This window comes from Triticum aestivum, chromosome 3D, assembly GCF_018294505.1.
Source record: "Triticum aestivum cultivar Chinese Spring chromosome 3D, IWGSC CS RefSeq v2.1, whole genome shotgun sequence".
NCBI lineage: Eukaryota > Viridiplantae > Streptophyta > Magnoliopsida > Poales > Poaceae > Triticum > Triticum aestivum.
This window is the reverse complement of record NC_057802.1, coordinates 147946914-148019002: the sequence shown is the minus strand read 5'-3', so window position 1 is coordinate 148019002 and position 72089 is coordinate 147946914. Positions and strand designations below refer to the sequence as shown.

The 72089-nt window shown below is 47.2% G+C and overlaps 1 protein-coding gene and 1 pseudogene across 1 annotated transcript; one reads left to right on the top strand and one right to left on the bottom strand.

The window, feature by feature from the left end:
- Positions 1 to 54178: 54178 nt before the first annotated feature.
- LOC123077964 (ERI1 exoribonuclease 2) lies at positions 54179 to 55827 on the top strand. The gene has a single exon (XM_044500343.1). The coding sequence runs from the start codon at positions 54374 to 54376 to the stop codon at positions 55319 to 55321; it is 948 nt and encodes a 315-aa protein (XP_044356278.1). The 5' UTR covers positions 54179 to 54373; the 3' UTR covers positions 55322 to 55827.
- Positions 55828 to 67942: 12115 nt separating this feature from the next.
- On the bottom strand, positions 67943 to 69137 carry LOC123076211 (meiotic recombination protein SPO11-like; annotated as a pseudogene).
- Between the last annotated feature and the right edge of the window lie 2952 nt (positions 69138 to 72089).

Below are 72089 nucleotides of genomic sequence, written 5' to 3'. Positions count from 1 at the left end.
GATCTACAACATAATTTGCAAATACTATCAGGACTAAGTTCATGATAAATTAAGTTCAATTAATCAAATTACTTCAGAACTCCCACTTAGATATACATCCCTCTAGTCATCTAAATGATCACATCATCCATATCAACTAAACCATGTTCGATCATCACGTGAGATGGAGTAGTTTTCAATGGTGAACATCTCTATGTTGATCATATCTACTATATGATTCATGTTCGACCTTTCAGTCTCAGTGTTCCGAGGCCATATTTGCATATGCTCATCAAGTTTAACTCGAGTATTCTGCACGTGCAAAACTGGCTTTGCACCCGTTGTATGTGAACATAGAGCTTATCACACCCCATCATCACGTGGTGTCTCGGCACGACGAATTGTAGCAGCGGTGCATACTCGGGGAGAACACTTATACCTTGAAATTTAGTGAGGGATCATCTTATAATGCTACCGCTGTACTAAGCAAAATAAGATGCATAAAAGATAAACATTACATGCAATCAAAATATGTGACATGATATGGCCATCATCATCTTGTGCCTTTGATCTCCATCTCCAAAGCACTGTCATGATCTCCATCATCACCGGCTTGACACCTTGATCTCCATCGTAGCGTCGTTGTCGTCTCACCAACTATTGCCTCTACGACTATCGCTACCACTTAGTGATAAAGTAAAGCAATTACATGGCGATTGCATTTCATACAATAAAGCGACAACCATAAGGCTCCTGCCAGTTGCCGATAACTTCTACAAAACATGATCATCTCATACAACAATTTATATCTCATCGCGTCTTGACCATATCACATCACAGCATGCCCTGCAAAAACAAGTTAGACGTCCTCTACTTTGTTGTTGCAAGTTTTATGTGCCTGCTACGGGCTTCTAGCAAGAACCGTTCTTACATACACATCAAAACCACAACAATTTTTTGTCCAGTGTGCTGTTTTAACCTTCAACAAGGACCGGACGTAGTCAAATTTGATTCAACTAAAGTTGGAGAAACAGACACCCATCAGCCACCTGTGTGCAAAGCACGTCGGTAGAACCGGTCTCATGAACGTGGTCATGTAATGTCGGTCTGGGCTGCTTCATCCAACAATAATGCCGAATCAAAGTATGACATGCTGGTAAGCAGTATGACTATTATCGCCCACAACTTTTTGTGTTCTACTCGTGCATATCATCTAGCATAGACCTGGCTCGGATGCTCGGATGCCACAATGTAGCATGCAATTTCAAAAAAATTCCTACGATCACGCAAGATCTACCTAGGAGATGCATAACAACAAGAGGGGGAGAGTGTGTCCACGTACCCTCGTAGACTGAAAGCGGAAGCGTTAGGTTAAAGCGGTTGATGTGGTCAAATGTCTTCATGATCCAGTTGATCTAGTACCGAACATATGGCACCTCCGAGTTCTGCACACGTTCAGCTCAATGATGTCCCTCGAACTCTTGATCCAGCAGAGGGTCGAGGGAGAGTTTCGTCAGCACGACGGTGTGGTGACGGTGATGGTGATGTGATCCGCGCAGGGCTTTGCCTAAGCACTACGACGCTATGACCGAAGGAGAAAACTATGGAGAGAGATGCCGCACATGGCTTGGAACAATTGTTGTCTCTCCATGGGGTGCCCTGCCCACGTATATAAAGGAGTAGAGGTAGGAGGCCGGCCCTAGGGGGCGCGCCATAAGGGGGGTCCTACTAGGACTCCCAGTCCTAGTAGGATTCGCCCCCCTTCTTTTCCTTCTCGTGTAGGGGGAAAGGAGAGGGAGTAGGAGAAGGAAGGGGGTGGCGCCCCCTTCCCTAGTCCAATTTGGCCTCATCCCTTGTGGGGGCGCACCAGGCCCTTGTGGGCTGGTTAGCCTCCCTCCTATGGCCGATATCTTTCCCTGGGGGGGATCCGGTAACCCCTCCGGTACTCCGGTAAAATACCCGAACCACTCGAAACCATTACGATGTCCGAATACTACCACTGGTGTGCGTCGGTCCTAAACAAACAGTTTTTTACCCCTTTCCGCGACGGCATTTGGAACCGTCGCCAAGTGAGTGTGTGCGATAGGGTGTCCTTCCCACACGACCCAGAAATCATCGGGGATAGGCCCTCCTGGGACCCAGGCTGGGGCCGTGTGTGATCGGGCGAGGCATTGAAACCCAATCATTTCCGTAGGTATGTACATCCCACACGGTGAATCCCAGAAATCATTTCCTTAGGTATGTACATCCCACATGGTAAATCCCATAAATCATTTCCGTAGGTATGTACATCCCACAGGGTGACTCCCAGAAAATCATTTCCGTTCGTATGTATATCACGCAGTCAATCCAAGGAATATGTTTCCGTTCTTATGTACATCCCACACAGTCAATCCAGGGAAAACATTTCCGTTCGGATGTACATCCCACATGGTTTTATGTATACGCTCGTGTGTGAATGGTGTGACTATCACACACGCTCTGCCTTGGTTAACTGTTTGCTTTCATTAACTACATCACACACGATTTGATGTACAAAACTGTGTGTCATTGGGCTATCCATTGCAAGCGCTTTTACTGCTAGAACCGTTTGCAAAGGCCCATAACACATTTAGCAGGTTTATTAGTTTACAACTAATAATTCCAGTATTACGCAAATTCACATTTCATATCGAACAGCTGTTTGCCAATTTCATATCAGGCACATAAATATATTATAACATCACAGTACGGTAGCTACATGAAAACAGCACAGTACAACATATAGCTAGTTCAACTTCACAAGAACAATATATTCATTTCCCTAATCGAGATCATCCAGACTCGTCTTATCCACCTCTGCTTTCAGTTCAGTAAGAATCCGTTTTGCACAGGCCAACTGGGAAAGTGCGTCCTCCTTCGCCAACACCATCTTAGCAAAGTCTTTTTTTAAATCTGAGCTCATTCTCCACCTTCAAATTTTTATCCCGCATCTTGAAATATGCTTCAGCGTTGACAAGACTTTCTCTAAGCCTAGCTGTGTTCACTTCCTCATACATGCTCCAGAGCTTCGTTAGGCACATCTGCAAAGACTGTGGCCACTCTTGATCAACCCACTCCAAGTAAGAACACTTTCGTTCATCCTATAATATTTAAAACTAGATCAGTAACAATTGTAGGGGAAATGAGTTTATAGCAACATAGAAAATCACCAATGCTTATTTTGAAAAACTGAAGAAACATGTTAATTATGACATATCTTCTCAAAAAGATCAATGTGCAAATGAAGTAATTGGTACTGAGACAACAACCAAATTCTGGAACATCAGAAGCTATAATTAACTACAACGACGCTACAAGTTCTTACTCATGTACAATAAATAACAAATTGAACATTTTATGAGGAAGGTAAATATAACTGCAACAGCATAGCGATAGTGTTTGGATGACAACAAATTGATACTAACACGTGTGTACATGCACAAATTTAGTAACATAGAACTAATAGCACTAAGGCCGTCCACTATGTGTGCCAAAACTGGTGTAAAGACAACTGTTGCTACATCTCGCACCGGTGCCCTGAACTGGCGAGCCGATGCAGCGGAAAAAAATCAAGGACCCAGACTCCGGAGCACGTAGTTGCTCCGATGCCCAGTTCCTTCGTGCCATAAAGATTTAGTATTTTACTGCTTGGCTGCTCGGATGTGTGGACCAAAGTTGGCCGCACAAACTGCTGAAGCGGTGCCAAATAATTTTCTAATGGCACCGTTGATGAGATGGCAACAATTTAAGATACTAGGTACAAACTGTGACACTGTCTTAGGATGTGTTTGGTTGAAGGTGTGGTATGAATGGGTTGGGACTGTGACAGTGTCAGAATCACATCTAACAAATGATTTGTAACAACGGAAGAGGGTCTAACCTTCTCTACACATGCCAGAAACTTCCACCCAGTGTCCACAGAATCAAACGCAAGTAGCTTCACGCATGGAGATTGATGGTGACAACGAGCAGATAGATCTTCAGCCACCCCGCTCCATTCGTTGCCACTGATGGTCTTAGGGAGCTACAAGTGGAAGAAACAACTCAAATCGACCTTTGGGTAAAAATCCTTCATTCCAAGTCATAGCCCGAGAGAGAGAAGAGAGGCATACCCGGGTGGTGAAGGAGTAGTCGCCGGAGGAGGAACCGCTGGAGATGTCTTTGAAGAAGACCATGGCAACCCCGGCGGTAGGATGCGAGATGGCGAGAGCGAGGAAGCGGCTATAGCTTAGCAAGGAAGGAAGGAAGGAGGAAACAGGGGAAATGTAACTTGTGGTTGGGGAGAAAAGGGGGTGGGGAAGGGGGCGGGTGTAGATATTTTGGCGGTAGGCCAAAATTTTGGAAATGTGGAGGGAAACTTTGCGCGCGGTGCCGCCAGACCATTCACTTTGAACGATTGTGTGCATCGCAAACGATTCTTCTGCTTTACGCGCATGGGATGAGTTTGATAATTCAAATTTTGGTCTCAAGGCATGGGCACATTCACTTTGAACGCGCGTGGTGCCGCCGGACCATTCACTTTGAATGATTGTGTGCATCGCAAACGATTCTTCTGCTTTACGCGCATGGGATGAGCTTGATAATTCAAATTTTGGTGGAAATTTCCCCGGGTACGTCATTGCATAATTTAACATCGCTTGCTAATTTGGGCACACAAAAGAGCGTATAGCAGACAGACCACACTTACTGAATCGAGCAATTTTAGTAATTACACAGAGCCAGTTGACCTAACCATTGCTCTAACAAAAGACCAGCATTAAAAACAAAGCCTAAGTACGCATAATTAAAAATCCGACACCGCGCCGGCCTATGCATTTCCGGTGTGAGATGAGACGTCGATGACTTGTCCTGGCGACATGCCGCCGTTGGTCGACTCCGCGCCCCCCCTGCTGAAGTCGACCGCATCTTCGTCCTCGTCCTCGGTGCCGCCCTCAAGGTTGTAGTACTCGTAGTAGTGGCTGCGCTAGAGCTCGCGTTGGTACTCCACCGCCGATTCCTCGACGGACAAACTCTTCTCTACCTCGACCTCAGCCACGCGCAACTCCTCCTCCCGGCGCTCCTCGATCTCTGCCACCTCCTGCATCTCCATCTCCCGCTCGGCGACCTCATGAGGAAGCAGGTGCTCCATGGCCACCGCCGCCTTTTCAGACATGGGTTTCATGCTGGAGTCCGAGGTGGCCTGGAATATCTTGGCGTGTGCATCCTCGATCTTGGCGTGGATGGCCTCGACCCGGGCCAGGGCGACATCAGCGGCACGGACGGCAGCTCGAGCGCTCTCGGCGTTTGCAGCCGCCGTCGCAGAAGTAGCTGCAGCCATCTCGGCTGCTGCAGGTGCCTTGTCGGCTGCCGCAGACTCCCTCTCGGCGGAAGCGGCCGCGCTCAATGCGGATGCGGCGGCATTCTCGGCGTAGGCGGCCGCGCTCTCGGCGCAGGCGGCGGCGCTCGGAGGGGACACGGCCATCGTACGAGCCTTCATGAAGCGTTTCCACGGCCTCATCTTTGCAAGAAGGGGGTGCGTGAATGGGGATCGGGATTCATGGATTCGGGGGTTGACGGCACTAGAGCAGACGAGCCGGCGAAGCTTAAGGAGGGAGACTTAAGTAGACCCAGATATTTTCATCGCAAACGGTTCCTAGAAAACAACTGTGTGTGATGTTGTAGATATTTTTTATTAGCTGTGAAAGACGAATTTGGAATAAAGTGCCAAGGAATGGTGTTTTAAATGAACGAGAAATTTTGTAGTACTAATACAACTGTAATGTCAAATTTTGGAAAATTTCAGGGGTCATTTGACCTTCTAGGACATTTAAGTGATTTTCTAACCATTTAATGACCGTAATTGAAATTTGAACTACATGTACATGCAACAGCTAACCATAACGGTTTGAAAACTCATATTTCGTGTACTTGTGTGCGATTTAATTCCATGTGCAATAAATTGGAAGGAATTTTCAAATATATTGGTCTAACGGCTATGACACAATTAAGCATGGAGTGACATGGCATTTTAATTCCAAAAAATTAAAAAAAATCATAAACACATGAAACCTTGGTTGCTGTAATATCATGCCACCAAGATGATGTGGTAAAAAGATTGGCATGTTTGACCAAAGTTTGGACACACACCCCTCACAAACTGGAGCAACTCACTAGAAGGCTCGTGGTTCCGAGAGGGAACAATGCATCTTCGATGACGAACGGGAGATAGCTTCCTCTTACGGCCTTCAAATTTTTTTCTACGTCTAACGTGCACTACTACAACTGTAATGTGAAATTTTTGAAAATTCTAGGGGTCATTTGACCTTTTAAAGACATTTAAGTGATTTTCTAGCCATTTAATGGCCGTAATTCAAATTTGAACTACATCTACATGCAACGCGTAACCGAAACGTTTGAAAATCATATTTGTGTACTTGTGTGCGAGTTAATTCCATGTGCAGTAAACTAGAAGGAATTTACAAACATATTTGTATCACGACATGGACACATATGCATGAATACGTATGCATGGAGTGGCATGGATTTTTAATTCTAAAAAAGAATCAGAAACATATGAAACCTTGGTTGATGTAATGTCATGCCACCAAGATGATGTGGTAAAGAAATTGGCATGTTTGACAAACGTTTGGACACACACCCCTCACAAACCGGAGCAACTCGCTAGAAGGTTCGTGGTTCCGAGAGGGAACAATGCATGTTTGATGACGAATGGGAGATATCATCCTCTTACGGCCTTAAAAATTTTTCTACGTCTAACGTGCACTACTACAACTGTAATGTGAAATTTTGGAAAATTCTAGGGGTCATTTGACCTTTCAAAGACATTTAAGTGATTTTCTAACCATTTAATGACCGTAATTCAAATTTGAACAACATGTACATGCAACGCCTAACCATAACGGTTTGAAAAATCATATTTTTGTGTACTTGTGTGCGAGTTAATTCCATGTGCAGTAAATTAGAAGGATTTTCAAACATATTCGTGTCAAGGCATGGGCACATGCATGGAGTGCATGCCATGGCATTTTAATTCCAAAAAATTAAAAAATGATCAGAAAACATGAAACCTTGCTTGATTTAATGTCATGCCACCAATATGATGTGCTAAAGAAATTGGCATGTTTGACGAAAGTTTGTACACACACCCCTCACAAACCGGAGCAACTCGCTAGAAGGTTCGTGGTTCCGAGAGGGAACAATGCATGTTTGATGATGAACGAGAGATAGCTTCCTCTTACGGCCTTGAAATTTTTTCTACGTCTAACGTGCACTACTACAACTGTAATGTGAAATTTTGGAAAATTCTAGGGGTAATTTGACCTTTCAAAGACATTTAAGTGACTTCTAACCATTTAATGACCGTAATTCAAATTTGAACTACATCTATATGCAACGCCTAACCAAAACGGTTTGAAAAATCATATCTGTGTACTTGTGTGCGAGTTAATTCCATGCGCAGTAAATTAGAAGGAATTTTCAAACATATTGGTCTCACGACATGGACACATGCATACGTATGCATGGAGTGACATGGCATTTTAATTCAAAAAATAGAAAAATGATCAGAAACACATGAAACCTTGGTTGATGTAATGTCATGCCACTAAGATGATGTGGTAAAGAAATTGGCATGTTTGACGAATGTTTGGACACACGCCCCTCACAAACCGGAGCAACTCGCTAGAAGGTTTGTGGTTCCGAGAGGGAACAATGCATGTTTGGGGACGAACGGGAGATAGCTTCCTCTTACGGCCTTCAAATTTTTTCCTATGTTTAACGTGCAACTATCATGTGAAAATTTGGTAAATTTCAGGGGTCATTTGACCTTCTAAAGACATTTAAGTGATTTTCTAACCAATTAATGACCGTAATTCAAATTTGAACCACATCTACATGCAACGCCTAACCAAAACGGTTTGAAAAATCATATTTTTGTGTACTTGTGTGCGAGTTAATTCCATGTGCAGTAAATTCGAAGGAATTTTCAAACATATTGGTGTCAAGGGCACATGCATGGAGTGCATGCCATGGCATTTTAATTCTAAAAAAATTAAAAAATGATCAGAAAAACATGAAACCTTGCTTGATTTAATGTCATGCCACCAAGATGGTGTGGTAAAAAAATTGGCCTATTTGACGAAAGTTTGAACACACATCCCTCACAAACCGGAGCAACTCACTAGAAGGTTTGTGGTTTCGTGAGGGAACAATGTATGTTTGCTGACGGACGGGAGATAGCTTCCTCTTACGGCCTTCAAATTTTTTCCTACGTTTAACATGCACTAATACAACTGTCATGTGAAAATTTGGAAATTTTCAGGGGTCATTTGACCTTTTAAAGACATTTAAGTGATTTTCTAACAATTTAATGACCGTAATTCAAATTTGAACTACATCTACATGCAACGCCTAACCAAAACGGTTTGAAAAATCATATTTTTGTGTACTTGTGTGGGAGTTAAAAAATCATCAGACGATGTAAATATCTGGTGTTCAAAAAAGAAAAAGTAAAGATCTGGAAAGACAACCGACCCCCACACGATTGGCACTCTATCTCGCGGCTCGAGGTTTGGTAGGTGATTGGCGGGGATCATTAATCAGACACGGTTCTGTATTGGAAACCGTCAGCTATTATGTTCACACACGGATTTGCTGCGGGAATTGTGTGTAATTCAAACTACAGTACTCGTAAATTCCGGCGACCGGCGTGTGTACTGTCCCCGTCGATCTAGATTCCGGCCGCCAACAAATACTACCTTGCTCACGTCATCCCGCCTGCATTCCCATCTACATCCCCCCTCGCTCGCCCTCTCTCTCTCTCTCTCTCAAATCTCTGCCATGGCGCCGCCGGTCTGCCCACGCGCCGACGAGGAGTCGCCGCCCCCCGAGGACGCTCACTCGATTAGCAGCGACAAGGACCCCTATGTGCCGCCTGACGAGGTTGCGTCGGACCCGCCAACTTTGGATTGGTTTTGAGTCCAGTACAATCTTTGTCTGTGGAAGTCGCTGCCGCCGGCTGAGAAAGCCAGGCAAGTGGCGTTCAACAATGAGATGGCGGAGGAGGAAGCCAGGTACCAGGCGGCCTGTGAAGCCCGTGATGCCGCCTGGAAAAAGGAGGCGGCGGAGCTTTGGGGGCGGGCGCGTCGTCGTGCCGAGGAGGTGTACGAAGACGGGTACTTCGCGAGGAAGGTCATAGGCGCTGGGCGCCTCGTCGCTGCGTGGAGGTGGGCCGATAAGCTCCAGCGTGACACCAACGAGAAGCTCCGGTGGGCTCCCAACGAAATGGCAAGATCGGCAGCGCGCCTCCAGCGGCAAGAGGCAGATCGGTACGTCAAGTGCTGCGAGGCAGAGGAGTCGGAGTACTGCCTCCGCACTGGGAAGACGCCACGCACCAGGGAGCTGCTGGCGAGGGGCTGCCAGAATACTGGCCCCAGGAGGGATTATTAGTTTTAGTATTGTTCGTTTTCAATTTTATGCATTGTAGCTAGTAGTTAAGTATCATCACATATATGTGATGATATTATATATATATATATATTCTGTGATGATCTAATGAACAATTAATATATATATATTATGAATTCCATTTTCTATCTGTTTTTGTATACTCATTTGAATCTAGCTTTTATCATCCACATATACAGAATGGAAAGCATATACACACACATTGAAACAGAACATATAATAATGAAAAACAGAGTACACACATTGAAACAGAGAAATAAACAGAGCAATACTATGATTGCTGTGAATACATAGCTATCCACGTCGAAACGACTTTCCAAAATAAAACGCGTCCATGAGACCATGACCAGCAGCCCTTTCCTAGGGTAGCTCTTGGCTCTGCCTGAACTCGTGCAAGCGTTCGTCCAAGCGGTCGACACGCTCGCGGTACATCTGGAGCGCGATCTCGATCTCCAAGTTTGCTATTTCATCGGAGATCACCAGCTTGAGGATGCGACGGCCATTTTCCTCTACTGCGCCTAGGTGGACACCTGGGCCAAGGAGGCGGTCAAGCCTACGGACCAGCACGTTGGCTTACAGCGGGCCGCGGACAAGGCGAACGGTGCGGCGGGCGTCCGGTGCAAGTATGGCGCGGCCGGCCTCTGGTGCAAGTACGGCGCTGAGGGCCTCTGCCCACTCCTGGCGAGGAATGGGGGTACTGACGGGACGTGTACCAAGCTGCGACGCCGTGTCGACAGCAGGCAAGCGCCGATGGATCCATTGTTGCTGTGCGGCGCACCGTGCCTCTCGCTCCACGGCGCTCCAATGGTCTCGCTGTGCGGCGAGCCGCAACCTATCGGCGCGGACGCGCCTAGCTTGCTCTGCGGCGCGCCATCGATCATGTTGTGCGGCGAGCTGCAGCCTGTCAGCGCTGACATGCCTATCTTGATCCGCGGCGCTCAAGCACCATGCGCCAAAGGTCTGCTCAACCCTGGCGATGACGCGCATCACGACGTCGTCCATCGCGTTGCTGGGGAGCGCCTCGGCCTCGACGGGCCGTGGCGCCTGCTCGTTTTCCTTGTCGACGAGGTTGATGGCAGAGGTGGCGCTTTGGTGGGTTGGCATGCTTGGAAAAGGTGGATGTGCGACAGGCTGCGCTTGTCGCCTCTGTGCGTCGCGTGCCCCCTATGTGCAATATAGCAGAGTGGCGGAAAACAGGTGAGGAAATGGCAGGAAACGGTGGCGTGTTCATAAAACGCCATCAATTAATGGAAACTTAGCATCGAGCTAGCACAAGTCGTAGATGATGATCTGATGAACACGGACCACACCAGGGAACCCGTCGGTGATGAATTCATCAATCCCAAACGGTTGAATACTAGCAAGCGTTTGCCCACAACACACACGGCCAATTCCATCACAAATAGGTCAGGTGGATCAACTGTATGCCACGTATCGCACATTGTCAAAAAGTAATGCGGTAGACCTTCTTTAACGTGTGTTAAAAAGTAAAAAAAATAAAAAACAAGGACCTCGAGGTTAAATTAGCTGAGGGAATGGGGCATTTCGGTCATTTGACAGAAATGACCCATCCCATCACCTAATTTAACATCGACACAACTTCCCATCCAGTCACCCATCCGATGGCTGCTCCAGCCTGAGCACACTTAACTTGATAGTTTTCTTACATGAGCTACTGGTGGAACAGCTAGTCCTTGCTGATAGGAATGCCTCTTCACATCCTTATGGCGTATCCGGACGACCGCCCATCGCACAATGGCCAATAGATGTTGTGTAGACAGAGCATATCACATACATCTTATTAGAAGCAATCGTCTGCGTTATTATCGGTCTTCGCACAAAATTCTGATTACAGACCTGTTTGCCGCGTATCACACACGTCTTGTTATATTGAACCGTTTCTGTTCTCTTGCCTAATCACAAATAGTTCATCCGAGTGAACCGTATGTTGTATATCGCACACACCTTCATCTGGCTGCCCGTTTCTTTTGTGTTGCCTAATCACAAACAGTTCATCCGAGTGAACGTATGCTGTGTATCGCACACGCCTTCATCTGGCTGCCCGTTTCTTTTGTTCCTCCTCATTGCAAACAGTTAATTGAACTGAATGTATGTCCTTCATTGCACATGCAACTAAAACCTAAACCGTGTTTGATGCATCCGTCATCGCAAACGTTTTATACATTTCTAGCGGTTTGCATATTGCACCGTTTACGATTATGGCATCACACACATTTTCTCGAAGGGTCTCTGATTGTAGTATCGCGTTAGCAGCATCCTACAGTAGTGTACCTTCCAATATATCAATATTTACCTCTCGACCATTTTGAGACTCCTCGTCATGTCTGTGATCTCATCCGGGACTCCAAATAAAGTTCGGTCACCAAAACACATAACTCATAATACAAATCGTCATCGAACGTTAAGTGTACAGACCCTACGGGTTTGAGAACTATGTAGACATGACCGAGACACATCTCCGGTCAATAACCAATAGCGGAATCTAGATGCTCATATTGGTTCCTACATATTCTATGAAGGTCTTTATCGGTCAAACCGCAATAATAACATACCTTATTCCCTTTGTCATCGGTATGTTACTTGCCCGAGATTCGATCGTCGGTATCATCATACCTAGTTCAATCTCGTTACCGGCAAGTCTCTTTACTCGTCCCGTAATGCATCATCCCGTGACTAACTCATTAGTCACATTGCTTGCAAGGCTTATAGTGATGTGCATTATCGAGAGGGCCCAGAGATACCTCTCCGATACTCGCAGTGACAAATCATAATCTTGATCTATGCCAACTCCACAAACACCTTCGGAGACACCTGTAGAGCATCTTTTGTGACGCCCAGATAATTAAGCTACAGTAACTCTCTACTAATGATGCCACGTCACCACGATCACTATTGATAAACTCGCGTTGATTCAAACCCCGTTCAAATTCAAATTTAAAATCAAGTCAAACTATAAAAAGATTTCAAATATTAAAACTAAAATGTTTGGGTTGTGCCAAATAATGCATAGGTAATTATGGTGGTCAAAACCACACCTTTATAAAATGTTTAAACACTCTAAAAGGAATAAAATAGCAGCAATAATAATTATATAAATGCTTTTTATAATTAATAAAATACTAAACTATTTTATTTGGGTCCATAGTTAATGTGGCAGTAGTATATTTAGTTACACTAAATTAGAAACTACTTTATCTTTTTAGAATTGAAAATAAATTAGAGACTAAAAGAAAACATGATAGGAAAATAAGAAAAAGGGAAAAATAATTTAAAAGGAAAAGAAGAAGAGAAAGGCCCCCCTGGCCAACTGGGCCAGACGGCCCAACTGGCCAACCCACCTGACTACAGTACCATCCCACTCCCACTTATCCCCTTCCCCTCGCTACAGGGACGATGGAGGGGTGGTGGCAGCCATCCACGGCGCCATGGCCGCGGTGGCGGCCATCCACCGTTTCCCCCCTCGCCTACAAGAACCTCGGCGCCCCCCTCGTCGAACCCTAGCTTCTAATCCGCTCCCCCGCTCCTCCTCCCTCACGCCTCCTTCTCCCTGTGCCGCGCTCGTGGGTGCCCGAGACCATCACCGCCTCGACCTCGCCCCGCCGTCATCGTCCTTGTAGCTAGTGTCGTCCCCGAGCGATGAGAGGGTAGCAAGGAGATGCGCGCCTTCCTCCTTGTCGCCTACAGGGAGCATCGCAAGCTGGATCGCCATGGAGCCTCGCCATCGTCCTCGTCTTCCCCGACTGCGACGCCGCGGTCACCGAGCACCGTCGCGTTGATCCGCCGCTCCGATCTGCGCCTGCTGTCCCGAGGTCTCCACCGACCTCCACCCGGTGAGCCTCACCTGTTCCCTTCCTTTTGTCCTCGAATCACCGCCGTAGGCCGCCCCCTCCATCCTCGGTCGTCGTCTCCTGAGCATCGCGCTCACCGCGCGTTGCGAGCCTCTGGCCGCGCGCACGTGCCCGTGCGCACACCGCCTCGCGTGCCCACGTCGCCTGCAGCCGCTGCTGCTCGTGCCGCTCGCCCGCCTCTGCTGCCTCGCTACTCGCCCTGTTCGCTACCGCTGCCTCTGTCGCCCCCCTGCATCCCGCTGCGCGCGCGCTCTCGCCCATCCGGCCGCGCCTCCCGCTGCGGCGCCCCTCACCACCGGCCCGCGCCCACCCAGGTCGCCCTAGGCCACCGGCCTCCCCTTGCTCCGGCACCCTGTTGTGGCCGCCTGCGCCCAGTCGGGTGCGCCCCTGCCGGCCACGCCCGTAGTGCCCAGCCGGGCGCCCAGCGCCCACTGCCCGATAGCCCGCTACGGCCTCTGTGCCACTGGCATCGGGGCCCATGCCCCAGAACGTTTGTAAAAAAGAAAAAGAAAAATAAAATAATAATTAGAATAATTAGGTAATTAATTAACTTAATTAATGCTGTTTAATTAACCTAATCATTTTGTTAAACTAATTAACCATGTTTAATTAACCAGAGACTATGACGAACGGGGCCCACCTGCTAGGGTTGACCAAGTCAACCTTTCGTCCTGCTGACATCATGCTAATGCCATGCTGACATCATAATTGCCTTTTCTAATTAATTTAAATCTGTTAATGCCAAAAATTGAACTAAAACTTTAAAATTTAATATAAAATAATTGGTAACTCGGATGAAAATACTGTGTACATGCAAGTTGCTCAGAACGACGAGATGAGTCCGAATACGTAGCCTGTTCGTCCTCCACACATCCCTGGCATAGCAAACATGCAACTTTCCCCCTCCGTTCCGCCTGTCCGAAAACGCAAAACACCGGGAATACTTTCCCGGATGTTTCCCCCCTTCACCGATACCACCTCGTACCGCGTTAGGGAACGCTTAACACCGTTACTTGTCATGTCATGCATATGCTTGCATTGTATTCACTATTTATTCCCCCCTCTTCTCTCCGGTAGACCACGAGACAGACGCCGCCGCCGCTGCCCCGATCGACTACGGTGTTGACGACCCCTCCTTCTCGGCTGAGCTTCCAGGCAAGCCCCCCCCCCTTGATCACCAGATATCACCTATTCCTTCTCTCTACTGCTTGCATTAGAGTAGTGTAGCATGTTACTGCTTTCGGTTAATCCTATTCTGCTGCACAGCCTGTCATTGTCGCTACAGTTGTTACCCTTACCTGCAATCCTAAATGCTTAGTATAGGTTGCTAGTATTCCATCTGTGGCCCTACATTCTTGTCCGTCTGCCATGCTATACTACTGGGTCGTGATCACTTCGGGAGGTGATCACGGGCATATGCTATATACTTTATGCTGTTACATTACTTATGATACTATTCGGAGATGGGGGCTGAAGGGGCAGGTGGCTCCATCCCGGTAGAGGTGGGCCTGGGTTCCCGACGGCCCCCGACTGTTACTTTGTGGCAGAGCGATAGGGCAGGTTGAGACCACCTAGGAGAGAGGTGGGCCTGGCCCTGGTCGTCGTTCGCGGATACTTCAATTAACACGCTTAACGAGATCTTGGTATTTGATCTGAGTCTGGCCACTGGCCTATACGCACTAACCAACTACGCGGGAACAGTCATGGGCTCTCGACATCGTGGTATAAGCCGAAGCCTTCGTGACGTCAGCGACTGAGCGGCGCGCGCCGGGTTGGACTGGAACGCCTGCTCTTGTATAAGGGAGGCTAGGTCTGCTCACCGGCCGCGTACGCAACGTGCAGGTGTGCAATCGACGATGGGCCCAGACCCCTGCACGCATAGGATTTAGACCGGCGTGCTGACCTCTCTGTTGTGCCTAGGTGGGGCTGCGACGTGTTGATCTTCTGAGGCCGGGCATGACCCAGGAAAGTGTCTCCGGCCAAATGGGATCGAGCGTGTTGGGTAATGTGGTGCACCGCTGCAGGGAAGTTTATCTATTCGAATAGCCGTGATCCTCGGTAACAGGACGACCCGGAGTTGTACCTTGACCTTATGACAACTAGAACCGGATACTTAATAAAACACACCCTTCCAAGTGCCAGATATAACCCGGTGATCGCTCTCACACAGGGCGACGAGGGGAGGATCGCCGGGTAGGATTGTGCTATGCGATGATACTTGGTGAACTTATCTTCTATTCTCTTCTACTTGCTGCAAGATGGAGGCTGCCAGAAGCGTAGTCTTCGACAGGACTAGCTATCCCCTCTTATTCTGGCATTCTGCAGTTCAGTCCATCGATATTGCCCCTTTACACAGATACCCATGCATATGTAGTGTAGATCCTTGCTTGCGAGTACTTTGGATGAGTACTCACGGTTGCTTTTTGTTGGAAATATGCCCTAGAGGCAATAATAAAATGGTTATTATTGTATTTCCTTGTTCATGATAATTGTCTGTTGTTCATGCTATAATTGTATTAACTGGAAACCGTAATACATGTGTGAATACATAGACCACAACATGTCCCTAGTAAGCCTCTAGTTGACTAGCTCGTTGATCAATAGATGGTTATGGTTTCCTGACCATGGACATTGGATGTCATTGATAACGGGATCACATCATTAGGAGAATGATGTGATGGACAAGACCCAATCCTAAGCATACCACAAGATCATGTAATTCGTTTGCTAGAGCTTTTCTAATGTCAAGTATCATTTCCTTAGACCATGAGATTGTGCAACTCCCGGATACCGTAGGAATGCTTTGGGTGTACCAAACGTCACAACGTAACTGGGTGGCTATAAAGGTGCACTACAGGTATCTCCGAAAGTGTCTGTTGGGTTGGCACGAATCGAGACTGGGATTTGTCACTCCGTATGATGGAGAGGTATCTCTGGGCCCACTCGGTAATGCATCATCATAATGAGCTCAATGTGACCAAGTGTTTGGTCACGGGATCATGCATTACGGTACGAGTAAAGTGACTTGCCGGTAACGAGATTGAACAAGGTATTGGGATACCGACGATCGAATCTCGGGCAAGTAACGTACCGATTGACAAAGGGAATTGTATACGGGATTGATTGAATCCTCGACATCGTGGTTCATTCGATGAGATCATCGTGGAGCATGTGGGAGCCAACATGGGTATCTAGATCCCGCTGTTGGTTATTGACCGGAGAAATGTCTCGGTCATGTCTACATGTCTCCCGAACCCGTAGGGTCTACACACTTAAGGTTCGGCGACGCTAGAGTTGTAGAGATATTAGTATGCGGTTAACCGAAAGTTGTTCGGAGTCCCGGATGAGATCCCGGACGTCATGAGGAGTTCCGGAATTGTCCGGAGGTAAAGATTTATATATGGGAAGTCCTATTTTGGCCACCGGAAAATGTTCGGGATTTTTCGGTATTGTATCGGGAAGGTTCTAGAAGGTTCCGAAGTGGGGCCCACCTGCATGGGGGACCCACATGAACGTGGGTAGTGGGGGCAAGGCCCCACACCCCTGGTCAAGGCGCACCAAGATCCCACCTTAGAAGGAATAAGATCATATCCCGAAGGGATAAGACCAAGATCCCTAAAAAAGGGGGATAACAATCGGTGGGGAAGGGAAATGATGGGATTTCTTTCCCCCACCTTTGCCAACGCCCCAATGGACTTGGAGGGCAAGAAACCAGCCCCCTCCACCCCTATATATAGTGGGGAGGCACATAGGAGCAGCACCCCAAGCCCTGGCGCCTCCCTCCCTCCCGTGACACCTCTTCCTCCCCGCTTGCGCTTGGCAAAGCCCTGCCGGGATCCCGCTACTTCCACCACCACGCCGTCGTGCTGCTGGATCTCCATCAACTTCTCCTCCCCCCTTGCTAGATCAAGAAGGAGGAGACGTCCCCGCTCCGTACGTGTGTTGAACACGGAGGTGCCGTCCGTTCGGCGCTAGGATCATCGGTGATTTGGATCACGACGAGTACGACTCCATCAACCCCGTTCTCTTGAACGCTTCCACTCGCGATCTACAAGGGTATGTACATGCACTCCTCCCCTCTCGTTGCTGGCATCTTCTAGATTGATCTTGGTGACACGTAGGAAAATTTTGAATTTCTGCTACGTTCCCCAACAGTGGCATCATAAGCCAGGTTTATGCGTAGATTCTATGCACGAGTAGAACACAAAGTAGTTGTGGGCAACGATTTGTTCAATTTGCTTATCGTTACTAGTCTTATCTTGATTCGGCGGCATTGTGGGATGAAGCGGCCCAGACCGACCTTACACGTATTCTTACGTGAGACAGGTTCCACCGACTGACATGCACTTGATGCATAAGGTGTCTAGCGGGTGTCTGTCTCTCCCACTTTAGTTGGATCAGATTCGATGAAAAGGGTCCTTATGAAGGGTAAATAGCAATTGGCATATCACCGTTGTGGCTTTTGCGTAGGTAAGAAACGTTCTTGCTAGAAACCCATAGCAGCCACGTAAAACATGCAACAACAATTAGAGGACGTCTAACTTGTTTTTGTAGGGTATGCTATGTGATGTGATATGGCCAAAAGGATGTGATGAATGATATATGTGATGTATGAGATTGATCATGTTCTTTTAATAGGAATCACGACTTGCATGTCGATGAGTATGACAACCGGCAGGAGCCATAGGAGTTGTCTTAATTTATTGTATGACCTGTGTGTCAATGAAAAACGCCATGTAATTACTTTACTTTATTGTTAACCGTTAGCCATAGTAGTAGAAGTAATAGTTGGCGAGACAACTTCATGAAGACACGATGATGGAGATCATGGTGTCATGCCGTTGACGAAGGTGATCATGTCGCGCCTCGAAGATGGAGATCAAAAGGCGCAAGATGATATTGGCCATATCATGTCACTTTATGATTTGCATGTGATGTTTGTCATGTTTACATCTTATTTGCTTAGAACGACGGTAGCATAAATAAGATGATCCCTCACTAAAATTTCAAGAGATGTGTTCCCCCTAACTGTGCACCGTTGCGAAGGTTCGTTGTTTCGAAGCACCACGTGATGATCGGGTGTGATAGATTCTAACATTCGCATACAACGGGTGTTGACGAGCCTAGCATGTACAGACATGGCCTCGGAACACAAGAAAAACACTTAGGTTGACTTGACGAGCCTAGCATGTACAGACATGGCCTCGGAACACAAGAGACCAAAAGGTCGAACATGAGTCGTATAGTAGATACGATCAACATGGAGATGTTCACCGATGATGACTAGTCCATCTCATGTGATGATCGGACACGGCCTAGTCGATTCGGATCATGTATCACTTAGATGACTAGAGGGATGTCTATCTAAGTGGGAGTTCATTAAATAATCAGATGAACTTAATTATCATGAACATAGTCAAAAGGTCTTTGCAAATAATGTCGTAGCTTATGCTTTAGTTCTACTAAGATATGTTCCTAGAGAAAATTTAGTTGAAAGTTGATAGTAGCAATTGTGCGGACTGGGTCCGTAAACTGAGGATTGTCCTCATTGCTGCATAGAAGGCTTATGTCCTTAATGCACCGCTTGGTGTGCTGAACCTCGAGCGTCATCTGTAGATGTTACGAAACATCTGACATACACGTTTTGATGACTACGTGATAGTTCAGTGTGTGATGCTAACGGTTTAAAATTGTGGCACCAAAGACGGTTTTGAAACGTCGCAGAACATATGAGATGTTCCAAAGACTGAAATTGGGATTTCAGACTAGTGCCCACGTCAAGAGGTATGAGACCTCTGACAAGTTTCTTAAGCCTGCAAACTAAGGGAGAAAAGCTCAATCGTTGAGCATGTGCTCAGATTGTCTGAGTACTACAATCACTTGAATCGAGTGGGAGTTAATCTTCCAGATGAGATAGTGATGGTTCTCCATAGTCACTGCCACCAAGCTATTAGAGCTTCGTGATGAACTATAACATATCAGGGATAGACATGATGATCCTTGAGCAACTCGCGATGTTTGACACCGCGAAAGTAGAAATCAAGAAGGAGCATCAATTGTTGATGGTTAGTAAAACCACTAGTTTCAAGAAGGGCAAGGGAAAGAAGGGATACTTCATGAAACGGCAAATCAGTTGCTGCTCTAGTGAAGAAACCCAAGGTTGAACCCAAACCCGAGACTAAGTGCTTCTGTAATGAGGGGAACGGTCACTGAAGCAGAACTACCCTAGATACTTGGTAGATGAGAAGGCAGGCAAGGTCGACAGAAGTATATTGGATATACATTATATTAATGTGTACTTTACTAGTACTCCTAGTAGCACCAGGGTATTAGATACCGGTTCGGTTGCTAAGTGTTGGTAACTCGAAATAAAAGGCTACGGAGACTAGCTAAAGGTGAGATGACGATATGTGTTGGAAGTGTTTCCAAGGTTGATGTGATCAAACATCGCACGCTCCCTCTACCATCGAGATTGGTGTTAAACCTAAATAATCGTTATTTGGTGTTTGCGTTGAGCATAGACATGACTGGATTATGTTTATCGCAATACGGGAATTCATTTAAGGAGAATAATGGTTACTCTGTTTATTTGAGTAATACCTTCAATGGTCTTGCACCTAAAATGAATGGTTCATTGAATCTCGATCGTAGTGATACACATGTTCATGCCAAAAGATATAAAATAGTACCACATACTTGTGGCACTGCCATTTGAGTCATATTGGTATAAAACGCATGAAGAAGCTCCATGTAGATGGATCTTTGGACTCACTCGTTTTTGAAAAGATTGAGACATGCGAACCATGTCTATTGGTAGATATGCATGAAGAAACTCCATATAGATGGATCATTTGGACTCACTTGATTTTGAATCACTTGAGACATGCAAATCATACCACATGGGCAAGATGACTGAAAGGCCTCGTTTTCAGTAAGATGGAACAAGAAAGCAACTTGTTGGAAGTAATACATTTTGATGTGTGCAGTCCAATGAGTGCTGAGGCATGCAGTGGATATCATTATGTTCTTGCTTCACATATGATTTGAGTAGATGCTGAATATGTTTATTTGATGAAACACAAGTCTGAATTATTGAAAGGTTCAAGTAATTTCAGAGTGAAGTTGAAGATCATCGTGACAAGAGGATAAAATGTCTGTGATATGATCATGGAGATGAATATCTGAGTTACGAGTTTGGCACACAATTAAGAAATTGTGGAAATTGTTTCACGACTAATACCGCCTGGAACATCATAGTGTGATGGTGTGTCCGAACATCATAACTGCACCCTATTGGATATGGTGCATACCATGATGTCTCTTTTCGAATTACCACTATCGTTTATGGGTTAGGCATTAGAGACAACCGCATTTACTTTAAATAGGGCACCACGCAATTCCGTTGAGACAACACCATATGAACTATGGTTTAGAGAAACCTAAGCTGTCGTTTCTTAAAAGTTTGGGGCTGCGACGCTTATGTGAAAAAATTTCAGGCTGATAAGCTCGAACCCAAAGCGGATAAATGCATCTTCATTGAATACCCAAAACAGTTGGGTATACCTCCTATTTCAGATCTGGAAGCAAAAGTGATTGTTTCTAGAAACAGGTCCTTTCTCGAGGAAAAGTTTCTCTCGAAAGAATTGAGTGGGAGGATGTTGGAGACTTGATGAGGTTATTGATCCGTCACTTCAACTAGTGTGTAGCAGGGCACAAGAAGTTGTTCCTGTGGCACCTACACCAATTGAAGTGGAAGCTTATGATAGTGATCATGAAACTTCGGATCAAGTCACTACCAAACCTCGTAGGACGACAAGGATGCGTACTACTTCAGAGTGGTACGTAATCCTGTCTTGCAAGTCATGTTGCTAGACAACAATGAACCTACGAGCTATGGAGAAGCGATGGTGGGCCCAGATTTCGACGAATGGCTCGAGGCCATAAAATCCGAGAAAGGAACCATGTATAAAAACAAAGTATAGACTTTGGAAGAACTACTTGATGGTCGTAAGGCTGTTGGGTGCAGATGGATTTTAAAAGGAAGACAGACAATAATGGTAAATGTCACCATTAAGAAAGCTCGACTTGTCGTTAAGATGTTCTCCGGCAAGTTCAAGGAGTTGACTGCGATGAGACTTTCTCACTCGTAGCGATGCTAAGAGTCTGTTGGAATTATATTTAGCAGTTACTGCATTATTTATGAAATCTTGCAGATAGGATGTCAAAACATTGTTTCCTCGACGATTTCCTTGAGGAAAGGTTGTATGTGATACAACCAGAAGGTTTTGTCAATCCTGAAAGATGCTAACAAGTATGCAAAGCTCCAGCGATCCTTCTAAGGATTGGAGTAAGCATCTCGGAGTTGGAATGTATGCTTTGGTGAGATGATCAAAGATTTTGGGTTTTTACAAAGTTTATGAGAAACTTGTATTTCCAAAGAAGTGAGTGGGAGCACTATAGAATTTCTGATGAGTATATGTTGTTGGCATATTGTTGATCGGAAATGATGTAGAATTTCTGGAAAGCATCCAGGGTTATTTGAAAAGTGTTTTTCAATGGAAAACCTGGATTAAGCTACTTGAACATTGAGCATCGAGATCTATAAGGATAGATCCAAACGCTTAATAGTACTTTCAAATGAATGCATACCGTGACAGGATTTTGAAGGAGTTCAAAATAGATCAGCAAAGAAGGAGTTCTTGGCTGTGTATTGAGTGAGTATTGAGTGAGACTCAAGACCTGACCACGGCAGAACAGAGAGCAAGGATGAAGGTCGTCCCCTATGCTTTAGACGTAGGCTCTACAGTATGCTATGCTGTGTACTGCACCTGAAGTGTGCCTTGCCATGAATTAGTCAAGGGGTACAAGAGTGATCCAGGAATGGATCACATGACAGCGGTCGAACTTATCCTTAGTAACTAGTGGACTAAGGAATTTTCTCGATTATGGAGGTGGTAAAAGAGCTCGTCGTAAAGGGTTACGTCGATGCAAACTTTGACACTAATCCGGATGACTCTGAGTAGTAAACCGGATTTGTATAGTAGAGCAGTTATTTGGAGCAGCTCCAAGTAGCGCGTGGTAGCTACATCTACAAGATGACATAGAGATTTGTAAAGCACACACGGATCTGAATGTTGCAGACTCGTTGACTAAAACCTCTCTTGTAAGCATAACATGATCAAACCCTAGAACTCATTGAGTGTTAATCACATGGTGATGTGGACTAGATTATTGACTCTAGTAAACTCTTGGGTATTAGTCACATGGCGATGTGAACTTTGAGTGTTAATCACATGGTGATGTGAACTAGATTATTGACTCTAGTGCAAGTGGGAGACTGTTGGAAATATGCCCTAGAGGCAATAATAAAATGGTTATTATTGTATTTCCTTGTTCATGATAATTGTCTGTTGTTCATGCTATAATTGTATTAACTGGAAACCGTAATACATGTGTGAATACATAGACCACAACATGTCCCTAGTAAGCCTCTAGTTGACTAGCTCGTTGATCAATAGATGGTTATGGTTTCCTGACCATGGACATTGGATGTCATTGATAACGGGATCACATCATTAGGAGAATGATGTGATGGACAAGACCCAATCCAAGATCGTGTAGTTCGTTTGCTAGAGCTTTTCTAATGTCAAGTATCATTTCCTTAGACCATGAGATTCTGCAACTCCCGGATACCGTAGGAATGCTTTGGGTGTACCAAACGTCACAACGTAGCTGGGTGGCTATAAAGGTGCACTACAGGTATCTCCGAAAGTGTCTGTTGGGTTGGCACGAATCGAGACTGGGATTTGTCACTCCGTATGATGGAGAGGTATCTCTGGGCCCACTCGGTAATGCATCATCATAATGAGCTCAATGTGACCAAGTGTTTGGTCACGGGATCATGCATTACGGTACGAGTAAAGTGACTTGCCGGTAACGAGATTGAACAAGGTATTGGGATACCGACGATCGAATCTCGGGCAAGTAACCTACCGATTGACAAAGGGAATTGTATACGGGATTGATTGAATCCTCGACATCATGGTTCATCCGATGAGATCATCGTGGAGCATGTGGGAGCCAACATGAGTATCCAGATCCCGCTGTTGGTTATTGACCGGACAAATGTCTCGGTCATGTCTACATGTCTCCAGAACCCGTAGGGTCTACACACTTAAGGTTCGGTGACGCTAGAGTTGTAGAGATATTAGTATGCGGTTAACCAAAAGTTGTTCGGAGTCCCGGATGAGATCCCGGACATCACGAGGAGTTCCGGAATGGTCCAGAGGTAAAGATTTATATATGGGAAGTCCTATTTTGGCCACCGGAAAATGTTCGGGATTTTTCGGCATTGTACCGGGAAGGTTCTAGAAGGTTCCGAAGTGGGGCCCACCTGCATGGGGGGACCCACATGAACGTGGGTAGTGGGGGCAAGGCCCCACACCCCTGGTCAAGGCGCACCAAGATCCCACCTTAGAAGGAATAATATCATATCCCGAAGGGATAAGACCAAGATCCCTAAAAAAGGGGGATAACAATCGGTGGGGAAGGGAAATGATGGGATTTCTTTCCCCCACCTTTGCCAACGCCCCAATGGACTTGGAGGGCAAGAAACCAACCCCTCCACCCCTATATATAGTGGGGAGGCGCATGGGAGCAGCACCCCAAGCCCTGGCGCCTCCCTCCCTCCCGTGACACCTCTTCCTCCCCGCTTGCGCTTGGCGAAGCCCTGCCGGGATCCCGTTACTTCCACCACCACGCCGTCGTGCTTCTGGATCTCCATCAACTTCTCCTCCCCCCTTGCTGGATCAAGAAGGAGGAGATGTCCCCGCTCCGTACGTGTGTTGAACACGGAGGTGTCGTCCGTTCGGCGCTAGGATCATCGGTGATTTGGATCACGACGAGTACGACTCCATCAACCCCGTTCCCTTGAATGCTTCCGCTCGCGATCTACAAGGGTATGTAGATGCACTGTTTTCCCTCTCGTTGCTAGAAGACTCCATAGATTGTTCTTGGTGATGCGTAGAAATTTTTTAATTTCTGCAACGATCTCCAACAGTGGTATCAGAGCCAGGTTTATGCGTAGTTTCTATGCACGAGTAGAACACAAACTTGTTGTGGGCGTAGATGTTGTCAATTTTCTTGCCACTACTAGTCTTATCTTGTTTCGGCGGCATCGTGGGATGAAGCGGCCCGGACCGACCTTACACGTACGCTTACGTGAGACAGGTTCCACCGACTGACATGCACTAGTTGCATAAGGTGGCTAGCGGGTGTCTGTCAACCTTAATCAAGAGCAGTAAATGAGAAGTTGTGTATTGGAGAAGTGGGTGTCGACCTTGAACCTTGCGTTCATGCCCATGGACACGGTGCTGATCTTATCATGGATGCTTCTCTTAAACCCTCTTTGGTATAAGTTCATCTTATATATGGGAATTGGTCTTCTGCAACCATGGTTCCGACCATATTTTCTTCTTGATTCCATTTCTCGGACATGGTAGAGTACTTGCCTTCTGCAGATCAATATGCCTGCCCAACCTCTATTTTGATCAGCCTTCTTGTATTACCCCCATGGTATCTCGAGGATATATCTTATGAATTTCTGATGAAGTAGTACCTTGCTTGTCATAGTGACTCCACGGGTTCTGGGTTGTTGTCAACCGAGAACATCGATAAGTGAATCGATTCCGCGCTTCGATACGATAACTCTAAGTAATTTTCGTTGCTTATGAGTTTAATAATCCTTGAAGTCCTTCCTAGCATGATTGGCTATATCCTTATCGTGCTAGATTTTAACTGTGCTACCTGGTTCTTCTTCCCGGAGCACAATTTTCGATGATGAGCAAATCATGCGTCGATCTTCCTCGTCATATCAATTCTCCTCGAACAGCAAACTTGATTTCAAGTTTGAGTCATACCCATGGTTCCAATAACCTTTCGCTTCATCATTCCTTTGACTTGATGGCATCGTCGACCGATTACATCTTCATGAAACCTCTCGACAAAATTTGTCATGATCATCATCAACATTCTGAGTTCTTCCAGGATATCAATTGAATTCATGATGAGAAATACCATCCTTGCCCCTCGATGATTTGTGTTATCATCGGCAACATTCTTGCCTTCCCCCAACACAAACTTGTTCTTGTTTTGTGTTGTACCTTGATTTCCTTGCTATCTAGCTTAGGTTATGTTCTACCGTGTAGTATTACTGTCTTCTATATCAAGAATGTTGTGAGAGTTTCCCCACCTCTTAGGAAATTCTTGATGCAGTAATACCTCTCGCCATCTCCGTTCATATCTTGGTCCCGTGTTGTTTCTAACCAGATTACCAACCATTGAACTATGAGGTGTGAATTCAAAACTTCTAGTAACCCTATTGCGTTGAAGTTAATGGTCGACATTTCATTCTTAGACCATTGGTTATCAAATCACCGTTCTAACATCGGTCATGCTACATAAGCCCATATTTCGGGTGCACCTTTCAACTGATGTTTAATTGGGTATGTTTTCCTCGAGCATATCTCATTATATCATTTGATCTGACAAATGTTATCTCCTTGTTCACATAATTGTGGAAATCCATCCTTTGAAATTCTCGATGAATTGTTGTTGAGTCCATCAGCCACCTCCTCATCCTCTCCTTGGTTTACTGATGAACTCTTGTTTCGGAACTCGCTTCCATAGTTCATTTCCCGAGAATCTTACAATGTCATCTCGTCAATTTGTGTCACACCTTTTCTTCTCAGGCACCCTAAGTCTGAGGTATCCTGACACCAATCAGATCTGAATCTCGGTCAGATATGATGGTTGGAACATATTTTCAAGAATTATAACATTGATCGTCATATGACCCGGTAAGGTGATGTCATGCCTAGCACACCTGACCGGAGGACCTAGTGTTATAGTTTCCTTTTTAACAAGGTTAACCATTTTTTTCATGAGGAAATTGAATGCCTTGTTTAATAAGTTATCCTGATGGATCCTTTGTGTATCCAAAGTCTGACCTTTGCTTCAAGACCATGTCGATACTATCTCGAAGCATGTTTTTGGTACTCCGATTTTCAACAAGAACATTTGGAGCCCAATGCTAAATGTTTCCTGCTCAATTATCCAAACACCGCTGTATGGGTAATTTAATGAAATTTCTCTCCCCTTACCTAAAGGGTTTTCTAGTTTATATATCCCGTCATGGATATGATGCTCTGCTTGTCCTTGGGAAGGATATACCCCTGAAATATGTGTTTAAACACATCTTTCGTTCCATTGTTCTATTTAATCTGATGATCACCTTTTCCTTTCCATTGTTTTGTTTAACCTTTCTTGTGATCTATAAGATCTAAGCAGTAATATTCTTCTGCTTATGTAAACACCTTGGTGTACAACCGTGTCAGCAGGACCCTATTACTACTGTTGATAACATTTCGGTAACCACCGATGGACGAGAACTTTGCCTACTGGTCCGCCTTGTTCAACGAGCAGGAAAATGGTTCTCTTTGTCCCTCACCCTTGGTACCGATGTTGTTGCCGACATAACTGACAGGCTATCCTCTTACATGCCTTTCTTACATGATCGTGCAAGACATCACCGTCCTTCCTACTTTTAACCCACAGTTCCACAGGATCGAAACCTGACTCTCCTGTACACCCACGGTTTCCAAAGTTATCCCTCGCGCGTGGCCTCGTATGTAGTTCACGGGCCACCCCCCTAGTGAGCAATTTTGTTATCAGACACAATACTTATTCCCGTTGCTTTGAACCCCTTTCACGCCCTGTTTCAGGCATCGAACGATTGCCTACCCGCTCAAAACTTCCCATGATACCTCCTTACTTTGCTCTCGATAATCTCTTAAGTTTGAATTCGAGAGTTACTTTCCTCCACCTTCCCCGATGTTATCAACCAGATAGCCAACCTTACAGAGGTCTGTTCTTCCGGAGTTACCCCTTGTCCTTCATATGTACGATGAAGACTCCGAAGAAAAGATGACGACTTCATCATGATGACCTGATGCAGATAAATGAAGACACCAATGTAATGGATCGACCTCTTCGAGAAGAGCAACCAAGACTGAGAAGATCCGTTAGCATTTCATAACCAGATCCCTTCCCCCTTACTCCTGCTCCTAAATCTCGGGACGAGATTTCATGTAGTGGAGGAGAATTGTGACGCCCGGATAATTAAGCTACAGTAACTCTCTACTAATGATGCCACGTCACCACGATCACTGTTGATAAACTCGCGTTGATTCAAACCCCGTTCAAATTTAAATTTAAAATCAAGTCAAACTATAAAAGATTTCAAATATTAAAACTAAAATGTTTGGGTTGTGCCAAATAATGCGTAGGTAATTATGGTGGTCAAACCACACCTTTATAAAATGTTTAAACACTCTAAAAGGAATAAAATAGCAGCAATAATAATTATATAAATGCTTTTTATAATTAATAAAATACTAAACTATTTTATTTGGCAGTAGTATATTTAGTTACACTAAATTAGAAACTACTTTTATCTTTTTAGAATTTAAAATAAATTAGAGACTAAAAGAAAACATGATAGGAAAATAAGAAAAAGGGAAAAATAATTTAAAAGGAAAAGAAGAAGAGAAAGGCCCCCCTGGCCAACTGGGCCAGATGGCCCAACTGGCCGACCCACCTGACTACAGTACCAGCCTACTCCCACTTATCCCCTTCCCCTCGCTACAGGGACGATGGAGGGGTGGTGGTAGCCATCCACGGCGCCATGGCCGCGGTGGCGGCCATCCACCGTTTCCCCCCTCGCCTACAAGAACCTCGGCGCCCCCCTCGTCGAACCCTAGCTTCTAATCCGCTCCCCCGCTCCTCCTCCCTCGTGCCTCCTTCTCCCTGTGCCGCGCTTGTGGGTGCCCGAGACCATCACCGCCTCGACCTCGCCCCGCCGTCATCGTCCTCGTAGCTACTGTCGTCCCCGAGCGATGAGAGGGTAGCAAGGAGATGCGCGCCTTCCTCCTCGTCGCCTACGCGGAGCATCGCAAGCTGGATCGCCTTGGAGCCTCGCCATCGTCCTCGTCTTCCCCGACTACGACGCCGCGGTCGCCGAGCACCGCTGCGTCGATCCGCCGCTCCGATCTGCGCCTGCTGTCCCGAGGTCTCCACCGACCTCCACCCGGTGAGCCTCACCTGTTCCCCTTCTTTCCTCCTCGAATCACCGTCGTAGGCCGCCCCCTCCATCCTCGGCCGTCGTCTCCTAAACGTCGCGCTCACCACGCGTTGCGAGCCTCTGGCCGCGCGCGCGTGCCTGTGCGCACACCGCCTCGCGCGCCCGCGTCGCCTGTAGCCGTTGCTACTCGTGCCGCTCGCCCGCCTCTGCTGCCTCGCTACTCGCCCTGTTCGCTGCCGCTGCCTCTGTCGCCCCCCTGCATCCCGTTGAGCGCGCGCTCGCCCATCCGGCCGCGCCTCCCGCTGCGGCGCCCCTCACCACCGGCCCACGCCCACCCAGGCCGCCCCAGGCCACCGGCCTTCCCCTGCTCCGGCGCCCTGCTGTGGCCGCCGGCGCCCAGTCGGGTGCACCCCTGCCGGCCACGCCCGTAGTGCTCAGCCGGGCGCCCAGCGCCCACTGCCCGATAGCCCGCTACGGCCTCTGTGCCACTGGCATCGGGGCCCACGCCCCAAAATGTTTATAAAAAAGAAAAATAAAAATAAAATATAATTAGAATAATTAGGTAATTAATGCTTTTAATTAACCTAATCATTTTGTTAAACTAATTAACCATGTTTAATTAACCAGAGACTATGACGAACGGGTCCCACCTGCCAGGGTTGACCTAGTCAACCTTTCATCCTGCTGACATCATGTTGATGTCATGCTGACATCATAATTGCCTTTTCTAATTAATTTAAATATGTTAATGCCAAAAATTGAACTAAGACTTTAAAATTTAATATAAAATAATTGGTAACTCTGATGAAAATATTGTGTACATGAAAGTTGCTCAGAACGACGAGATGAGTCCGAATACGTAGCCCGTTCGTCCGCCACACATCCCTAGCATAGCAAACACGCAATTTTCCCCCTCCGTTCCGCCTTTTCCAAAAGGCAAAACACCAGGAATACTTTTCCGGATGTTTCCCCCCTTCACCGATACCACCTCCTACCGCGTTAGGGCACGCTTAGCACCGTTACTTGTCATGTCATGCATATGCTTGCATTGTATTCACTGTTTCTTCCCCCCTCTTCTCTCCGGTAGACTACGAGACTGACGCCGTTGCTGCTGCCCCGATCGACTACGGTGTTGACGACCCCTCCTTCTCGACCGAGCTTCCAGGCAAGCCCCCCCCCCCTTGATCACCAGATATCGCCTATTCCTTCTCTCTACTACTTGCATTAGAGTAGTGTTGCATGTTACTGCTTTCGGTTAATCCTATTCTGCTGCATAGCCTGTCATTGTTGCTACAGTTGTTACCCTTACCTGCAATCCTAAATGCTTAGTATAGGATTCTAGTATTCCATCAGTGGCCCTAAATTCTTGTCCGTCTGCCATGCTATACTACTGGGCCGTGATCACTTCGGGAGGTGATCACGGGCATATGCTATATACTTTATACTGTTACATTACTTATGATACTGTTCGGAGATGGGGGCTGAAGGGGCAGGTGGCTCCATCCCGGTAGAGGTGGACCTGGGTTCCCGACGGCCCCCGACTGTTACTTTGTGGCAGAGCGACAGGGCAGGTTTAGACCACCTAGGAGAGAGGTGGGCCTGACCCTGGTCGGCGTTCGCGGATACTTCAATTAACACGCTTAACAAGATCTTGGTATTTGATCTGAGTCTGGCCACTGGCCTATACGCACTAACCAACTACGCGGGAACAGTTATGGGCACTCGACGTTGTGGTATCAGCCGAAGCCTTCGTGACGTCAGCGACTGAGCGGCACGCGCCGGGTTGGACTGGAACGCCTGCTCTTGTATAAGGGAGGCTAGGTCTGCTCACCGGTCGCGTACGCAACATGCAGGTGTGCAATCGGCGATGGGCCCAGACCCCTGCGCACATAGGATTTAGACCGGCGTGCTAACCTCTCTGTTGTGCCTAGGTGGGGCTGCGACGTGTTGATCTTCCGAGGCCGGGCATGACCCAGGAAAGTGTGTCCGGCCAAATGGGATCGAGCGTGTTGGGTAATGTGGTGCACCCCTGCAGGGAAGTTTATCTATTCGAATAGCCGTGATCCTCGGTAACAGGACGACCCGGAGTTGTACCTTGACCTTATGACAACTAGAACCGGATACTTAATAAAACACACCCTTCCAAGTGCCAGATATAACCCGGTGATTGCTCTCACACAGGGCGACGAGGGGAGGATCACCGGGTAGGATTATGCTATGCGATGATACTTGGTGAACTTATCATCTATTCTCTTCTACTTGCTGCAAGATGGAGGCTGCCAGAAGCGTAGTCTTCGACAGGACTAGCTATCACCCTCTTATTCTGGCATTCTGCAGTTCAGTCCACCGATATTGCCCCTTTACACAGATACCCATGCATATGTTGTGTAGATCCTTGCTTGCGAGTACTTTGGATGAGTACTCACGGTTGCTTTTCTCCCTCTTTCCCCCTTTCCGTTCTACCTGGTTGTCGCAACCAGATGCTGGATCCCAGGAGCCAGACGCCACCGTCGACGATGACTTCTACTACACCGGAGGTGCCTACTACTACGTGCAGGCCGCTGACGACGACCAGGAGTAGTTTAGGAGGATCCCAGGCAGGAGGCCTGTGCCTCTTTCGATCTATATCCTAGTTTGTGCTAGCCTTCTTAAGGCAAAGTTGTTTAACTTATGTCTGTACTCAGATATTGTTGCTTCCGCTGACTCATCTATGATCGAGCACTCAAGGCCCCTGGCTTGTATTATGATGCTTGTATGACTTATTTTATTTTTTAGAGTTGTGTTGTGATATCTTCCCATGAGTCCCTGATCTTGATCGTACACGTTTGCGTGTATGATTAGTGTACGATTGAATCGGGGGCGTCACATCTTTATAATCACCCAGTTACGCTGTGACGTTTGATAGCACACAAGGTGTTCCTCCGGTATTCGGGAGTTGCATAATCTCATAGTCAGAGGAATATGTGTAAGTCATGAAGAAAGCAATAGCAATAAAACTTAACGATCATTATGCTAAGCTAACGGATGGGTCTTGTCCATTACATCATTCTCCTAATGATGTGACCCCGTTCATCAAATGACAACACATGTCTATGGTTAGAAAACTTAACCATCTTTGATTAACGAGCTAGTCAGGTAGAGGCATACCAGGGACACTTTGTTTTGTCTATGTATTCACACATGTATCAAGTTTCCGGTTAATACAATTCTAGCATGAATAATAAACATTTATCATAACAAACATGATTGCCTCTAGGGCATATTTCCTTCTGGCTCATGTACATACGTAGTGTAGTGGAGGGTGTGCACCGGTTAGCGAATTGGACTGTAACCGGGGTTTAAGGCGCGGAATAAAAACTGGGCCTTTCCTCTGGGAGTGGATGGACCACCTATTCCACGCAGTGCGCGCTGCAAAATCACGAAACATGCACCCTACTCCCCTCGTGCGCCCCTTTGCGCCGGATAAACTATTCCTACCGGCCGACAGGCTAAGTTTTCAGCCGGTCGCACGCAGGCATTACACACGGTGGGGCCATGCGCTGTTTTTTCTCCCCTGACCCCTTATCTTTTCACACACATTTGCTGTTGTCCACTCGTTCTTCGTCCTCCCTCTATCTCCTTTTCTCTTCCACCTTCCACGCCGCATCACAGGCAAGGTTGCTGGCACTTTTCCCCCCATGACCGGCGAAAGGGGGGCGGCAGCGCTGCAGGGCGAAGCAAGAGATCGGTGCTTCGGGACAACTCCATCATGTGTGGCAAGGTGGGGGAAAGAATTTTAAGGTGCTGCAACAGACGGAGCTAGAAGCTCAATCAGCATGCACACGACCACGTTGTTGACTACCCAATGTTGCAACTGGCAGAGATGAAAGCTGTTGGGGAACGTAGTAATTTCAAAAAAAATCCTACGCACACGCAAGATCATGGTGATGCATAGCAACAAGAGGGGAGAGTGTTGACCACGTACCCTCATAGACCGAAAGCGGAAGCGTTAGCACAACGCAGTTGATGTAGTCGTTTCACGATCCGACCGATCAAGTACCGAACGCACGGCACCTCCGAGTTCAGCACACGTTCAGTCCGATGACGTCCCTCGAACTCTGATCCAGCCGAGTGTTGAGGGAGAGTTTGGTCAGCACAACGGCGTGGTGAAGATGATGATGTTCTACCGACGCAGGGCTTCGCCTAAGCACCGCTACAGTATTATCGAGGTGGAGTATGGTGGAGGGGGCACCACACACGGCTCAAAGATCAACAAATCAATTGTTGTGACTTTGGGGTGCTCCCCTGCCCCCGTATATAAAGGAGCAAGGGGCGGAGAGGCGGCCAGCCAGGAGAGGGCGCGCCAGGAGGAGTCCTACTCCCACCGGGAGTAGGACTCCCTCTCTTCCTTGTTGGATTAGGAGAAGGGGGAAAGAGGAGGAGGAGAAGAAGGAAAGGGGGCGGCGCCCCCCTCCTTGTCCAATTCGAACTAGAGGGGGAGGGGGCGCGCGGCCTGCCCTGGCCGCCCCTCCTCTTCTCCACTAAGGCCCATGTAGGCCCATTAATCCCCCGCGGGGGGGGGGGGGGTCCGGTAACCCCCGGTACTCTGGTATATATCTGATAACCCCCGGAACCATTCCGGTGTCCGAATATAGTCGTCCAATATATCAATCTTCATGTCTCGACCATTTCGAGACTCCTCGTTATGTTCGTGATCACATCCGGGACTCAGAACAACCTTCGGTACATCAAAACATATAAACTCATAATATAATTTTCATCGAAACTTTAAGCGTGCGGACCCTACGGGTTCGAGAACTATGTAGACATGACCGAGACACGTCTCCGGTCAATAACCAATAGCGAAACCTGGATGCTCATATTGGCTCCCACATATTCTACGAAGATCTTTATCGGTCAGACCGCATAACAACATACGTTGTTCCCTTTGTCATCGGTATGTTACTTGCCCGAGATTCGATCGTCGGTATCTCAATACCTAGTTCAATCTCGTTACCGGCAAGTCTCTTTACTCGTTCTGTAATACATCATCCCGCAACTAACTCATTAGTTGCAATGCTTGCAAGGCTTAAGTGATGTGCATTACCGAGTGGGCCCAGAGATACCTCTCCGACAATCGGAGTGACAAATCCTAATCTCGAAATACGCCAACCCAACAACTACCTTCGGAGACACATGTAGAACACCTTTATAATCACCCAGTTACGTTGTGACGTTTGGTAGCACACAAAGTGTTCCTCCGGTAAACGGGAGTTGCATAATCTCATAGTCATAGGAACATGTATAAGTCATGAAGAAAGCAATAGCAGAATACTAAACGATCGTGTGCTAAGCTAACGGAATGGGTCAAGTCAATCCCATCATTCTCCTAATGATGTGATCCCGTTTATCAAATGACAACTCATGTCAATGGCTAGGAAACATAACCATGTTTGATCAATGAGCTAGTCAAGTAGAGGCATACTAGTGACACTCTGTTTGTCTATGTACTCACACAAGTATTATGTTTCCGGTTAATACAATTCTAGCATGAATAATAAATATTTATCATGATATAAGGAAATAAATAATAACTTTATTATTGCCTCTAGGGCATATTTCCTTCAGTCTCCCACTTGCACTAGAGTCAATAATCTAGATTACACAGTAATGATTCTAACACCCATGGAGCCTTGGTGCTGATCATGTTTTGCTCGTGGAAAAGGCTTAGTCAACGGGTCTGCAACATTCAGATCCGTATGTATCTTGCAAATTTCTATGTCTCCCACCTGGACTAGATCCCGGATGGAATTGAAGCATCTCTTGATGTGCTTGGTTCTCTTGTGAAATCTGGATTCCTTCGCCAAGGCAATTGCACCAGTATTGTCACAAAATATTTTCATTGGACCCGATGCACTAGGTATGACACCTAGATCGGATATGAACTCCTTCATCCAGACTCCTTCATTTGCTGCTTCCGAAGCAGCTATGTACTCCGCTTCACACATAGATCCCGCCACGACACTTTGTTTAGAACTGCACCAACTGACAGCTCCACCGTTCAATGTAAACACGTATCTGGTTTGCGATTTAGAATCGTCCGGATCAGTGTCAAAGCTAGCATCAACGTAACCATTTACGATGAGCTCTTTGTCACCTCCATAAACAAGAAACATATCCTTAGTCCTTTTCAGGTATTTCAGGATGTTCTTGACCGCTGTCCAGTGATCCACTCCTGGATTACTTTGGTACCTCCCTGCTAAACTTATAGCAAGGCACACATCAGGTCTGGTACACAGCATTGCATACATGATAGAGCCTATGGCTGAAGCATAGGGAACATCTTCCATCTTCTCTCTATCTTCTGCAGTGGTCGGGCATTGAGTCTTACTCAACTTCACACCTTGTAACATAGGCAAGAACCCTTTCTTTGCTTGATCCATTTTGAACTTCTTCAAAACTTTGTCAAGGTATGTGCTTTGTGGAAGTCCAATTAAGCGTCTTGATCTATCTCTATAGATCTTGATGCCCAATATATAAGCAGCTTCACCGAGGTCTTTCATTGAAAAACTCTTATTCAAGTATCCCTTTATGCTATCCAGAAATTCTATATCATTTCCCTACAGAGCTCCCACTCACTTTCTTGTAAATACAGGCTTCTCCAAAAGTCTGTATAAAACCAAATGCTTTGATCACACTATCAAAACGCTTATTCCAACTCCGAGAGGCTTGCACCAGTCCATAAATGGATCGCTGGAGCTTGCACACTTTGTTAGCTCCTTTTGGATCGACAAAACCTTCCGGTTGCATCATATACAACTCTTCTTCCAGAAATCCATTAAGGAATGCAGTTTTGGCATCCATTTGCCAAATTTCATAATCATAAAATGCGGCAATTGCTAACATGATTCGGACAGACCTAAGCATCGCTACGGGTGAGAAGGTCTCATCGTAGTCAACCCCTTGAACTTGTCGAAAACCTTTTGCAACAAGTCGAACTTTATAGACAGTAACATTACCATCAGCATCAGTCTTCTTCTTGAAGATCCATTTATTCTCAATGGCTTGCCGATCATCCGGAAAGTCAACCGAAGTCCACACTTTGTTCTCATACATGGATCCCATCTCAGATTTCATGGCCTCAAGCCATTTTGCGGAATCTGGGCTCACCATCGCTTCTTCATAGTTCGTAGGTTCGTCATGGTCTAGCAACATAACTTCCAGAACAGGATTATCGTACCACTCTGGTGCGAATCTTACTCTGGTTGACCTATGAGGTTCAATAACAACTTGATCTGAAGTTTCATGATCATCATCATTAACTTCCTCACTAATTGGTGTAGGTGTCTCAAAAACCGGTTTCTGTGATGAACTACTTTCCAATAAGGGAGAACGTACAGTTACCTCATCAAGTTCTACTTTCCTCCCACTCACTTCTTTCGAGAGAAACTCCTTCTCTAGAAAGATTCCAAATTTAGCAACGAAAGTCTTGCCTTTGGATCTGTGATAGAAGGTGTACCCAACAGTCTCTTTTGGGTACCCTATGAAGACACATTTTTCCGATTTTGTGACACCCCAAAATTTTGACCTTGTTTTATTAATTAAAATTTTGCCAGGAAATTAAACTTTTCCATTTGTCTAGATTTTTCCCTTTTTATATTATGGGTTTTTACCTCAAGTGGAAACTTTCCAAAAATTTGAGTGAAACAACCTCTTCTTCATTCTGGTCCAGTTTTGTGATTTGTACTGCAACCCTATTTTATTTTGCTCTAGTGCCCCTAAGCTTTTTCCTGCTGGTAGCCCTCCCTACAAAACCCTTAAGTCCAGGAGAATGGACCCATTGGAGGATTTTAAGTGCTTGCATTGAGACCTTTTTCTTCCTATCCAAAACTGTAGTTTTGCAAAACTTGCACTAGCAAGTTTCTGGTTTTGCCCAAATGATCTTACCATCACCACCTACTACTAGAGAGACCCTGATCTGGAGATTTTGGCCACTCCAAGAGTTGCCTAAATGCACTTGGCATTCTGTCGAACACTTGGTGTGCACGGTCAGTTTTGGGCATGTTTCCTAGTTTGCACTATGATCTTGTTCCACTGACCCAGCAACCTTGTCCACTAAACTCCTAGCTATCCCTATCCTAGTCCTGTTAATTGCCAGCCCCACCCTCGCACTCTAGGCTGCCCTGGCATTTCGTCGAGCACGTCCCGTGCGTGCTCTGGGCGCGCCCAGAGCGCACGTTTTGCACGCGCGCGCACTGAGCCGCCGCGTCGCACTGCCGCCCTCGTCGCGTCCCGTCCCTGGCCCCCGCTCGCCTGCTGAACCACACACTATCCTCGCCCACTCTCCACGCCACCCCTGGCGCCCTACAGCGCCGCTGGCAGAGCTTTTGGCGGCACGCCGGCGTCGGCAGCGAGCCCCTGCCATGGTCGGCGCCGCCCAAGCCACCCGCGCGTGCCAGCTGCCCCTGTGAACAGCTCGATCTTATCCTGAAGCTCGTCGGCACGCGCTCGTCGCCGCCACGTCGCCCTGCAGCTACAGCACCGCGGTCGCCGGCGTTCTTATCCACGGCCGCCATGGGACCAGCCTCGAACGCCTATAAAAGGAGGCCCCGAGCCCCTCCGAGCGCTCAGGCGACCTCAAGCCTTCCCCTTAGAGCTCGCCAAGCAGTGGATTGTCCGGAAGAGTCCATCTCCCCCAACTCCGGCCGGTTCGGCCGCCGCTGCCTTCCGGTGCCATTCGTCACAACCAGGCACTCCCTCGCCCATCCAGCGCCACCACTCACTTCCCCTTGCTCTTGCGGAGCTGCCCAGCGCCTCAGCCTCGATCGGAAACCACCGGAGCCCAAAACCCACTTCACTCCCGTAGCCCTCTCCGCCGCGGAGCTCGCCGCCGGCGACTCCTCTCACCACCGTCGACCCAGCGACCACCGAGAGGACCGCCCCGGTCTGGCGGGTCCATCCCTGCCCTCAGGTGCCCTCGAGGAACCGCCGTTCGTCGACGGCGATCGCCGGAGCCCCGCCCCGTTCGGGCAGAGGAAGAGGAGGGAGAGGGGAGAATGGTCAAACCTGACCAGTGGGCCCCCTGGACCCACTGTCAGTGACCCTGCGCCATCCACGCTGGCTTAAGTGGTCGCGTAAAACCCCGGAGTACGTCTCCTATGCTGCGAAAGCGTATTCTCCCCCGAAACGTTTTCCTTTTCTGTTTTTTTTTAAAACAGAGATTTGACCAAACTTTGACTGGCTATATCTTTTAAAATAAAACTCCAAATGAGTTGATTCTTTTTCCTACCTCTCCCAAATTTCATCTAGTTTATTTTAAGATTTATTCCAAAAATATTTGAGACAACTTTTTGTACTGTGTTTGAAATATTTGTTATTTGAATATTTTTCAAAATAGGAAATGGAGAGTGAAGAAAACTTTCGAAAAGTGCACCCCTTGCACACTATTGAAAGCAAGCATTCTGAACACTGGCATAATATTTTCGTGAGGTGTTTTGATACGGTTACAACACCACTTTGACTTGGAGCTTATGTTATTTTTATGTAACGGTAAAGTCACACGCATGAGTGCATTTTTGGAGATGCTTTACTGTTAGAAATGGTTATGCTGGTGATAGTGATCATTCTCACGAGCTTTTCATGCATACCGGCAGGAAGCCGGGAGAGTCGTGGTCTTGGGTAGACACGAGCTTGTCCCTAGTTCCTCGTCGGGACGAGTGTGTCCGGTATGGCATGATGAGGCTTGGTGAGCGGTGATTCTGTCTGTGATTGGAAACATTTTGGTTATGCTAATCTTTCGGAGAATACTTGGACCACCTGAGTCGGTCATAGGTCGAGTCTTGTTCAGTGACTTTCCCTACTTGTTTTGTACTACCACTGGTCCCTGCCGCAGGTAGGGTATGGTTCAGTGAGTTGTCAACCCCTTACCAAAGCACACACCGTACAGAGAGGCCATGGTGGAAGATACCGGAGGCCTCCGGTAGGCATGCCACCTGGTCCGGGGGCATGGGTGTTTCCGGTTGGGACCGAGAGGGGGGCACCCCTTAGAGCGCGCGTATATAAATTTGATCCCATGCTACGTCGAGGTTGTAGCCTCCCCACTTAGAGTTTGGCTTGACAGGTGTTGTGGGTGATTCCAGACACCGGTAAGTTAAGCTGGTGTGTGCAGGTCAGGCGTGTTTTCAATTAAAAGGCCGTGGGCGGAATTATTCCCGATGGACTAAATAAATCCGTTACTCGTGGGTAAAGAGTACACCCTCTGCAGAGGTTATATCTATTCGGACAGCCACATCCTCGTGTAAGGACTACAGTCTGAGATGGGTCTAGTGACGGTTTTCGGATGGAGACACGACTTGACTAGATCATAGTAACGGTATTCGGATGGAGACACGGCTTGATTAGAGCACAGTGACGGTCTTCGGATGGAGAAACGGCTGAACTAGATATTGTTTATGACTATGGCACATATGGATTATGATCATTATTATTGTGGACTAACCATTTACTTTATTTGAATTATTGAGTATCCTTGGGACGGTTCTACCTCCTAGATGTTCACTGTGATTATTCTTATATAAGCCCTTTATGTGGCGTCGCTCAGACGCCCGACTGCGGCATGTTTGTTATTTATTTATCCTTTATAAGCCCTTTATGTGGCGTCGCTCAGACGCCCGACTGCGGCATGTTTGTTATTTATTTATCCTTTATAAGCCCTTTATGTGGCGTCACTCAAACGCCCGACTGCGGCATGTTTGTTATTTATTTATCCTTTATAAGCCCTTTATGTGGTGTCGCTCAAACGCCCGACTGCGGCATGCTTGTTATTTACTTATTGTTTATAAGCCCTTTATGTGGCGTCGCTCAGACGCCCGACTGCGGCATGCTTGTTATTTAATTATTCTTTATAAGCCCTTTATGTGGTGTCGCTCAGACGCCCGACTGCGGCATTGTTAATTTATCTGCACCTTTTCGAGGAGTCATTTCAGACACTCGATCAGTGCATTCTATTCCTACTCCCGTATTGCATGTTCATATTTTCCCCGCATGCGTGCATCACAGATTTTCGTTTACTTCATGGCAGACGTTATCATCATAAAATATTTCGGAGTATGATTACCCCTTGTTATATTATACCCGTGTTCTTAATGTTTGCGAGTACATTCAAACGTACTCACTGGCTTGTCCCTGGCTATTGTCTTGGCCAGATTCCTTGCTTGGAGATAAGCATTGCGATGACAGCCCCGAAACCTACGCAATGACGATAGCAGCCTCGCGAAGATAGGAGTTATCCTGGTCAGCTGTTCTTGTGGGAAATGGAGTCCCATAGACGCAGATGTACCATAAACCGCTTCCGCCATCAACCACTAGAAATCAAGTGTTGTACTCCTAGGCCACAATGGTCTTGTACTACATATTTTATACTTTGCTTGGAATTCTTGTATCAAGTTGGTGCCTCATCAGCTAACAGTAATCCTGGGGCTGGTGAGCACAAAGGCCGTTTTCTGGGAAATTAATATCCCGAAAATCCGCTCGTGACAGACTTGGTATCAGAGCCAGGCTGACCATTGGCTAATCCTATCTTAGCCAGGTTAATAAACCTAGGTTAACCAAACCACCAGACCTTAACCTAACCCCGGCCAAGCTTCTCGCGTAAGATAGCCCCATAGTGACCCGACGCCTTTCGGCGGATGGTGCCCAACCTATCAGCCTAGCCTGTCGATCACACGCCAGTGACCGACACCTAACACGTCTCATTCGCAAGCGTGCGGAGGAAGACTCCGTCCCCTTTTTTATAAAAAGGGCACGCTAGCCTCAACCCAGCACAGCCTCTCTCCCAAACCAAGCCACGATGCCTGGCCCCATTGTTCACGATGAGACCACAGCAACCAACCTTGGAGGTTTTGTGACCGTGCTCGCAAACCTCACCCGCCGTGCCTATGCATTAGAAGAGCCTCCCGAATATGTTGTGTACCAAGGACCCATGTACGGTGAGAGCCGTCAGTACTGGGCCACTGTGCACATCTATGGTAGGGGTCTGTCGCCAGAACGCCCCTACAGGTTCACTGGAAGGACAACTTCCTTTGAGCCACAAGCCATCCAACTGGCAGCTCAAGAAGCTATAGTTCAACTCCGGCACTTGTCGCCCAGAGTTAACTGTCGCTCGTTCTACTACTACCCCAGTCGTGACGGGTATGGTAGGCCGCCCCAGGTTGCCAACGGAGATCACGAGACAGATCCTGCACTATTGCATCTGGTGCGCTATGTGAGCACACTAGAACAACTGTTCGATCAAGTCACCCTTGATCTAATCGCAGCTCGTGGAGAACTGGTTCGCCGAGTCCCGGCGAGAGAGGAAACGGAGCCAGACGCCGACAACCCAGTCGTGCTGTTCGGACACCCGATCGATCCCTTGAGGTCTGCCCCAGCCATCAACCAGAGTGCTTTGGTGTCCCCAGAAGCGCTTCGATGCCTTTTGGGAACCCGTTCCAACGGGATTGTGGCCAGCAACCCCCGCGATGGTCATCACCACTTCCCCGACCCTGCAGCCCCTCAACCTCAACTAGCAAATCCCGACGGTGAAACCCGTGGAGAAACCCGGCGTCCACCAGGCCAGCCCACTTAGACATTAACGAAGTAGACTAAGTCGCTCGAGTAGTATCGAGCCTTAGTTTTCCTATGCTTTGTAATGGTGTGATCGTGTATCCTCATTATTAAATGCTGTCTGCTTGAGCGCCCCTATTTTTGGAGTAGTAGCTATGCATATGTACGTTCGCGTACAGTTGCAATTTTTAGAATTCCGGGCGCAGCTACCAAGACCAACCCCGACGACACCCACAGTAATGTGTCACATTTATGTGATATGTATATCTGTGGCTTTGACCCGAGAACAGGATCGACAACCAGTTACCCTTCGCCCCGGTAGATAACCCAGCCCCAATGCTATATAAAGGCCACCTCGTGACCTTGCCGAGTACCCCTCACCTTGTGCGCAACACTCACAACCATTTCTTGGCCATGCCGACCCCCAGTATTTATCTGAGAACCCCAGACGCAACCCCGGGTAGTTTTGTTAAATTATTGTGGGACTTTACCTGCAGTACCATGAGTGCCACCCATCCACCCCAGTACGAGTTGCTCAAATCGAGGATCACCCCATCCACCTCGAAGTATTGGGCAGTGGTGCACATCCCTCCCGCATACCCAAACCAAGACCCAACGGAAGTTTCCTTCGTGGGAAAATCCATGCCGACTCCGCATATGGCCATAGAAGCTGCTGCGTACGAGGCGCTCGCTCGTCTTCGATTCGCGGTACCCTATGCCAGCGAACGAGGATATTATTATTTTCCGAGTCATGCAGCACCCGGAGAAGTTGCATCTTTTCCCGGTGGACGAATTGAGAGAGATCCAGTACTGGCCAACCTTGCCCAGTACGTTATCGCTCAGGAGCGTTTGACTCAGCAGGTAATGGGTTATCTCCAGAGCCTCGCTGATTTAAATCCTCGGATCGCTATTGGCAGACCACTGAGGCCTGGCCAGGAGAGGCGCGTTCATTGACTGGTCAACCCGCTTCCCCCGATAGAAGAGGAGTGTGTCCCAGTACCAGAGACGTTTTCTCAGGATCCTGTCCGTTTACCGTTTTTATTGTAAACGTCATCGCTGTGTTTATTATCCCAGTACTTATTTATGTGTTGTAACTTGTTTGTAGTATCCAAAATTTGTGCGATGGATCCAATTTTTTTTGTTTCATTTATGTGAGCAGTTTTACTGCTGTAAATTTTTGATTTAATTAATTTATTTTCCTCGCGATAAATTTTGTAGTGAGATTTTCTTTCCCCGAGTTGCTGCAACGTATATATCTTCACGGCATAGATTTTTATTCGCGCAGCACCATAACAGCAGACTCACGGCTACAACCACTCGACCTCGTGCGCTTATCACAAATCCTCGTACACATTTTTGCGCCTATCTGATCACACTCGAGGACACCAAAGTCCCAGTAAGAGAGATTTGTGAGTAATCATTCGAGCGCAAGTTGCCCCAGCACACCGACAGCAGTCAGCACTCGACGCCGCACCTAATCCTCGTGATCGTCGCCACCGCGAAGAGCTAGCACTCGAGCGGCAGCATCACGACGATCATCCAGGATCATCGCGCACAGGAGCACGGAGAGCCCCAGCAGCGTCGCTAAACCTCCACACACCAGGACCACATACCAGTCCCGCATCGCCTCCGCCATTAGAGCCTCGTCTCGAGCTCCTGCTAACAGCAATGGAGGAGAAGGAAGGAGAAGTAGAAGCGAGGCCAGGTGTGAGGAAGAAGAAGGAAGCACCGCGACCATTTTATAGCTCGAGATCGGTGTACGGTGGGCGAGGTCCACCAGCGCCACTCGTCGCTCGATCGCCGGTGTTCGGAGGCGAGTCCGCGAGCAGTGCCGACAGTGCACTGGCCCGCGAGGTGAGTGCACGCTACACCGGCAGCTAGCACGCCGCGCACTACCGCAGTACGGCCTAGATGCCCTACGCGCTAGGCGTCGCCGGTGGAGGAAGCGCGGGAGAGCACGCGAGGGAGAAGAGAGAACCAGAGGTAGAAGAAGAGGCCGACAGTGGGCCCCGGGTCCACCTGTCAGCCAGAGAGAGCACTGTGCACTCGGGTGCGACCAACGTGTTTTAGTAATTTAGAATTTATTCTAAATTACTGTATCCGCGTAGAAATATCTCGTTTTCCCCGACCTTGGATTTTTCCACGCAACGCCAGTTTACCACACTGTGGTTTTGCACCACTTATTACCCTCTCACTGTAGCCACATTTTTGTTGCACCGTAGAATGTTTTCTTTTGGTAAGAGCAATGTTTGTTCAAAACAGCTTTTAACAAATCTCGAGGACGAGATTTTTCTTAAGGGGGGTGGTGTTGTGACACCCCAAAATTTTGACCTTGTTTTATTAATTAAAATTTTGCCAGGAAATTAAACTTTTCCATTTGTCTAGATTTTTCCCTTTTTATATTATGGGTTTTTACCTCAAGTGGAAACTTTCCAAAAATATTGTTGGACTTGCATGCTCTCTCTATAAAACATTTCTGTATCAGTGGATTTAATTGCATGGTTTGCTTTTGCTTGAGCTTTACTCTTTTAAAATGATTTTCCATAAATCGGAGCCTGTTGCACTGCAACTATTTGATAAAAACTTTTAAAAATTTCACCAAAATTTGGGGATGTCATGTGAGGTTTCCACATCACTTTTATGCAAAAATATTTGTTGGTTATTGGAGATTTTGAGCTCTACATCAACTTTCCAAATCTGGTCCAGTAGGCATTTTTGCACTACTACCTATTTAAATATTTCTTTAAAAATTCTTCCAAGTGTTTGGAGATGTCAGTAGATGCATACAATTCAACTTCATGCAAAAAACCCAGTGTTGTTCTTTGAAAAATTTGAGTGAAACAACCTCTTCTTCATTCTGGTCCAGTTTTGTGATTTGTACTGCAACCCTATTTTATTTTGCTCTAGTGCCCCTGAGCTTTTTCCTGCTGGTAGCCCTCCCTAGAAAACCCTTAAGTCCAGGAGAATGGACCCATTGGAGGATTTTAAGTGCTTGCATTGAGACCTTTTTCTTCCTGTCCAAAACTGTAGTTTTGCAAAACTTGCACTAGCAAGTTTCTGGTTTTGCCCAAATGATCTTACCATCATCACCTACTACTAGAGAGACCCTGATCTGGAGATTTTGGCCACTCCAGGAGTTGCCTAAATGCACTTGGCATTCTGTCGAACACTTGGTGTGCACAGTCAGTTTTGGGCATGTTTCCTAGTTTGCACTATGATCTTGTTCCACTGACCCAGCAACCTTGTCCACTAAACTCCTAGCTATCCCTATCCTAGTCCTGTTAATTGCCAGCCCCACCCTCGCACTCTAGGCTGCCCTGGCATTTCGTCGAGCACGTCCCGTGCGTGCTCTGGGCGCGCCCAGAGCGCACGTTTTGCACGCGCGCGCACTGAGCCGCCGCGTCGCACTGCCGCCCTCGTCGCGTCCCGTCCCTGGCCCCCGCTCGCCTGCTGAACCACGCACTATCCTCGCCCACTCTCCACGCCACCACTGGCGCCCTACAGCGCCGCTGGCAAAGCTTTTGGCGGCACGCCGGCGTCGGCAGCGAGCCCCTGCCATGGTCGGCGCCGCCCAAGCCACCCGCGCGCGCCAGCTGCCCCTGTGAACAGCTCGATCTTATCCTGAAGCTCGTCGGCACGCGCTCGTCGCCGCCACATCGCCCTGCAGCTACAGCACCGCGGTCGCCGGCGTTCTTATCCACGGCCGCCGCGGGACCAGCCTCGAACGCCTATAAAAGGAGGCCCCGAGCCCCTCCGAGCGCTCAGGCGACCTCAAGCCTTCCCCCTAGAGCTCCCCAAGCAGTGGATTGGCCGGAAGAGTCCATCTCCCCCAACTCCGGCCGGTTCGGCCGCCGCTGCCTTCCGGTGCCTTTCGTCGCAACCAGGCACTCCCTCGCCCATCCAGCGCCGCCACTCACTTCCCCTTGCTCTTGCGGAGCTGCCCAGCGCCTCAGCCTCGATCGGAAACCACCGGAGCCCAAAACCCACTTCACTCCCGTAGCCCTCTCCGCCGCGGAGCTCGCCGCCGGCGACTCCTCCCACCACCGTCGACCCAGCGACCACCGAGAGGACCGCCCCGGTCTGGTGGGTCCATCCCTGTCCTCAGGTGCCCTCGAGGAACCGTCGTTCGTCGACGGCGATCGCCGGAGCCCCGCCCCGTTCGGGCAGAGGAAGAGGAGGGAGAGGGGAGAATGGTCAAACCTGACCAGTGGGCCCCCTGGACCTACTGTCAGTGACCCCACACCATCCACGCTGGCTTAAGTGGTCGCGTAAAACCCCGGAGTACGTCTCCTATGCTGCGAAAGCGTATTCTCCCCCGAAACGTTTTCCTTTTCTGTTTTTTTTTTAAACAGAGATTTGACCAAACTTTGACTGGCTATATCTTTTAAAATAAAACTCCAAATGAGTTGATTCTTTTTCCTACCTCTCCCAAATTTCATCTAGTTTATTTTAAGATTTATTCCAAAAATATTTGAGACAACTTTTTGTACTGTGTTTGAAATATTTGTTATTTGAATATTTTTCAAAATAGGAAATGGAGAGTGAAGAAAACTTTCGAAAAGTGCACCCCTTGCACACTCTTGAAAGCAAGCATTCTGAACACTGGCATAATATTTTCGTGAGGTGTTTTGATACGGTTACAACACCACTTTGACTTGGAGCTTATGTTATTTTTATGTAACGGTAAAGTCACACGCATGAGTGCATTTTTGGAGATGCTTTACTGTTAGAAATGGTTATGCTGGTGATAGTGATCATTCTCGCGAGCTTTTCATGCATACCGGCAGGAAGCCGGGAGAGTCGTGGTCTTGGGTAGACACGAGCTTGTCCCTAGTTCCTCGTCGGGACGAGTGTGTCCGGTATGGCATGATGAGGCTTGGTGAGCGGTGATTCTGTCTGTGATTGGAAACATTTTGGTTATGCTAATCTTTCGGAGAATACTTGGACCACCTGAGTCGGTCATAGGTCGAGTCTTGTTCAGTGACTTTCCCTACTTGTTTTGTACTACCACTGGTCCCTGCCGCAGGTAGGGTATGGTTCAGTGAGTTGTCAACCCCTTACCAAAGCACACACCGTACAGAGAGGCCATGGTGGAAGATACCGGAGGCCTCCGGTAGGCATGCCACCTGGTCCGAGGGCATGGGTGTTTCCGGTTGGGACCGAGAGGGGGGCACCCCTTAGAGCGCGCGTATATAAATTTGATCCCATGCTACGTCGAGGTTGTAGCCTCCCCACTTAGAGTTTGGCTTGACAGGTGTTGTGGGTGATTCCAGACACCGGTAAGTTAAGCTGGTGTGTGCAGGTCAGGCGTGTTTTCAATTAAAAGGCCGTAGGCGGAATTATTCCCGATGGACTAAATAAATCCGTTACTCGTGGGTAAAGAGTACACCCTCTGCAGAGGTTATATCTATTCGGACAGCCACATCCTCGTGTAAGGACTACAGTCTGAGATGGGTCTAGTGACGGTTTTCGGATGGAGACACGACTTGACTAGATCATAGTAACGGTATTCGGATGGAGACACGGCTTGATTAGAGCACAGTGACGGTCTTCGGATGGAGAAACGGCTGAACTAGATATTGTTTATGACTATGGCACATATGGATTATGATCATTATTATTGTGGACTAACCATTTACTTTATTTGAATTATTGAGTATCCTTGGGACGGTTCTACCTCCTAGATGTTCACTGTGATTATTCTTATATAAGCCCTTTATGTGGCGTCGCTCAGACGCCCGACTGCGGCATGTTTGTTATTTATTTATCCTTTATAAGCCCTTTATGTGGCGTCGCTCAGACGCCCGACTGCGGCATGTTTGTTATTTATTTATCCTTTATAAGCCCTTTATGTGGCGTCACTCAAACGCCCGACTGCGGCATGTTTGTTATTTATTTATCCTTTATAAGCCCTTTATGTGGTGTCGCTCAAACGCCCGACTGCGGCATGCTTGTTATTTACTTATTGTTTATAAGCCCTTTATGTGGCGTCGCTCAGACGCCCGACTGCGGCATGCTTGTTATTTAATTATTCTTTATAAGCCCTTTATGTGGTGTCGCTCAGACGCCCGACTGCGGCATTGTTAATTTATCTGCACCTTTTCGAGGAGTCATTTCAGACACTCGATCAGTGCATTCTATTCCTACTCCCGTATTGCATGTTCATATTTTCCCCGCATGCGTGCATCACAGATTTTCGTTTACTTCATGGCAGACGTTATCATCATAAAATATTTCGGAGTATGATTACCCCTTGTTATATTATACCCGTGTTCTTAATGTTTGCGAGTACATTCAAACGTACTCACTGGCTTGTCCCTGGCTATTGTCTTGGCCAGATTCCTTGCTTGGAGATAAGCATTGCGATGACGGCCCCGGAACCTACGCAATGACGATAGCAGCCTCGCGAAGATAGGAGTTATCCTGGTCAGCTGTTCTTGTGGGAAATGGAGTCCCATAGACGCAGATGTACCATAAACCGCTTCCGCCATCAACCACTAGAAATCAAGTGTTGTACTCCTAGGCCACAATGGTCTTGTACTACATATTTTGTACTTTGCTTGGAATTCTTGTATCAAGTTGGTGCCTCATCAGCTAACAGTAATCCTGGGGCTGGTGAGCACAAAGGCCGTTTTCTGGGAAATTAATATCCCGAAAATCCGGTCGTGACAGATTTGGGTTCGAGCTTATCAGGTTGAAGCTTTTTCACATAAGCATCGCAGCCCCAAACTTTAAGAAACGACAACTTTGGTTTCTTGCCAAACCACAGTTCATAAGGCGTCGTCTCAACGGATTTCGATGGTGTCCTATTTAACGTGAATGCAACCGTCTCTAAAGCATAACCCCAAAACGATAGCGATAAATCAGTAAGAGGCATCATAGATCGCACCATATCAAGTAAAGTACGATTACGACGTTCGGACACACCATTACGCTGTGGTGTTCCGGGTGGCGTGAGTTGCGAAACTATTCCGCATTGTTTCAAATGAAGACCAAACTCGTAACTCAAATATTCTCCTCCACGATCAGATTGTAGAAACTTTATTTTCTTGTTACGATGATTTTCAACTTCACTCTGAAATTCTTTGAACTTTTCAAATGTTTCATACTTATGTTTCATTAAGTAGATATACCCATATCTGCTCAAATCATCTGTGAAGGTGAGAAAATAACGATATCCACCACGAGCCTCAATATTCATCGGACCACATACATCTGTATGTATGATTTCCAACAAATCTGTTGCTCGCTCCATAGTTCCGGAGAACGGTGTTTTAGACATCTTGCCCATGAGGCACGGTTCGCAAGTACCAAGTGATTCATAATCAAGTGGTTCCAAAAGTCCATCAGTATGGAGTTTCTTCATGCGCTTTACACCGATATGACCTAAACGGCAGTGCCACAAATAAGTTGCACTATCATTATCAACTCTGCATCTTTTGGCTTCAATATTATGAATATGTGTATCACTACTATCGAGATTCAACAAAAATAGACCACTCTTCAACGGTGCATGACCATAAAAGATATTACTCATATAAATAGAACAACCATTATTCTCTGATTTAAATGAATAACCGTCTCGCATCAAACAAGATCCAGATATAATGTTCATGCTCAACGCTGGCACCAAATAACAATTATTCAGGTCTAAAACTAATCCCGAAGGTAGATGTAGAGGTAGCGTGCCGACCGCGATCACATCGACTTTGGAACCATTTCCCACGCGCATCGTCACCTCATCCTTAGCCAATCTTCGCTTAATCCGTAGTCCCTGTTTCGAGTTGCAAATATTAGCAACAGAACCAGTATCAAATACCCAGGTGCTACTGCGAGCATTAGTAAGGTACACATCAATAACATGTATATCACATATACCTTTGTTCACCTTGCCATCCTTCTTATCCGCCAAATACTTGGGGCAGTTCCGCTTCCAGTGACCAGTCTGCTTGCAGTAGAAGCACTCAGTCTCAGGCTTAGGTCTAGACTTGGGTTTCTTCTCCTCAGCGGCAACTTGCTTGCTGTTCTTCTTGAAGTTCTCCTTCTTCTTCCCTTTGCCCTTTTTCTTGAAACTGGTGGTCTTATTGACCATCAACACTTGATGCTCCTTCTTGATTTCTACCTCCGCAGCTTTTAGCATTGCGAAGAGCTCAGGAATCGTCTTATCCATCCCTTGCATGTTATGGTTCATCACGAAGCTCTTGTAGCTTGGTGGCAGTGATTGAAGAATTCTGTCAATGACGCTATCATCCGGAAGATTAACTCCCAGTTGAATCAAGTGATTGTTATACCCAGACATTTTGAGTATATGCTCACTGACAGAACTATTCTCCACCATCTTGCAGCTGTAGAACTTATTGGAGACTTCATATCTCTCAATCCGGGCATTTGCTTGAAATATTAACTTCAACTCCTAGAACATCTCATATGCTCCATGACATTCAAAACGTCGTTGAAGACCCGGTTCTAAGCCGTAAAGCATGGCACACTGAACTATCGAGTAGTCATCAGCTTCGCTCTGCCAGATGTTCATAACATCTGGTGTTGCTCCTGTAGCAGGTCTGGCACCCAGCGGTGCTTCTAGGACGTAATTCTTCTGTGCAGCAATGAGGATAATCCTCAAGTTACGGACCCAGTCCGTGTAATTGCTACCATCATCTTTCAACTTTGCTTTCTCAAGGAACGCATTAAAATTCAACGGAACAACAGCACGGGCCATCTATCTACAATCAACATAGACAAGCAAAATACTATCAGGTACTAAGTTCATGATAAATTTAAGTTCAATTAATCATATTATTAAAGAACTCCCACTTAGACATCCCTCTAATCCTCTAAGTGATCACGTGATCCAAATCAACTAAACCATGTCCGATCATCACGTGAGATGGAGTAGTTTCAATGGTGAACATCACTATGTTGATCATATCTACTATATGATTCACGCTCGACCTTTCGATCTCCGTGTTCCGAGGCCATATCTGTTATATGCTAGGCTCGTCAAGTTTAACCTGAGTATTCCGCGTGTGCAACTGTTTTGCACCCGTTGTATTTGAACGTAGAGCCTATCACACCCGATCATCACGTGGTGTCTCAGCACGAAGAACTTTCGCAACGGTGCATACTCAGGGAGAACACTTATACTTTGATAATTTTGTGAGGGATCATCTTATAATGCTACCGTCAATCAAAGCAAGATAAGATGCATACAAGATAAACATCACATGCAATCAAATATAAGTGATATGATATGGCCATCATCATCTTGGGCTTGTGATCTCCATCTCCGAAGCACCGTCATGATCACCATCGTCACCGGCGCGACACCTTGATCTCCATCGTAGCATCGTTGTCGTCTCGCCAATCTTATGCTTCTATGACTATCGCTACCGCTTAGTGATAAAGTAAAGCATTACAGGGCGATTGCATTGCATACAATAAAGCGACAACCATATGGCTCCTGCCAGTTGCCGATAATTCGGTTACAAAACATGATCATCTCATACAATAAAATTTAGCATCATGTCTTGACCATATCACATCACAACATGCCCTGCAAAAACAAGTTAGACGTCCTCTACTTTGTTGTTGCAAATTTTACGTGGCTGCTACGGGCTTAGCAAGAACCGTTTTTACCTACGCATCAAAACCACAACGGTAGTTTGTCAAGTTGGTGTTGTTTTAACCTTCGCAAGGACCGGGCGCAGCCACACTCGGTTCAACTAAAGTCGGAGAAACTGACACCCGCCAGCCACCTATGTGCAAAGCACGTCGGTAGAACCAGTCTCGCTTAAGCGTACGCGTAATGTCAGTCCGGGCCGCTTCATCCAACAATACCGCCGAACCAAAGTATGACATGCTGGTAAGCAGTATGACTTATATCGCCCACAACTCACTTGTGTTCTACTCGTGCATATGACATCTACGCATAAAACCTGGCTCGGATACCACTGTTGGGGAACGTAGTAATTTCAAAAAAATTCCTACGCACACGCAAGATCATGGTGATGCATAGCAACGAGAGGGGAGAGTGTTGTCCACGTACCCTCGTAGACCGAAAGCGGAAGCGTTAGCACAATGCGGTTGATGCAGTCGTACGTCTTCACGATCCGACCGATCAAGTACCGAACGCACGACACCTCCAAGTTCAGCACACGTTCAGCCCGATGACGTCCCTCGAACTCCGATCCAGCCGAGTGTTGAGGGAGAGTTTCGTCAGCACGACGGCGTGGTGACGATGATGATGTTCTACCGACGCAGGGCTTCACCTAAGCACCGCTATAGTATTATCGAGGTGGACTATGGTGGAGGGGGCACCGCACACGACTAAAAGATCAACAGATCAATTGTTGTGTCTTTGGGGTGCACCCTTGCCCCCGTATATAAAGGAGCAAGGGGGTGAGAGGCGGCCGGCCAGGAGAGGGCGCGCCAGGAGGAGTCCTTCTCCCACCGGGAGTAGGACTCCCTCCTTTCCTTGTTGGATTAGGAGAAGGGGGGAAAGAGGAGGAGGAGAAGAAGGAAAGGGGGGCGCCGCCCCCTCCTTGTCCAATTCGGACTAGAGGGGGAGGGAACGCGCGGCCTGCCCTGGCCGCCCCTCCTCTTCTCCACTAAGGCCCATGTAGGCCCATTAATCCCCTGGGGGGTTCCGGTAACCCCCGGTACTCCGGTATATATCCGATAACCCCCGGAACCATTCCGGTGTCCGAATATAGTCATCCAATATATCAATCTTCATGTCTCGACCATTTCGAGACTCCTTGTTATGTCTGTGATCACATCCGGGACTCCGAACAACCTTCGGTACATCAAAACATATAAAATCATAATATAACTGTCATCGAAACTTTAAGCGTGCGGACCCTACGGGTTCGAGAACTATGTAGACATGACCGAGACACGTCTCCGGTCAATAACCAATAGCGGAACCTGGATGCTCATATTGGCTCCCACATATTGTATGAAGGTCTTTATCGGTCAGACCGCATAACAACATACGTTGTTCCCTTTGTCATCGGTATGTTACTTGCCCGAGATTCGATCGTCGGTATCTCAATACCTAGTTCAATCTCGTTACCGGCAAGTCTCTTTACTCGTTCTGTAATACATCATCCCGCAACTAACTCAGTTGCAATGCTTGCAAGGCTTAAGTGATGTGCATTACCGAGTGGGCCCAGAGATACCTCTCCGACAATCGGAGTGACAAATCCTAATCTCGAAATACGCCAACCCAACAAGTACCTTCGGAGACATCTGTAGTGCACCTTTATAATCACCCAGTTACGTTGTGACGTTTGGTCGCACACAAAGTGTTCCTCCGGTAAATGGGAGTTGCATAATCTCATAGTCATAGGAACATGTATAAGTCATGAAGAAAGCAATAGCAGAATACTAAACGATTGTGTGCTAAGCTAACGGAATGGGTCAAGTCAATCACATCATTCTCCTAATGATGTGATTCCGTTTATCAAATGACAACTCATGTCAATGGCTAGGAAACATAACCATGTTTGATCAACGAGCTAGTCAAGTAGAGGCATACTAGTGACACTCTGTTTGTCTATGTATTCACACAAGTATTATGTTTCCGGTTAATACAATTCTAGCATGAATAATAAATATTTATCATGATATAAGGAAATAAATAATAACTTTATTATTGCCTCTAGGGCATATTTCCTTCAAAAGCTTCTACCAGCGAGCTAAAAAGCTACAATCGGCGACATCAAAAGATGCAATCAGGCTTTCACATGAACCACGCCTGCAATGCAGGGATGTTATAGCCGACACTTAGGATGCTACAACGGGCACCACCGAGAGCTGGAACCAGCCAGTGTCGATGCTATGTACGACCCGCGCGGGGGAGGAGGGGGAGGGCACACCGAGATAATGCAACCGGGCGCGGTGAGCAAGCAACCGTGGTGGGGCGACGATGTCAAGCATCGGCGAGCGGTGGTGCAACCAGTGTCAACTTCGGCCCTGAGGGCGCTGGAAGGTAATTTTTTTGCGAGCGGAACTTGAAATATACATTCATAATTTCAAAGAATGTTCTCGAACTTGAAAAAAATGTTCATGAGTTAGAAAAATATTCACAAAAAACAGTGTTCGTGAATTTATAAAAAATGTTGGAAAATTCAAAAAAATATTCATGGTTTCACAAAAAGTTCATGATTTCAAGAACATATTCGCGATTGGAAGCTATGTTCATATTTTTTAAATAATGAATTTGAAGGCGTTGCAAAAAATCGAAAAGGAAAGAAAAAGAAAAGGGGAAGAAAAGAGGAAAATAAAATGAAAAGAAAAAAGATGAAAAAAAATAAAATCAACAGAGAAATTGAGAAAGAACGAAAATGAAAAAAGAAAGGAAATAACTAAAGTGAAAAAAATGCAAAGAAAACACGCGCGCACAAAAACCGGTTCATTGGAGGCCCAAAAGTACGCAACGGAGAGCGGTGTTTGCGCGTTTGGTCGCTATCTTGCGAGGCAATAGGGCGCTTCGCCTGAATGGCACATGTGATTGGCCTAGCGTAGACCCGGGCATGGACAGCCCGACCCGAAAGCCGGATATCTGGACCGGGCTCGGGCTTAGGTTTTCCGCCCGAAGCCCGTCACGAAAGCTCGAAAATAAGCTTATTTTATTGGCAATATAGGTATAATATATATTTTAAATACCCGAAAAATCATTATTTTAATAAAAAAGTGCACTAATCTTGTGTTTTGGGCCGGGCTAGGCGGGGCTTGGGCTCGTGATTTTGTGGTCGGAACCAAGCCCGACCCGGAGAATGCCGAGGTTTATTATTATTATTATTTTTTGCAGGGAAATGCCGAGGTTTATTAGCCTAGCGACATCAGTCATCATGCTAATGTCACTTACATTTTTTTCTCCGCATTTTTATTTTCATTTTATTTTATATGCATAATATACGAGTATTTAAAAACATAAATTTAGTTAAGAAATTCAAAACCAGGAATTTGAAATTGCTTATTCAATATAAAAAAATAGATTAGAAATAGCCTTTGATTTGCTGATCCAACTGAAATCGCAGCCTTTGGTTTGTTGATTGATGAAAGTACTAGCGCCAACGACGTCAAAAAAAAAACACGCGCCAATCGTTGGATTTGGATAGAAGTTGCGCCAATCCGTCGAGCTGCGGATCCAGGAATCAGATTTCGTTTTTGCTTCGATAGATTTAAAGGGGACGACGCACCGGCGGGACCGCAACCCTAGTTTTCGATCTGATCTTTCCCCGATCTTCGCCGCCCATCTTCCCAACTTCCCCCCATCTCGACTCTGGATCTCGAGTCTGCGCGCACTTCGGCGAACATGGCGACGATCATGGCGGCGCGCGGGCAGGGACTGGAGCAAGATTTCGATTTCTTCGTGGTGGTCGACTTCGAGGCGACGTGCGTGAAAGACGCGCGGATCTTCCCGCAAGAAATCATCGAGTTCCCCGCGGTGCTCGTCGACGGTGCTACCGGCCGCATCGAGTCCGCCTTTCGCAGGTACGTTCGTCCCAAGCATCACCCTGTGCTGACCCAGTTTTGCAGGGAACTCACCGGCATCCGGCAGGAGGACGTCGACGGTGGAGTGGATCTCGGCGAGGCGCTCTGGCTGCACGGCGCTTGGTTGAAGGCAGCGACGGCGGGGGCAGGGAACAAGAGGAGCGTCCGCTTGGCCGTCGTGACCTGGGGCGACTGGGACTGCCGCACCATGCTCGAGTTCGAGTGCCGCTTCAAGGGCATCGAGAAGCCCTCCTACTTCGATCAGTGGATCAATCTGAGAGTCCCCTTCCAGGCGGCGCTCGGCGGCGGAGGGCGGGTCAACCTGCAGGAAGCGGTCCGGGCGGCGGGGCTGGACTGGGAGGGCCGCCTGCACTGCGGGCTGGACGACGCGCGCAACACCGCGCGGCTGCTTGCTGAGCTCATGCGGCGCGGGGTCAAGATCACCATCACCGGCTCGCTGGCGGCGCCGCCGCCGATGCAGAAGCAGCCGGCTCGCACAAGCCCTTGCGGTGGCTCACCGGCGCTGGCGTCGGCGCCGCCGCCGATCCAGCAGCAGCCGGCTCGCACAGGCCCTTTCGGTGGCTCGTTTGCGCTGGTGCCGGCGCCTATCCAGCAGAAGCAGCAGCCGCCGCAGCCTTACATGATCAGCCCCTGCGGTGGCTCCTCTGCGACGTGCTTGTGCTACTGCGGGCTGGCGAGCAGAGGAGACGTGATGAACGGGGCAAATTTGACAAATTTGAGCTATAGACGAAATCAAATCACAGAATGAACTATCCGTAAAACTATTTCACGCGGCTGACTTTTTTGTGTGACGCCCGACACGAAGGCGCCACACTACACTGTGCAATGCCTCACAGATAGGCGCTACACGACCAGCGTCGCACACGTGTGATCAGAAAATTACTAAGTCAGTATGCAGCGTCTGAGCTCCAGTGCAGCGCCTGAGAGCTAGGCGCCACATGTCAGCCGCGTGAAATAGTTTCATGGACAGTTCATTCTGTGATTTGATTTCGTCTATAGGTCAAATTTGTCAAATTTGCCGATGGGACCCGTGCCCCCCTACTTGGCGTGGAGCAACTGAATGAGTGACCCACGGCATGAGACTGAGATTCAGATTCCAGTGTAGCTCAGTTGTTAGTGTTAATCGTCCTAGCCATCAGAATCAGAGCCTAGTCTAGGTGTAAATTTGGTCTTTGAAATAGAACTTGACCAATGGGGCTATTCTTGATGTAATCGGTGTCTTAATTACTATTATCAATAGAAATTTCGTTTTAATTTCTTCAGCATCGAGCGCAAAATCGTAGGAGGATGCACTGAGCACGACCAGGAAAAAACAACCAACTGTGGATTTTTGAGATAAGAGCACAAATGCCTCATCATATTGGAAAAAACAACCTTATATCCAAAATCATTTCCTTGAACACAAATTTCTCATCATATTTGATATTGAAACCCTAGGTTTAATATCATCAATAGAAGATTTGTTTAGTCACATTCCTTGTCTGCAAATTTCTTCAGTATTATTAAAAATTATTTATAGCTGATGGATAAATGGATGAGTTCAACAAAAAGAAAGATAAATGGCAGTGTTATGAGAATTCAGATCATATATGCCACCTTGTATATCAAGGTAAAAAAAGCAGCGAGTCGTTCCTGAGACAACAGCAAATTCAGACCATTTCCTGTCAAACTCTTACATAAACGGAATTCCTCAGAATGAGGATCCAATCTAGATCATTTCTTCAGTATTGACTGATTTGTAATTAAAATTTATTAATTGCTGACGAAAGATAAATGGATGTGTTGGACAAAAAAGAAAGATAAATGGATATGCTACCTTGTATATATAAAGATAAAAAGAACAGCGAGTAGTAGGTTCCTGAGACAACAACAACTTCAGATCATTTCCTCGTGAAACTCCTACATAAGCGGAATGCAAATTTGGTCAATCAAGTCTCACCGTAGCGGACCAGCAGGTGACATAACCCCATATATCAAAGTGTAGCTCAAAGACAAGTACAGGGAAGGACTAACCATGGTTTGGGTGGGTCAGTTACATAGTGCTCAAAGACTAGCAAAATCTACTGCCTACGGAGAGGATCAAGCTACTCTGCGCTACCCAGCCATTGGTTTCTACAGCAAGGGCTATATCAACCACCTGATGTACACCTTGAAGTGCACCTTCAGGCCAATAAAACCAAGGCTGTTGTTAACATCACACCAGCCGATGTGAATGTGCATAGGCATTCACTTTGCTGTGCTTATGTGTTTCTTGATCATGTTCAAGGTCTCCATAACCCGTTAAACAGGCTACAATTAGTACCCGACAGAAAAATAAAAAACCAAAATTTGTAGGGGTGCAATAAAAATCATGTTGTCCTGATTGGAAGCCTGCTATGGAGCAGTAGGCAATCGTAGACATACCCCAAACTTGCATGCAAAGAGCAAATTCATTAATGAAGAAACAACCACTAAATTGAAATTTTTGTTACCATCCATGTAGATGGACCATTTTCTCGAGACTTACCCTTGTATAGTGTTGCAAAACTGAAGAATAGTGGTCGAGTGCAATATAAATTTTTGCAAGAAGATCCGTTAAGGCCTCAGCCACATCACCAAGTAAATCCACCCGTAGAAAAATTCAGAAATCACAACTCATTACATAACTCGCCTCCCAGGCTCCCACTTTAGGGCATTAGCAAGGTTATAACATTGCTACATTTTGGAGGCAAAGCAATATACAAGGAACAGAGGCATTAAAGTATCAATAGTCGTTAGGATCTGAAATTATATTTACCTCGTGCACGGCCTTTTGAAGATTGGAGCCGCTTAACTTAGATATCTCATTATATCGCAATGCCTTCTTCGTCAGGTGCTTACATTGGCCTTTTAGTAAACAGAACATGTGAAAGAAAATGACATCATCCTTATTCGCAGAAATACAACATAAAATAGTCATAAGTACTATGAACTATAAAGGTAATCATAAAGATTGGTTAAGATAAAACTAATTATCATCAAGTAATCAAGTTTGGGGGAGTTCAGTTCCGATCGGCAAGGCAAATCTCCCAGATCGCATCTGAGCCCCCGCGTCGCCCCTCCCTCGCGGGCGACTCGGGTGGCGGCGGCGCGCGTCCCCCTCCCCTTCTCCCTACCCTCCCAGACCCTCGCCACCGGCCGGAGCCCCCGGGGCAAAGCCCCTCGCGGTGGCCGATGCGAGGTGGCCTATCCAGATGGCGGCGGCGGGCGGGCGCAGGGTCGGCGGCGTCCTTGCGGTGGGCGAGCGGCGATGCGGTGGCCCTGGGATTGGCAGTGGTGGTCGGCCTGAGGCTGGGTGGTCGGATCTCAAGATCCATCATCTAGTCCCGGCTACAAGTCAGGGAAACATAGTTGCCGGTGAAAACCGAGCCGACGGTGGGCGATGACAGCGTTCTACGCCGTTACCTTGATGAAGGCATCGTCGTGTAACTACTTTGGATCCACTCGTGCTGCTCCGGGGAAACCCTAGGGTCTGGTCTTCCAGATCGGACGATGGCGGCACTGCGGTGTCGTTTCTCTCTTGGGAGCATCGTTTGTGGAGCAATGCTGGAAGATAGAGGCAGGAGGTGGAGCGGCTTCGTCTTGCACAGAGCTTCGATGGAGATGTCAAGTCATGCCTGACCGACAGGTGCTACACTGTTTCATGCTTGTTCGGCAGGTGCTATGCACGACAGATCTTCCAGAGTCTTCACGTCTGGATGGATGAGCACAGGGCGGTGGCGCCATGGTGGCATCGACGGATGGCCGGACTAGCAAGGATAATACGGATCCCTCTCCTGAAGATGGGTGTTGTAGGGTGGAACCCTAAGTGGAGATCTTTCACGAATTGGAGGGGGAATGGCATGAAGAACATGAAGAACACGAATAAATCACAAGTCTCACCTTAGCTGATCAGCAGGTTGCAGAACCCAATATATCAGAGTGTAGCTCAAAGACAAGTACAAGGAAGGACTAACCATGGTTTGGGTGGGTCAATTACATGGTGCTCAAAGACTAGCAAAATCTACTGCATACAGAGGGGGTCAAGCTACTCTCCGCTATGCGACTTGCGATAAACGTCTTGCATGTCCTGGCCGACGTGTTGCGTGTTAAATAGATGGGGTGCGAACCTAGATACGCATACAGGTCTGTTGAGAGAAATACATCTTGGAAAGGAAGAAAACTAGAGATAAGAGGAGATAAAGATTACAAAGTATCTTGGCTAACTAACTACTCCTCCAACGGTTGATGATTCTCCTTCCTGTACACGCCACAATATCATCGTGTTTAACACCCTCCCTTAATCACAACTTCATTAAGTTGAGATTATGCTTGAAGTCTTCAAAAATTCTTGTGGGTAGAGTTCTGGTGAAACCATCCGCAACTTGGTCTTGAGAGTGAATAAACAGAATGTCTAAAAGTTTATTTGCAAATCTTTCTCAAACAAAGTGAAAATCTATCTCAATGTGTTTAGTTCTAGCGTGAAAAACTGGATTTGCTGATAGATAGGTAGCACCTAGATTATCACACCATAGACATGGAGCTCTAGTGCTTTTCATACCTAGTTCCTTCAAAATTGATTGCACCCATATGATCTCTGCTGTTGCATTTGCCAATGCTTTGTATTCTGCTTCTGTGCTGGATCTTGAAACAGTGGCTTGCTTCCTTGCACTCCAAGATATCAAATTAGGTCCAAAGAATACTGCAAAACCACCAGTTGAGCGTCTGTCATCTAGACAACCTGCCTAGTCGAGAAGGCACTAATAAGTGTTGAGGATGACTTGCTAAAATTTAGGCCAATGCTCAATGTATTTTTCACATATCTTACTATGCGTTTTGCAGCAGTCAAGTGAACAGTAGTAGGTGCATGAAGGAACTGGCATACTTTGTTAACAGCAAATGAAATGTCTGATCTGTTCAGTGTCAAGTACTGAATTGCACCTACCAGGCTTCTGTATTTTGTACTATTTTCTGAATTCAGAAGCTCTGCTTCAGCAAGAGATAATTTTTCTGTGCTAGATAAAGGAGTGGGTGCAGGCTTACAACTTTGCAAACCAGCCTTTTTCACTAAGTCTGTTGCATACTTTTCTTGAGAGAGGTGAAGACCATCCTTGTGTTGCTTAACCTCAATACCAAGGAAATAATGTAGATCTCCTAGATCCTTGAGGGCAAATTTTGCACTTAAATCCTTCAATAGTGCTGTTATTGCTTCATTAGATGAGCTTGTCACAATTATATCATCAACATATACGAGAACAAATATGGATATACTTGACTTGTTATAGATAAATAACGAAGTGTCACACTTTGAAGGAACAAAACCAGGTGCTTGCATCTTTTTACTGAGATGAGAATACCATGCTCTTGGTGCCTGTTTCAGTCCATACAATGCCTTGTCAAGCTTACACACATGAAGTGGTGCACGTGCATTTACAAACCCAAGAGGTTGTTTCATGTAAACCTCTTCTTCCAGAACACCATGGAGGAACGAGTTCTGTACATCTAGCTGCCGTAGACTCCATCCCTTAGACACAACAATGAAGAAAACAAGACGGATAGTAGCAGCTTTAACAAATGGACTAAACGTGTCCTCATAGTCAATACAATACTATTGTTTAAAGCCCTTTGCAACAAGTCTAGCTTTGTAACGGACAATGGTTCCATCAGCTTTCCTTTTTATCCTGAAGACCCACTTACAGTCAATAAGATTTTTACCTCGTTGTGGGGGAACCAGATGCCATGTTTTGTTTTTCTTAAGTGCCATGATTTCATCATGCATTGCTTTTTCTCCAACTTGCATCACCAAGAGCTTCTTCGAGAGTGTTGGGCTCTCCTGGTTCGCCTGTCGAACATACCAGCCCATATTTTGTAATATGTTTATAATCAATAGGTTTAATTACCCCTTGTTGTAGTCGTGTGCGACGCGGAGTAGTAACAGGAACCTCTGCAGAGAGCTCCAGCGCAGAAGATCCCAAGTCTGGATCGGGCTGATCCTCTCCCGATCCTGAGGAGGATCCGTGGGCGGCTCCAGAACCCGCGGCATCAGCAGGCGATGTCAGGGTCAGATGTTCTGCGGTCGCCAACCGCGGTGCGAGCGATGATTTGGCCATAGAAGATCTGGGCCGGAGCGTGTCATCATGACCCAATGATTGCCTGGGCCCTGTGGTGACAGGATCTATCCCCGCGTCCTCCTGACGAACCGCGGTGCGCCGCGTGTGCACCCGCGGTTGGGCCTCTGGCCGTGCGAGGCCCGAGCCAGCGCCGGCCTGCCACCTGTTGGGCGACGATTCGCGCGCGTGAGGGGAGGCACTGCGTCCCGCCAAGATCTGCTGCGTGGCTGGCGCGGACTCGCTCGCGCGCCCGCCTGCGGCTATCTTGTCTGCACGCCCACCTGCGCCAGTCGCGGCTGGCGCGGCAGATTGGCTTCTAGGCTTGGATCCCGAAGGGGATCAGCTGTGCGACTGCAGCTCCTGACCCGATCCCGAGGAGGATTTGTCCCCTGGGCTAGGACACATGAAATATCAATCTGTTGCTCCATTTTCCTCACCGGTTTCTGTGATTTTTGCACTGGTGTTTTCTGCATCATCACAAGGCTCATGGAGACTGTTAACAGGGTTAGTCAACATATGATCATCACAATTATTAATGCCCCCTTGATCATAACCAAAGATATGAGATGGTAGAAGCAAGATTTCCTTGCGGAGGAGAGCACCGGCGTTAGGATGGAGATCCGCAAAGGGAAACTTGTTCTCATAAAAAACAACATCGCGTCAGATGTATACCCTACCAGTGGAGATGTCAAGACACTTGACACCTTTGTGTTGGGCGCTATACCCAAGGAAAACACATTGTTTTGATCTAAGTATGAGCTTGCGATTGTTGTAAGGACGAAGATTTGGCCAACACGCACAGCCAAATACACGGACAGATGTGTAGTCTGTTTTAATGTGGAGGAGACGTTCGACTGGTGTTTCATTGTTGATGACACGGCTAGGTAACATATTGATGATGTGGACGGCTGTAAGAAAAGCCTCATCCCAACACTTTAGGGGCATGGAGGCTCCTTCTAGGAGAGCCAAACCCACCTCGACAATGTGCCTATGCTTGCGTTCGGCCGACCCGTTTTGTTGGTGAGCGTGTGGGCATGATACATGGTGAGATATGCCTATGTTTTGGATGAAGGAATTGAGTTTCTCATATCCCCCACAGTCAGATTGGACAGCTATAATCTTGCTGTCAAACTTTCTTTCAACGAGTGCTTGAAAGTTTTGAAAAACTTGAAACACATTGGATCTTTTTTTAAGTAGATAGATCCATGAAAATTTGCTATAGTCATCGATGAAACTCACATAGTAGGTGTGTCTACCAACAGAGGAGGGAGCAGGGCCCCACACATCAGAAAAGATCAATTGAAAAGGTTTGGTCGAGACACTAGTAGATATGGGATACAGTAACTGATGACTTTTAGCACACTGACATGAATCACAAATAGTTTCAATATTGCGCTCACCAACAAACGGGAGCTTCTTTTTCCTAAGTAATTTTTCAACCAAAGAAAAAGAGGCATGTCCTAAACGATCATGCCATCGTGTGGACGAAAGCTTGATAGCACCACAGGCTTGTTTATTGAATCTTCTAAACTCCGGAATCAACGGGTAGAGCCCTCGAACACATCTACCTCGATAGAGAATTTTCTTTGTTGCCTGATCCTTGATCAAAAAGAAATAAGGATGAAACTCGAGAAAAACATGATTGTCAATGGCAATTCTATGAATGGAGAGAAGATTTTTATGAGCACTAGGGACATGCAAGATTCTTTTGAGATGAATTTTATGACTAGGGATATTAAAAATTGAATGGCCAATGTGACTTATATCCATACCTTCACCACTGTCCGTGTGAATTTGATCTTTGCCACAATATTTCTCCTTCATGGTGACCTTCTCGAGTTTGTTGGTGATGTGGTTTGTAGCGCCGCTGTCGACGTACCAGTTTGTGTTAACTCCATAGGAGCCATCGGCCGCCGCGAAAACTTTTTCTTCATCCTGCGAGGAGTCACCATCATCTACCTCGTAGCGGTACCAGCAATCCTTTGCCGTATGGCCAGGCTTGCCACAGATTTGACAACAAGGCAAGTCCAGACATGATCTGTTGGAGCCGCCACTGCCGCCACCGTGACGTCCTTTGGAGCTGCTATAGCGGCTGCCGCCGTGAGGGTTGTTGGAGTAGCCACCACCGTCGGATCTGAACCTCCCCTTGCCACGGGAAGAGGTACACGAGCAAGGACCGCCACCGCGGCCTCTGAATGCAGAGTTGGCCGACGATTTGAAGCCACCATCGGAGCCATGGTACTGCGCCATGCGCTGATCAAAGTTACTAAGCATGTCAAAAAGCTCGTCAAGAGTTACCAGGGTGACGCTGGCGTCCAGAGCGGAGACGAGGGGCTGGTAATCTTGGTCCAGCCCATGGATGATGTAGGACATGAGCTCGTCGTCCTAGATGGGTTTTCCGGCCGCGGCGAGTTCATCGGCGAGATCCCTCATGGCGGCGAAGAAGGAGGACACCAATTGATTTCCCTTCTGCGCGTTGATCAGCGTTGTGCGGATGTTGTTGACGCGGCTGAGTGACTGCGACGAGAACATGCTCGCCAGTGCCACCCAGAGTTCACGCGCCGTGGTGATCGTGGTCACTGTGACGAGCACCTCCTTGGAGAAGTTTTGGAGCAGGTATCCAAGGACCTGCTGGTCCTCCCTCACCCAGATCGGATGGATAGGATTCGGCCCAGTGGTCTCCTTACCGGTGGCGTCCTTGGTAGTGAGGACTTTGGCCAGTTCGATTGCCGTGCCATCGACGTAGTGGAAGACGCCGACGCCCCGCAACTGTGGCGTGATCTGCGTTCGCCACAGAACATAGTTGGTGCGGGAAAGCTTCTCCGGGACTCCGCCGCTGAGCATCGGCTGGAAGGAGGCGGAGGAAGACATGGCTGCTGCGCACTTTGGTGGAGCTGGACTAGCTAGGGTTTAATGGAAGAAGATGGCTCTGTATACCATGTGCGACTTGTGGTAAATGTCTTGCCTATCCTGGCCGACGTGTTGCGTGTTAAATAGATGGGGTGCGAACCCAAATACGCGTACAGGTTTGTTGAGAGAGATACATCTTGCAAAGGAAGAAAACTAGAGATAAGAGGAGATAAAGATTACAAAGTATCCTGGCTAACTAACTACTCCTCCAACGGTTGATGATTCTCCTTCCTGTACGCGCCACAATATTATCGTGTTTAACATGCGCTACCTAGCCTTTGGTTTCTACAGCAAGGGCTCCACCTGGTGTGCACCTTGAACTGCACCTTTAGGCCAATAACACCAAGGCTGCTGTTAACATCACACCAACTTCCCTGACCTCCTCACTGAGGTCCAGGCCTCTACCCCGTCGGGCCACCACATTAGGTGGCTGCTCATTGGGGTCCTTGCTTGGACGCTGTGGACCGTGCGTAATAAGCTTGTTATCCAGCGAGTCCCTCTTCGACGTGCTACTGATGCTATATTCAAAATGTGTGGTTATTTGCAGCTCTGGCGGCCGCTTAGCCGTCACCAGGACCGGGACGCCATCAACACCATCATTGCTGACCTCCGCGCGATGGCTCTCCGCTTGGCGCCGCCGCTTTCTCCTTAGTTGTTGCTGCGGTTTCTCCGCCTTTGTTTACTTTTCCAGGGCTTGTTGAGCTGTGCCCTCAGCAGAACCCTCTGGTACTCTATGTCGTGCGACTCTTTCTGTGTGTGTGTGTGTGTGTGGGTGAACTCGTGTGGTACTTTGTGGCTGTGGTGGTTTGCTTTATTTATAAAGCGGGGCGAAAGCCTTTTTAGGTAACATCACACCAGCTGATGTGAATATGCATAGGAATTTCACTTAGCTGTGCTTATGTGTTATCATGTTCAAGGTCTCCATAACCTCCTAAAGAGGCTACAATTAGTACCCGACAGAAAAATAAAAACCAAAATTTTTACGAGTGCAATAAAAATCACGCTGTCCCGATTGGAAGCCTGCTATGGAGCAGTAGGCAATCCTAGACATACCCCAAACTTGCATGCAAGGAGCAAATTCATTAATGAAGAAACAAATAGTAGATTGGAATTTCTGTTACCATTCCTGTTATATCAATCAGAGATGGACCATTTTATCGAGACTTACCCGAGTATAGTGTTGCAAAACTGGAGAATAGTGGTCGACCGCAATATAATTTTTTGCAAGAAGATCCGTTAAGGCCTCAACCACATCACCAAGTAAATCCACTCGCAGAAAAATTCAGAAATCACAACTCATTGCATCACTCGCCTCCCAGGCTCCCACTTTAGGGCATTATCAAGGTTATTACCTTGCTGCATTTTGTAGGCAAAGCAATATACAAGGAACAGAAGTATCAAAGTATTAAAAGTCGTTAGGATTTGAAATTATATTTACCTCATGCACATCCTTTTGAAGATTGGAGCCTCTTAACTCAGATATCTCATTGTATCGCAATGCCTTCTTTCATGAGGTGTTTACATTGGTCTTTCAGTAAACAGAACATGTGAAAGAAAATGACACCATCCTAATTCACAGAAATACAACATAGAATAGTCATAAGTACTATGAACTATAGAGGTAATCATATGGCAAGATTGGTTAAGATAAAACTAATTATCATCAAGTAATCTGGTTTTCACAAAAATAAACAGGTACCCTCGAGGTAGTGTTATCCTATTAGGTGTATTCCACTAGTATTTCAAGCCAAATTATATGATGTGTCAAAACCATTGCAAGACACAAGGTTGGCTATCATCAATGTTACCACATAATGTAAATTAAAAGGATGCTTGACTGCTTCAGTGATCAACTGTTAAAGGTCCCTAGATCATGTCTTGGAACACTTGTGAGTTCAGCTATATCTGATATTATGATTATTGAACTATCGGGCTTGCTAAAACTCAGCCGACTAAGATTTAACCAAGTCTGAGTCGGCCTTGTAACATTCTATCCCATCATTTGCAACATTTTTTCCTACTGGTTACAACACCCATCTTGCTGGTTGTAGCATGTTGTCCCTCATCGGTTGTAGCATGTTGTCCCTCATTGGTTGTAGCACGTGATTTCGTTGATGGCAACATCCTTCATTGACAGTTGTAGCATTTTAGTTAGAATGGTTGTAGCATTTGTTGTCGTACTGCCGCAACATGTTTTGTCGCCTTCTATAGCATCTAGCTGTGCCGCTCGTAGAAAAATAACTACGCTGATGTCACTCGACCGAGACTTCGTTAAGTCTTAGTTGATCGAGTTCTAGACACACCCTTGAACTATTGTTGCGCAAACTCAAACTCATGCATTTTGTTACCCTGAAGAATATCAACTATCTTTCTTTCTTACTGCAACTAGATTTACCACAATTCTAAAGTTTTGTTGGAGAGAAATATGGTTTGAAGGTACATGGAGGCCAGTTCATTATTCTCAACAAATAGTCGCTCCAGAAAAAGAAATATTGCCTGAATTGATCAACACTACCACTACTTCAGGTAAGAAATGTGAGTTCCTTTCATTAGATTTGATAACTGCAATGGTTTTTCCTAATGCCTGACGTCCGCAACGCCGGTGGTGCCAGGGACGATATTTCTAATAGAAAATTTTGCACCTGAAGAGCTCTGAAATTTTCACCACAAACCTCTCACAAGCTGATTTCAGGAGAGAAAAATATAATGGCTTCCTCATAACAAAAGAGCAGAAATAGGAATAAGATGGTTAATGTCATATGTCCTACAGTGTCGTAAGAGTCATCCACAATCTAGTAGTAACCATAGATTGCACACCCACATGAACTAACTTTAAGTGCTTATCCTCCAGAGTGAACATAGCAAACTACATAGATGATGCCCTATGGTATCCGGGTTCCTCCCATACAACTGCAATGGGTCTCTACGCCATCTTCCCTCGTGAATATTAGTGGCCCAATGACCATGCTCACGGACAGTTCTTCAAGCACACTGAGAGATGTCCTCAGGCACTCGAACATGCAGCATATGTCCAGCAGGGCATCATCCACGGTCTTCTTTGGCCCCTTGAAGAGGTCATCATCTCTGCAAATTATGAGTGCACTGCAGTATATGAATTCGTGTCTGGAAACATCTATGGTAATCAGTCTCACCTCATGATTTTCTTCACTAGCTATTCGTCCATAGTCTAGTAGTAACGATAGATTGCACACCCAACATTTTTTTTGAAAATGAGGTTAAACCTCCGGCCTCTGCATCAATCGATGCATGCAGCCATCTTTATTAATCATTCCACAAAGGTCTGACAAGAACATACATCAAATCACCCGAAGCCACCACTCACACCTACAAATTCAATAATGACGAGTGCTCTCACTCCCCATATCTAAAATCAGTGTCATCGCCGATCCATCCACATAACGTATCGGGACTAACAGCCGGTGCAGCAGACCTAGAACGCACACCACATGCACACATTTTAGAAGCCGCCATCTTCATCGGACCACTGGCCTATCTTCAGGAGAGAGATCCGCATCATCGTTACCAGTCCGGACATCCGTCGACGCCACCACGGCGCCCAACGGCGTCACCGCCCCGCACTTGTCCGTCCAGACACGAAGACTCTGGAAGATCTGTCGTGCATAGCACCTGCCAACCAGGCATGACTCAGCGTAGCACCTGTCGGCCAGGCATGACTTGACAGCTCCACCGAAGCTCCGTGCAAGACGGAGCCGCTCCACCTCCTGCCCGTGTTTTCCAGTGCTGCTCCATAAACAATGCTCCCAGGAGAGAAACGGCACCGCAATACCGCCATCGTCCGATCTGAAAAACTAGATCCTAGGGTTTCCCCCGAAGCAGTGTCCATCACTAGCAACTGTCAAGGACCCACATAGTGCGCACCACCACTCAGCCCTCAAGGCGACACCTTCAGGAAGGTCACGGCATCAAGGACGCCGCCGCCGCCCACCGGAGTTAGGGTTTTCACCCAAGAGGCAGTGAGGGTGGAAATGAAGGAGCAGACATAGACCGACATCTCCAAGAAGAAAAGCGGCGCTCTTGAGCATCATCTTCGGGGTGGCCGGCCAGGGCCAACCAAGGGGATTCCCCCAATCTGGATCTCCTCCACCAGCTTCACCCGCGGCCAGGGTCCCAACAACCATGCCGACACCGCCAGGAACCCACCAATCCTTTTTATTTTTGTGAAAACTAGATTCAGGGTTCTCCCCCAATCTAAAGCTCCGTGCAAGGGGGTTGATTGCACACCCAACATGAACTAACTTAAGTGCCTATCCTCTAGAGTCACCATATCAAACTATATAGATGTCTCTACCAATGTAAACACAGTGAGCTACTTAGATGTCCTTCTGATTGCTTATTGTTTTGTGGATGTAGTCAGTAGGAGGGTATTGGCGATGGTATAAAGCTCCCATATTGCTTTTCAACCCCCTGTACACCATGAAATTTATGTTCTCCCTCAACTGTTCATCACTGATTACATAGTACTTGACATATGGTCCCTCCAGAATCAATCTGTAGTTTCGGGTCAGCGGTGTAAGGCGTGACTTGTCATTCAAATCAAGGACATCACCTAAATACACTGTAATCAACTTGATGTCAGGAACAGGAAGACCCACATTGTCAAATGGCATATATGTTGATCCAAACTTAAAGGTACAAAAGATCAAAAGCCCCTTCGGATTCGGATCAACGAGTGCATACATAGGGACACGCAAACAATCCTTGAGTTTGCGCAAGAAAGCCCGTGTCCTAATATCTGGCTGCCCATCACCTCCTGTAATGACCACACAATCAAATTCATGGTGGAATTGCTACGCAGCAAAATCCTCAAAAACATCATCCCTCTGGACTATGAGGATGAAATTGACTAATGCACCTGATGTGACAGTAATCTTATAGATGCCCTCGGGTATCCGTGTTCCTCCCATATAACTGCAATGGATCTCTACGCCATCTTCCCTTGTGAATTTTAGTGCCGCAATGACCATGCTAACAGACAGTTCTTCAAGAACAATGAGATGTCCTTGTGCACTCCGCACTCGAATAGGCAGCATATGTCCAGCAGGGCATCATCCACGGTCTTCTTCTGCCCCTTGAAGAGTCCATCATCTCTGTAAACCGCACTTAGAGAAGGAGCGCAATGTTGGAATAGTTGTATAGGGATAGAACTCATGTTTAAACTTGTATTCCTTTTCTATCTCTTCTTTTATTCTGACTCCTTCTACCAACCTTCTGTCGTTGTTCTGTAACCGATCTGTCGATCGTTTCATCTTGTAAGCCACGACATTGTTCATATAAATATAAGTGCGGCCCGAGCAAAGGGTTCCACACTTCGCAAATATCTTTACATGGTAATCAGAGCGACTTCTTCCTAGATCAAGAGGAGATCACATCTAGCCAAGCCTTTCTTCAACCTTTCGCCATGACCACCGCCTCCACCAACTCCAGCACCATGAGTGCCCTCTCCGCGTCCCTTGCATCAGCATCCACCTTCGCACCTTCCCCATCCTCCAATTTATCCTTCGCCATGTCCGTCAGATCATCACCCCAGGAGAAGCTTACGAGGAGCAACTACCTCATGTAGAAGGCCATCGTGCTGCCCCAAATCAAGGGTGCACAGATGGGCCACCACCTTGATCCGGAGAGCCAAGCGCCACCGGAAACCCTCACCATCACCAAGGATGGGAAGGAGGAGCAGATCGCCAATTTCGCCCGTGCTCTCTGGTATGCACAGCAACAACAAGTTCAAGGTTTTCTGATGGGTTCTCTATCTCGTGAGATACTTGCACAGGTGGTCACCCTTCAGACACCGACAAAGGTGTGGGCATCGATCCATGCCATATTTGCTGCCCAAACTCAAGCTCAAGCCATCAACACTCGGATTGAGCACAGAAACCTCAAGAAGGGAAATCTATCCATGGCATAATATCTAGCCAGGATCAAGACACTCTCAGATGAGATCGCCTGCACTAGGGCGGTGCTGACAAGAAGCGACATCGTCTCTCAGGTTTTGGTCGGCCTTGACCTCGACTACAACCCTGTCATGTCGGCCCTTGCTGCGCAGGTTGAACCCGTGACTGTCCAGGAGCTATACACGCATGTGCTAAGCTTCGACGCGCGCCTCAATCTTCTCCACGGGATGAACATGCGCCAATCTTCAGCCAACGCTGCATTGCGTGGCCGCGGGGCTGGTAGTGGGCGCGATCACCAGGGGAGGAACCGCAGTAACAACGGCGGCAGGTGCGACCGCGACAACAGTCCAGGCGCGCGACTAGGCGGGGGCGGCTACACCAACTACAACGCTCTTGCTCAGTCTGGAGGGGGCGGCTTTAGCAACAATCATGCCTCCTCTGGATCATCCTCCAACAGTCGTGTTTGGTGCCAATTGTGTAAAAAACCGGGCCATAAGTTCATGGACTATTGGCACCATTACGACGAGGACTATGTCCCTGATGCTCTGTGACACCCCGGATTCAATCGTACACTAACCATACACACAAACGTGTACGATCAAGATCAGGGACTCACAGGAAGATATCACAACACAACTCTAAAATAAAATAAGTCATACATGCATCATAATACAAGCCAGGGGCCTCGAGGGCTCGAATACAAGTGCTCGACCATAGACGAGTCAGCGGAAGCAACAATATCTGAGTACAGACATAAGTTAAACAAGTTGCCATAAGATGGCTAGCACAAACTGGGATACAGATCGAAAGAGGCGCAAGCCTCCTGCCTGGGATCTTCTTAAACTACTCTTGGTCGTCTGCGGGGGCCTGCACGTAGTAGTAGCCACCCTCGGTGTAGTAGGAGTCGTTGAAGGTGGCGTCTGACTCCTGGGCTCTAGCATCTGGTTGCGACAACCGAGAAGAATGGAAAGGGGGAAAAGAGGGAGAAAAGCAACCGTGAGTACTCACCCAAAGTACTCGCAAGCAAGGATCTACACTACATATGCATGGGTATCAGTGTAAAGGGGCAATATCAGTGGACTGAACTGTAGAATGCCAGAATAAGAGGGGGATAGCTAGTCCTGGCGAAGACTACGCTTCTCGCGGCCTCCATCTTGCAGCATGTAGAAGAGAGTGGATGGTAAGTTCACCAAGTATCATCGCATAGCATAATACTACCTGGCGATCCTCTGCTCGTCGCCCTGTGAGAGAGTGATTACCGGGTTGTATCTAGCACTTAAAAGGTTGTGTTTTATTAAGTATCCGGTTCTAGTTGTCATAAGGTCAAGGTACAACTCCGAGTTGTCCTTTTACCGAGGATCACGGCTATTCGAATAAATAAACTTCCTTGCAGGGGTGCACCACATTACCCAACACGCTCGATCCCTTTGGCCGGACACACTTTCCTGGGTGATGCCCGACCTCGGAAGATCAACACATCACGGCCCCACCAAGGCACAATTAAGAGGTCAGCACGCCGGTCTAAATCCTAAGCGCGCAGGGGTCTGGGCCCATCGCCCGTCGCACACCTGCATGTTGCGAACGCGGCCGGAAGCAGACCTAGCCCCCTTAATACAAGCGCAAGCTTACGGTCCAATCCGGCGCGCGCCGCTCAGTCGCTGATGTCAAGAAGGCTTCGGCTGATACCATGATGTTGAGTGCCCATAACTGTTCCCGTGTAGTTGGTTAGTGCTTATAAGCTAGTGGCCAGACTCAGATCAAATACCAAGATCTTGTTAAGCGTGTTAATTGAAGTATCCGCGAACGCCGACCAGGGCCAGGCCCACCTCTCACCTAGGTGGTCTCTGTCGGTGTCAAAACCGGTGGATCTCGGGTAGGGGGTCCTAAACTGTGCGTCTAAGGTCGATGGTAACAGGAGACAAGGGACACGATGTTTACCCAGGTTCGGGCCCTCTCTATGGAGGTAATACCCTACTTCCTGCTTTATTGATCTTGATGAATATGAGTATTACAAGAGTTGATCTACCACAAGATCGTAATGGCTAAAACCCTAAAAGGCTAGCCTGTATGATTATGATTGCCTCTACGGACTAAACCCTCCGGTTTATATAGACACCGGAGGGGACTAGGGTTGTACAAAGTCAGTTACAGAGAAAGGAATCTTCATATCCGAACGTCAGGCTTGCCATCCACGCCAAGGAGAGTCCCATCCGGACACGGGAAAGAGTCTTTTGTCTTGTATCTTCACGTCCCATCAGTCCTGCCCATGTCCCACAGGTCGGACGCTCGAGGACCCCTTAATCCAGGACTCCCTCAGTAGCCCCTGAACCAGGTTTCAATGACGAGGTGTCTGGCGCGCAGATTGTCTTTGGCATTGCAAGGCGGGTTCCTCCTGTGATCACTTCAAAGTACCTAACTTAGAGAGCTGTATTCGGCCTTCCATTTAATGTCGCACCCATCGGCTTCTGTGCCTCCACACCTTCTGCTTCCACGTATCGAGCGAATACGAGAGGTCGGGGTATTTTTTGCACATAACCCCCCCGGCCACGCAAGAAAGGCCTCTATTTAA

Excerpts from the sequence above, each read along its gene's own strand:
- LOC123077964 (XM_044500343.1), top strand. The coding sequence starts at position 54,374 with ATGGCGACGATCATGGCGGCGCGCGGGCAGGGACTGGAGCAAGATTTC.